The 71,104-nt window shown below is 41.1% G+C and overlaps 1 protein-coding gene across 1 annotated transcript; it reads right to left on the bottom strand.

Moving 5' to 3' along the window:
* Nucleotides 1-28,467: 28,467 nt before the first annotated feature.
* LOC121170554 (norrin cystine knot growth factor NDP) lies at nucleotides 28,468-52,624 on the bottom strand. Its single transcript, XM_041001884.1, has 3 exons — nucleotides 52,476-52,624; nucleotides 37,515-37,881; nucleotides 28,468-28,695 (listed from the first exon to the last, which is right to left on the bottom strand). The coding sequence occupies exons 2-3, from the start codon at nucleotides 37,686-37,688 to the stop codon at nucleotides 28,468-28,470; spliced, it is 402 nt and encodes a 133-aa protein (XP_040857818.1). The 5' UTR covers nucleotides 37,689-37,881; nucleotides 52,476-52,624.
* Nucleotides 52,625-71,104: the final 18,480 nt, after the last annotated feature.

Genomic DNA, 71,104 nt, shown 5'->3' with positions numbered 1-71,104 from the left:
TATATGTTGAGTGAAGGAAAGAAAGCATAAATAATTACTTATATACTCCAATATTAAGGAACAGAAGGTAAGGATAATTCAAACAGTTTGTAGAAAATTGAATTTAAAGGATAAGTTTATTCAGATGCAAAAAAATGTTAAAATCTCTGAATATGAAGGGACTTCAAAGAGATCATGGAAAATGTGTTCTTTGAAAAAATACACATGACTTTCAATGTGTTTCCACAAAAGTAAACTTATTTAACTTAATTCCATTTTCTATAACTTCATTTGAAATACTCCCGTAAATGTTAAAATAAAGTAGTTTATAATTTGCCAGAAAAATCTTTTCTCTGATACTGTTGAGTCCTTCCTTATTGCTTAAGAATGCCGACCTTCTGTCCATCTATCCAAATTCTTCTCATTCTTCAAAGTTTATTTTCAAAGCTCTCCTCCTGAAGGATGAATTTCTGGCCATGTACACTCACAAATGAAATGTTTTGCCTATTATCTAATTGAATTGAAAATTCCCCAGACCTGAGATTCTCTTGCTTAGTGGTTTCAGTAACAGTACCGACACAGGGGAAAATGTTTGATTTGTTCATTGGTAAATTCTCTGAAGAACTCAATGGTCGTGAGTTCTTTGTGTGTCCCCCTCACCTTGTCACCCCTGTGATTCTTCTATCTGCTTTAGAATTTCAGAAGTCTGTTCAACACAGTCATTCTGGCTCACAGAGTCCATTTTTCTTCCCTACAGGAAAACTGGAAACATTATTTTAATCCCAAGATAGATTTATTTAGTTTTAAGTTTTGTTTCCATAGTGTCTGGAAAACTGCATCCCTGTGTTGACTTTTGTGGCTTGTTTAATTCAGCTTTGAAGTCTTGAGGTGTCATGGAATTGATTAGGCTGTAACTAGAGGCTTAGTATTTAAATGATCCATTTGCCTAATAGCATAAGTACTAATGTGTATTATATGGCAAGAAATGTGTAAGACTCTTTACACACATAATTTCCTTTGAATTTTACAATTTTACTTTGAGTTAATTATTTTTGTTATCACCTTGTACTATTGGAAACCTGGGATTTAGAAATTATATTTCACACTTCATGGTCAACAACAACAGCAAAAGCATTCACAGAGAGAAGTTGGCAAAGAGGAAATGAAAAACTGTCTGGACTCCTAGCAACTTTGCTAGCTTTTTAAAATTCCTGTTTTCAATCACTTCCTGGGCCATTATTTTAAAATTTCCCTATGGGAGATGGCACCGTGGCACGGTGAGTTAAACCACCACCTGAGGCACTGGCCTCCCGTGTGGGCGCTGGTTCAAGTCCTGGCTGCTTCATTTCTAATCAAGCTACCTGTTTCTGTTCTGGGAAAGCAGCAGAAGATGGTCCAAGTGCTTGGATCCCTGCACCCATGTGGGAGACCCTAAAGCTATTTTGCAGCTATTTGGAGGGCAAATCATTGAATAGAAGATCTCTCTCTCTCTCTCTCTCTCTCTCTCTCTCTCTTTGTGTTTCTAGCTCTTACTCTCTCTGTAACTACATCTTTGAAATAAATGAAATTCTCCATGAGGGTAGGGGAAATGAGGATGGTGGAACAGGAAATCCCTGAGCCCATGGAAGTGTATCATGAAAAAAATACATATATTTTTAATTTTCCTTTAACGTATTTCTAAACTGTATGTTACTTAGTAATCCCTCACTAGGAAAGCTACCGGAAGAAGCTACAGACAAAAATTCATTTTCAAGAAAAAGAAGCTTCCAAGATGAATAAAGAATGATTGAGAGGGATTCGGTGTCAAGTGAGAAGCACCATAGTCAAGATGTTTCAGTGTGTCTAAAATAAGCAGAACTTGAGAGTGATAATAGAGAGCAAGGTGGAGTGATAAAATCATAAGCATATTGTACCTTCTATTCTCTCAGAAAACTAGAAATAGAACCACCACGTGATTCAGCAATCCTACTACCAGCTGGATATCCACAGAAAATGACATCAGTGTATCAACATGATGCAGAACATACATGTTAATTGCAGCAGTATTCACAATAGCCAAGACACTGTGAGGAAAAAAGAAAAAAAAATCACAAACAGTTTTTCTTCCTCTGCTCCCACAGCACAATCAACACTGAAGACTCCCATGTCCTCAGAAGTGATCTCCCTCCACAAGAATGTAAGTAACCACTTGCTTTCATTTTATTTGAAAGAGAGAGAGATCTTCTATTCACTGGCTCACTCTCCAAATGCCTACAATAGTGCAACAGTAGGGGCTGGACCATGCTAAAACTGGGAGCCTACAACTCAGTGGAGTTCTCCCATGTGAGTGTCTGGTCCCCAAGTCTTGAGCCATAAGCTACTACCTCCCAGGGTATATGTGAACAGGTAATTGGAATTAGGAACAGAGCTAGGACTCAAACTCATGCATTCAGATATGGTATTCAAGTATCCCAAGCAACGAGTTAGCCCCTTGTACCACACACCTGCCTCACAAGTAATCATTTTCACCATTGACCTCTGGTGTCCTCCAATTCAATTCTGATAAAATCTGCGTGGATAGAACATTGGAGTATCCAGGTTAAGGTTTCATCCATTAACACTGCCCCTGCTTCAGATCCTGTTGCAAGTTCAGATCTCTAAAACTTTGGACCTACTAGTTACCAACTGAGATTCCCACACCCTCTTCCTCAGCTTCAGGTAATTTCCTAGAGCAGCTGCCAAGAATTCATGGAAGCATCATACTTACATATACCATTTTATTATAAAGAATAAAAATAAGCACCCAGGAGCCAATATTCGATTTAGTGGTTAAGACACCAATACTCCATATCAGAGTGCTTGGATTCATTTTTTCATTTCTCACCCAGCATCCTGTTTTTATGCATCCAGGGAGCAGCAGGTGATGGGATCAATGCTTGGGTCCCTGTCACCCATGTGGGAGACCTAGCTGGAGCTCTACTCTCCTGGCTTGAGCTTGGTTTGGCATCAGCTGTTGTATTTGGGGTACTGAGTTAGCAGATGGAAGATTCTCTCTCTAGCTTCCAAATAAATAAAAGAAATAAAAAAGCCAAATAATAAAAATAAAGATTGTTGCAGAAATGAGTTTGTTTCCAGGTAAGTGCATGCAGAGTCCCATGCCTAAGGCTTTGCCTCTCTAAACACAATGGTGCCCAATGAGGCTCTGGTGGGAGTCTGGGCTGCGAAATCCACCCTGTTCCTGCAGTGCCTGCTTGGGATCTGCTGCTCTTTCTCTGCTCTTTGTCGAATCTGACAAATCAGCAGGACAGGCGGTCATTGCAACACCACACTGTTGTCTCTGCTGGTTTCTTGTGTCCATCAGTCTCCAGGTATGCCTCTGCCATCTGCCTGTCCTCTCCTATTTTCTGGAATAAGCACTCTCCACTTTACCCTGGCTATGATTCTCAATCCGTTTAAATGTGCCCTTATTCCTCCATTTTGAATATTAGAATCAGAAGATTTTTCTTGGCACAATGGGTAAACAATGAAGTAGCTGGAAGGGGAACTGAGTCTAACTAAGAAAACTATTCAATTATTAAGTAACAGTGTTAAAAGGCCAAATATAAGAGTTATGGGAGTTCCAGATGGTACAGAAAGAGAAGCTAGATTTAAAAATGTATTCAATGAAATAATAAATTAAAACTTCCTTAATCTAGGAGAAGAATTGGGAAACAACATAAAGGCCACAGAACTCCCAAACAAGGTTGACCAAAAGCAATCTTCACCATGATGTGTGATAATCAAGCTCTCTTCAGTCAAACATAAGGAAAAGATCCTTAAACGTGCACATGAAAAAAATCAGTTGGCATACAGAGGAATGACCTCTGATCATCTTGACCTCTCACAAGAAACTCTACAGGCCAGAATAGAATGGAGTGACATATTCCAGATTCTAAGAGGAAAAAATTTACCAGAGCAGAATAACGTACCCAGCAAAGCTTTCCTTTATCTTTGAAAATGAAATAAAATTCTTCCACAGTAAAGAAAAGCTCAGAAAATTAGCCTCTTCCAGACCTGTACTACAAATGACACTTAAAGATGCTCTCTTGACAGAGAAAAGGAATAGCACCCACAAAACCAAAGACAAATGTGAAGAACATCTCAGTAAAATAATCACAGAAGACTAAATCAGTTCACAACCCATTGCTAAATTACAGGACCTGTTTATATTAACTCTGAACGTAAATGGCTTAAACTCATCAATCAAATGTCTTAGATTTGTAGACTGGATTAAAAACACAAAACTCATCTATTTGTTGCCTACAGGAAATACATCTCACCAACCAAGATCAGTGGAAACTATCTCATGGATTTTGATGTTTTTGTTTTTAGTTTCATTTCTTCAAAACACATTTTTTACATTAAATTATTTAATGATTCATAGATTGTACAGTAGCATCATTTCCTTCAAGAAGGTTCTTGATTTACTTTCTCACTTCTTCAACGACACATTAGTCATTCAGTAGCATGTTATTTAACTTCATTGTGTTGCTAGTTTCTATTTTTTCTTCCTGTTGCTGATTTTGTTTTATGGCTTTTTTGTTTCTGTGGCTTTTCATTTAAGGGGATGTATAGTAACTGTGTAGTGGAGACTATCATAGCCAGTGGCATGTTGTTTAACTTCATGGCATTGTAAATATCTGCTTTCTTCCTGTTGTTGATTTTGTCATGGCTTTTCACTTGAGGGATTTTATAGTGACTGTGTAGTGGAGACTGACAATCCAGATGTGAGGATACTGTGCAGTGTGCATCTCTATTTCTGGATTGAGGATGGTTTACCAGTGAAATTGTTAGATGTGTCTTGACAATGTGATGTTGGACTCTCTGCCATTGTCCATGCTCGCAATTATGGTCTTATGACTGTTTATTAGGAACTATACTGTTGTAATGATATAGGGGAACTCAGTGGGGGAGGGGACTTGAAGAGTGGGTAGGAGAAATCCCAGGGCCTATGGCACTGTATCACGAAATGATAAGAATATGATAAAAATAATAAGGGAAAATGTGCAAAAATTTAGCATAATTTATTAAAATGTTTTGCTTTCCATATTAAATACATGTTTTGCTTTTACTGAAAGTGAATTGATTCTGTAAGGATGAGTCTATACCTGGACTCTATTATCATATTATTATAATCTAGTGATCTATATATCCTTATGGCTGTAGCACAATGTATAAGCTTTGTAATGAGTTTTGAAATCAGATCAATTTAATCTTGAAATTTGTGTGTGTGTGTGTGTGTGTGTGTGTGTGTGTGTGTGTGTTGCACAAGTGAGAACAGTAAAAATGAGAGAACAATGATACATCCATCCCTGAATGAGCTGTCCTACATGGGCTAGAGGTTGCCTGTGAAATACAAAACATGGCAGTACATCCAAGTATTGTCTTTGGGAAAAAAAAGATAGCTGTCCTCAATTTTTTTTTTCAGAATTGTTTTGAATGTTTCATTTCCTTCACACATTTATGTAAATTTTAGAATCAGCTTGCCAATCTTTTCCCAAAACAAAAAATATTACACACATTATGATTAAAACTTCATTCTATGTATAAATCAACTTGGGAGAATTTGATGTACTAACAATTTTCTTCCCATGTCTGTTCATTTATTTAGTGCTTTAATTTATGTCAGCAGTATTTTCCAATTTACTGCATACATACTTGTTGGCAAATTTAATTCTCTGGAATATTAGACACAATGTTTTGACACTATTATAAATGATGTTTTTAATGTTTAATGTTGCAAGTATAGAAATATAATTAATGTTTTATATTGAACTGCATCCCATGGCTTACTAATGTTACTTATTAGCTGTCATAATTTTGCTTTGTAGAATCTTTAAGAATTTTTGTATGCACAAATGTGCGGTTATAATCATCTGAAGATAAAAATAACTTTAACTCTGCGTATCATATTTTTATGCCTCCCCCTCTTTGTTATAGCACTAGCTATGACCATGAATTAAATTTTGAATTGAAGTGACAACAGACAGTCTTAACTTAAAAAGTTAAACTTTTTATATTTTTAATTGTGATGCGAATTGCAAGCTTTTTACCACTGCTCTTAAGAGATTATTCACAGAAATACAGACATTGAAGGCAGTTCTGCTGAGGGCTCAGAAAGAAGACAGCAGTAAGGAAAGTTGTTGTCGTTTTAGAGAATACATCTTCAGCATAAACATAATTGTTCCTGGAAACATGGAAAGGTGCTCTTGTGAGATCCTGGAAATGACGAGCTCATTATTAGACATTGGAGCAAATCCAGTAGTTGTTATAAATGGGTGGAAAACTTATCTGGAAAGTGTTCTGTTGGTTAGAAGACAAAACTGACAGAAAGTAAACTTGATTATGCAGCTGAGGAAGTTTCCAAGCAAGATGTGGTAGCTGCAGCTTGATTTTTGTATTGCTGCTTATAGCAAAATGTGAGAGAAAAGAGATAAGTTGAGGCAAGAACTAATGCAAGGATCCAGTGCTTGATGATTTAAAAAAAAAATCTCATTCTGTCCAAATGGCGTGTTCTAGAAACATGTCCCTGGGCCAAGAGACAACTTGATGTACAACTGTTTTTCAGACATTCAATCAATCATCTCCCGGAAAAATGTTATGGAAGATCCTCATATGTCAGGAGCCAGAAAAGATCTTTTTTAAAGATTTATTTTATTGTATTATTTGAAAGGCAGTTACAGAGAGAAAAAGAGACAGAAAGAAAGAGAGAGGAGAGAGAGAGCGAGAGAGATCCTGCATCTGCCGATTCATTGCACAAATGGCCAAAATAGATAGCACTGGGCCAGTCAGAAACCAGGAGTTTCTACTGGGTCTCTACATATGTGTCATGGCCCAGGAACTTCGACCGTCCTCCACTGCTTTCCCAGGGCAAAAGCATGAAGCTGGTTGGGAAGTAGAGCAGCTGCTACTCAAACTGGTACCCATATGGGATGCTGACACTGCAGGTGGGGGCTTAGCCTACTATGCCACTGCACAAGTTAAGCCTCTGCCTGTAGCACTTGCATCCCATATGGGCATTGGCCATTTAGGCAGTGAATGAATAGATGGAAAGATTTTTATCTGTGCTTCTCCTTCTCTCTCTGTATCTCTGTCTTTCAAAAACAAATATCCTTTAGAAAAAATAAGTTTATCTTGGTGCAAAACATAGATTTAGTTACCCTCTCCTAGCGTCAACCCATGCAGACCCTACTGTTGCAGGTATTTGCAGAGTGAACTGATACATGAGCACACATGTTTCTCTCTCTTCCAACATTTTATCTTCTTTGTCTCTGCCTTTCAAATAAAATAAAAAGGTATTTTTTTTTAAAAAAAAAATCAGTCTATTTTTAAAAAGCTATGTTAGACTATATATAACTGACAAACCTAATAGAAGTAGATAAACTGCCAAAAACTGTTAACAAAGTAAATGAGAAAAGTTGAAAAAGGGTGTTGAATAATAAGGGTGGATATGACCCCCCCAAATGAAACACATGTTATAAGCATATACTCTGCAAAATTCTAAATCCAATGACTTAATACACTTGTGATAAACTACTGAACACAGCAGTAATCAAATATAGTAATTGAAAATGAAAATAACAATAAAAATCTTTTACCCATGAAATTAAAGAAGATAAAGAAAAGATAAAATCCAAAGTTGGCAATGAAGGGGGAATGAAATGAGTGTTTGTCTATATTGCCAGTGGAAATAAAATAAGAACTAGCTTTACAAAAGGAATTTGGTAATATTTAATAGCAGTCTTAAAAAAATATTCTCCTTTTCCAATCCTGTATTTCTGTTGGGGAATGTGTCCTAAGTAATAATAGTTCTAAGTGGAAACAAGCGCACACAAAGAAGTTCAAATTTTTAAAAAGTGAAAGCATCTAAAATGCAGTAATGTATTAATATTAATGAATCTAAACAATGAAATAGCATGCCACTATTAATAATATTATAAAGAAGTTAAATACCAAATAAACTTGCTGATTTTGCTTTTTTGAAAAAGATTTACTTATTTTTATTGGAAAGGCAGATTTATGGGGAGAATCTGAAACAGATCTTCCATCTAGTGGTGCAGTCCCCAAGTGGCTGCAATGGCTGGAGCTGAGCTGATCTGAAGACAGGAACCAGGGGCTTCTTCCGGGTCTCCCATGTGGATGCAGGGCCCTAAGGCTTTTGGTCATCTTCTATTGCTTTCCCAGGTGCATTAGCAGGGACCTGAATGGGAAGTGGAGCAACTGGGACATGAACCAGCACCCATATGGGATCCTGATGCTTGCAAGGTGAGGACTTAGCCACTGAACTATTGAGCCTGATCCAGTTACTGGTTTTCAAGAGCAGAAGCAAAGTTAAACATGTATAGAAGATAATCATATTAGACTTCATGGACATAATGAGTAGGACGATATTCACAAATCTATTATGATTATTATTGTTAGAAACAGAAATATTGACTGCTATATTTTTTCCTTCAACTTCTCTGTAACTTCCAAATTTTTGACAATGGACATGTGTTATTTTTATAAGCAGATAAAAAAGGCCTTAACATTTTACAACAAAAGAAAGACAGTTGCCAAGTTACATTTCTTGTAAGTAATGTCTTATAAGATGTCTTCAAAAATGGATCTCACCCTTGGGGTGCCCAGAATAATATTATAGGTCATGCATACAGATTTTTAACTTTTCTGGTCAGCAGTCACATCAGTAATGACATTGTCAATAATTCCATTACCTTTTGAAGCTGATGAGAAAACCTTACCAAGTGATATGATTTCCAGATTGTAATCGACTTGAAGCAAGTGCAGTTCCTTTCCTCTGGTTCTTATCACGTCTTACTTCATTTTTATTCTTGTGCCTGATTAGCCAGTCTGCAAAATTCCTTACAGTAAGACCTTTGTTAGGATACACAACTTAGAGATGGAAGAAGTGCTAACGAGTAGATTGGAACATAAATTCACTACCTGTATACATCAGGAAACATCAATCAACTAAGTCTCATTATTTTTACTTGTAGAAATGAAGATAATAAAGTCCTCTCCTGGGGTGGGCTTTGTGTCTCATCGAGTTAAGGTCCTGCTTGGTATGCCCACATCCCATACCAGTGGTTCACGTTCTTGCTAATCCTCTTTCAGTGTAGCTCCCTTCTAATGTACTTGGGAGCAGTAAATGACGGCTGAAATCAGTCAGTCCTGCCACTCGTAAAGGAGTCCCAGAAGAAGCTCCCGGCTTCAGCCTGATCAGCTCTGGGTGTCATTTCCTATTTGTGGAATGAATCAGTACACAAATCTCTTTCTCTCTCCAACCCACAACACTTTGTCTTTTAAATAAATGAAATATTTTTATTAAAAAAAGACCTATTTTCTTAGAATTTTCTCTGTTATCAAACAGATACAAAAATCTATTAATTAGTGAGTATGCAATGAACTATTTTATAGTAGTAATATTTCATTAATTGAAGGTTAAATAAATATTTCTTGCTGACTGATAGCAGGCATACACAGTGAAAATTACGCAACCAGTTAAACTCTTTGGAAAACTAGGAGACCATTCCAGAGAGATATATTGTAGAACATTGTTGTTTACATACTTTCTACTCTCCCAATTAATATTTTTGACAAGTCGCTTAGAGAAGCAATGTGTTCACCTAAAGATTGGAATGATTCAAGAGTAGCAAGCAAACTAAAGAGTGATTTGGGAGCCACAAGAATTTTCCTATACTGAACTCCACTCTCCCTTACTTTGCTTATGGGAAAAGTAACAAATACATTCATGGAATCCTGAAATGTCAGACATAGGCAGAAATTTGAATATATTTATATCAGCCCCTTCCATAGTAAGGGAAGTCATGCATAACTCAGGGAGAAGGGTGCGGTGTGGAGACAAGACTAGAAGTCAGCTCAAACACCTTGATTCCCAGTTCAACCACAACGAAGTCCTCCCCAATGCTATATTTCATGAAAAGATGCTGGCGCTTCTCTTCACCTTGCTGTAGAGAAGGACACTGAGGCATAGGAGGAAGGTGTTATGCCCTAATTGCACTCTCCCTACCCCCCAAGTTCATTTACACATGCCCCAATTACCTATACTTCAGGATGTAACTATGTTTTTGAAATATAGTCTTTAAAAGGGTCATTATCAAGGGCCAGCACAGTGGCTCAACAGGCTAATCCTATACCTGCAAGTGCAGACATCCCATATGGGCACTGATTTGTGTCCCGGCAGCTCCACTTCCCATCCAGTTCCCTGCTTGTGGTCTGGGAAAGCAGTGGAAGATGGCCCAAACCTTTAGGATCCTGCACCCACGTGGGAGACCTGGAAGATGCTCTTGGTTTGGGATCAGCTGAGCTCTGCTGTTACAGCCATTTGAGGAGTGAACCAAAGGCTAGAGAGGGTCTTTTCCTCTCTGTCTCTCCTTCTCTCTGTAAAATCTGCCTCTCATAATAAAATTAAAATAAATTTTTTTTTAAGAAAAGGGGAGGGTCATTACGTTAAAATGGAAAGCTTATATCCTTAATCCAAAATTGTTTGAGATCCTTCAAAACAAAGGAGGTTCGAACACAGACACACAGAAGAATCACCTGAAAATACAGTGGAAGGCTAAAGAGTTCCTTTCATGAAAGCAATCAACCAGTTATTTCCTCCGTTCTTTCTTACTGGTCCAAAACAGCTATTAAGATTTATTTATCAAGTTTTTTTTTTATTGGAAAGGAAGATTTACAGACAGAAAGATCTTCCAGCAGTTGCTTTACTCCCCAAGTGGCCACCCCGACTGTAGCTGAACCAATCCGAAGCCAGGATCCAGGAACTTCTTCCGGGTCTCCCACACAGTTGCAGGGTCCCAAGGCTCTGGGCCATCCTCTACTGCTTTTCAAGGCTACAGGCAGGTAGCTGGATGGAAGTAGGTTGCCAGGATTAGAACCGGAGGCCATATGGGATCCCAGCGCATGTGTGGCAAGGACTTTAGACGCTAGGCCATTTTGCTCGGCCATGATATTTTTGTTTTTATCTTCATTTCTTCAAATAGTTATTTTTCTCTTATCAAATCCTTCACTGACTTGTAGATCACACAATAGTATCATTTTATCCAAGAATCTTTTGTGTTTTTCATTTCTTTATTGATACGTTAGTTATTCAGTAGCATGTTTAACTCTAAGATGCAGTGAGCTTTTTGTTTTAACTTCATTTCTGTTATTGACTGTTTCATGGCTTCTCATTTAAGGGAATGTATAGTGATGGTGTAATAGAGACTATCATATCCAGATGATATGCATCTGGATATGCATCTCTACTTCCAATTCAAAGATGAATTCCCAATGAAACTGTTGGATACATCTTCACAATAGGATGCTGGATTGTCTCACATTGTCTGTACCAGCAATGTCAGGACACATTTAAATAACAAACTGATAGACTTATGACTGCTTATGAAGGGTTATACTATTGTAATAATATGGGAAAAATCAGCAGGGGATAGGAGGGTGTAGGGAAATCCAAGACCCTATGGAATTGTACTATAAAATTCCAAGAATGAAAAAGCTACTGACATGCTCCTTAACTTCTTTCTTGCTTAACTTATTTCTTACTTTATTCTTTACTTTCTCTTTTAAAAAATATTTATTTTTATTCGAAGGGTAGATTTACAGAGAGAAGGAGAGACAGAGAGAAAGATCTTTCATGTACTCGTTCACTTCCTAAGTGGCTGCAACTGCCAGAGCTGAGCCAATCCAAAGTCAGGAGCCAGGAGTCAGGTACCGGCACTGAGCTCAGATGCCCCTATTGGGACCAGAGTTGGAATTCACAGAGAACTGAGGCTTAGAGCTGTTCAGTGAATTGGGTGAGGCCCTCAGTTACTAAATGACAGAAACAGGATGAAAGCCCACAATTTAGGAATTTAGGCCCTGGTGAAATGGCTCATTTGGCTAATCCTCTTCCTTGCAAGCGCCAAGCTATGATAATAATAATGCTGAATATGATGGAAGTGAGATGAGCGTGATCTGCTTTTCTTTTTCTTTCTTTCTTTCTTTCTTTCTTTCTTTCTTTCTTTCTTTCTTTCTTTCTTTCTTTCTTTCTTTCTTTTCCTTCTTTCCTTCCTTCCTTCTTTCCTTCCTTCCTCTTCCTTTTTTTGGTCCATTTTTAAATCTTTCATGATTGGGTTTTTATAACTAGCTATTTATTTAAAAGTCAGAGATGTGGGGGCTGGTGCTGTAGCTCAGCAGGCTCATCCTCCACTTTCAAGTGCTAGCATCATATAGGAGCACCCATTCCTGTCCTGGATGCTTCTCTTCTGATCCAACTCTCTGCTTATGGCCTGGGAAAGCAGTAGACAATGACCCAAGTCCTTGGGACCCAGCGTCCATGTGGGGACCAGGAAGAAGGTCCTGGTTCCTGGCTTCTGATCGGCTCAGCTCCAGCTGTTGTGGCCAATTGAGCAGTGAATCAGTAAATGGGACGTATTTGGCTGTCCTCTCTGTAAACCTGCTTTTCAAGTAAAAATAAATAAGTCTTCAATAAAAAAGCAAGCAAGCAAGCAAGAAAGAAAGAAAGAAAGAAAGAAAGAAAGATTTTAATTCACATTTGGTGGTTTTATTGATTAGGGAAGAAAATGGTCTGGCACAATATTGCATGAATAAGTGAATAAGCAATAGCAGAATAGTAATTCATTGTCACTAGCATTTGTTACTTTTTTTCTGTTATATAGTAACCATTCTAACTACAGGGTAAAAACAACGAACCATGATGAATTATATATTTCAAACTAAGAGTTTTGAAATGTATGCATCATAAAGAAATGATGAAATTTTAAGTTGGTGAATATTCTAATTACCCAGAGTTGGCCATTACTCATAAATTCACGAATCAAAAGACCACATTGTGGCTCTGGTGCTGTGATGTGGTGAGTAAAGCTGCCATCTGTAGCAATGGCATTCCATATGGGCACTGGTTTGAATCCTCGTTGCTCCACTTCTGAATCATCTCCTTGTAAATATGTATGGGAAGGCCTACAAAAAATAGTGTAAGTCCTTCTGCCCCTGAACCCATGTGGGAGATCCAGAAGACACTACTGACTCCTGGCTTCGGACTGGCCCAGCTCCAGCTATTGCTGCCAATTGGAGACTGAACCAGAAGATGGAAGATCTCTCTCTCTAGTCCTCTCTCGCGCGCACTCCCTCAGTATCTCTGCCTTTCAAATAAATAAATAAATCTTTTAAAACTCACCACATTGTATCTCACAGATATGTACAAATATTATGTGTCAATCAAAACATGAGAACATATTAGCAATTCATGTGGCATATAAAAGTTAGCCTACTGATTGAGATAGTTGCTAAGATACTCACATTCCATATTGGACTACTTGGTTTGATTCCTAGCTCCAGCTCCGGACTCCAGCTTTGTGCCTCCCTGGGAGGTAAAGGTGTCTCTTCCACTTACATAGGAGATCTGGATTGCAGTTCCAGCTCCTGGCTCCTGGCTTTGGTCCAACCTAGGCCTGGTTGTTGCCTGCATTTGAGTAATGAACCAACAGATGAGAGTGCTGTCTTGGGTGTTCTCTGTCTCTAGATTTCTCTGTCTCTTAAATTAGGAGGAGAAGAAGGAGGAGGAGGTGGGGGAGGAGAAGAAAGAGACAATGGATGCAATCAAAGCGAGAGTTTGGGGTCAAAAATGTCATCTAAATATACCAGACTCTAACGTAAAGGATTACCAGCATGTTAAGCCAAAGAGAATTATGTTAGCTAACCCAATAGGTGAATCATTTCAGACCACAATAACTGTCACGTTATTAGAATAAAAACTGTGCATATTTGGTTAAGTCCCAGATGACAGGTGACATTGTGGAGAAAAGCAGCACAAAAATGCATCTTTCCCTGGAGTTGTCACTTAACATTGGGTGATGCTCCCAGAGTGTATCAGTCATGTTTCTTTAAAATGTTTCTGTATTTTCTGATACTGTAACATTGTAGCACCTATCAGACATAAGGGGCATTGCCCTCCGAGGATTAGCTAATTCCATGAGAAAACAAACAACTTGGTGCAAACCAACCAATCGCAAGGCCATACCCACATCCACCTGCTTTTATCAGGGTCCTGCTGTTCAGAGCATGATCGCTCTGACCTCAGTGACTCCAGGCACCAGGGACAGGACAATCCTGTATCTTTGAGCCTGCCAAAATTATTGAAACCACTCAGTCTTAAAACTGCTCATAATTGTTCTTTTCCATGCAAACTGCAGCCACTGCTTTCCTCTGACTCCTTACATTCCATAGCACGTCTCCATGTGGCCCTTCATGACATGCTGTCACTGTGATCCTAAGGATCTGTGAGTAAAAACTCTTTCCTTCATGGTGGTCATTTCTACATCAGTGTTTCTATCCACACCTCACTCAGCTCCAGATCTCAACGACCTTTGAAACCAAAGAGCTGCCGAGTATTCCAGTCAGGGATTCATGATCTGGACCTTCTGACTCAGGAAAGCTCAGCTAACCTAGTTTTCTGCTGCTCCAAGCAAGTTTTCCCTTGCTTTCTTTAATGTTCTGGAAATGCATATGGGTGCTTGAGCTATTCAATGTATTAGACTTGCAAAAGTGATGTGAGATCTTTTTCTTGTTAGATTTATGTCTATTTTTGTATAAAATGAGATAATCAAATATGTCAAATTTGCAAATGTGATTTGAATAAGCTATGACAATGTGATTTAAAATGGAATTGGTGTTAGATATTTGGTAGCATTTTATCTGTCACATATATGACTTAAGAGAGCATTAATTAAATAACCAACTAAAGTGATGTTTCTTTTTCTTATAGAAAAGCACTGTTTATAAATAAACCTATAGGATGAGCTTTAACGTTTTAAGTAACATTTTTGTATCTTACTTTAAAAATTTACTAAGAGGGTAGGTATTATGCCATAGTAGGTTAAATCACTGCTTGGAAGACCCACATGCTGTACTGGAATGCCAGTTCAAGTCCCAGCTACTCCACTTCCCTTCCTGCTTCTTGTTAATACGTTCTGGGAAGCAACAGGTGACAGCTAAAGTGTTTGAGTTACTGTCATCCATATTGGAAAACCTGAATGGAGTTCTGGACTCCTGGACTTCTCCTGACCCAACTCTTGCTCTTTTAGGCATTTGGAAAATGAGTTAGCAGATGGAATTTTTAAAATTAAAATTAAATAGTAAAAAAAACTGATTGATAGAATGGTACAAAACATTGGCAACTCATAGATCTAGTGAAGGGTTAATAGCCAAATATATAAGGAACTCATACCAGGCTCTTGACCAGGAGTAACATCCCCCTACGCAGTAAATGCCAGCTCACAGAGCTGAGTGGTATTTTCTGAAGTAGCAAGCAAGCCTTTTTTAATCTCTTGAAACTCAGTGCAAAGGCCACAAACTGTCCACCGAATGCCCCTTAGAACTAATTTCCAATGGCTGGCATTCCAAGCACAGAAATTCAGTCCCTCTCCCCTTCATATGACTACATCCTCCCAATTCAGTGCTGTCACCAACCTCTGTAACATGGTACAGTCCTTTAGTGGAATCTCTTCATCTATGAAAGATTATCTGGAGATTGACAAAACTCTAGTGTTATAAAGAAATATAATTGAAGCATTTGGAAAAGGAAAAGAAAGAATCTTCATCTCTACTTTACATCATTCAAATGCAAAAATGCATTTAGGAGAAATTATAAACCTAAATATAGCACCTAGAACCATAAAGCTAGTGACACTAGTAAGTGAAAATGCTCTCAAGATTTTTTTTTGGAAATGTGAGAGGCTATATCAAAGATCAAATTTTGAATAAATAAGAGATAACAGCTTGGAATGTATGGAAGCAGATGCTCTCCAGAATCAGTGTCATGGTTCAGCAAATTAAGCCACCACCTGCAATGCTGGCAAACTTATCCTAGCCTTGGCGGCTCTACCTGCCTGATTATGAACCCTGCCACCCACATGCGAGGCATGGTTCCTGGAGTTTCAGGTTCCTGGCTTCATCTTGGCCCAACTCTGCCTATTGCAGCCATTTAGGGTAGTGAACCAGCAAATGGAGGATTTTCTCTCTCTCTCTTTCTCTCTCTCTCTCCTCTCTGTCATGCTAACTTCCAAACACATGCAACTTTTTTAAAAAGAATATTTGCCAAGATGGTATTTGAAAGTTGGAATTTGGTGTTTAATATAGTCTCTTTCATTTCCAAGAATCCAAAATTGTAGAAAAGTTCACACTTACTAATGCTATCCATAAGGAATTATAGTGGATCTTAGATCAGAGGAAAAAATAGTGTTACAAGGGGTTTTATGGAGACAGTTGTTGAAACTGCTGGCATTGAGCTGCTTTTTAGTATTGACTACATAATTTTTAAAGATTCATTTATTCAAAAAATTTTTTGAAATATTTATTTTTATTTGAAATGCAGGTTTATAGAGAGGAGGAGGAGAGAGAGGGGAAGAAAAAATCTTCCATCTAATTCACTTCTCAAGTACAAGAGCTGAGCCGATCCAAAGCCAGAAGTGAGGAGCCTCTTCTGTATCTCCCACACAAGTTGCAGGGCCCCGAGGCTTTGGGTCATCCTCTACAGCTTTCCCAGGCCACAAGCAGGGAGCTGGCTGGGAAGTGGAGCTGCTGGGATACAAACCGGTGCCCATATGGGATCCTGGTGGTAGCAAGGTGAGGATTTAGCCACTAGGCTATTGTGCTGGACCCCAGAGTATATGATTTTAACCCGGATGTGTAAACGCAGCTCTTTATTCTTAGAAATTGTATGTTGAAATATTTATGAACATAAAGATATTATTTATGCCATTTACTCATGCATATATATGAGAAAAACAGCATATTCTTAATAATAGGGAAATCTAGGTGAACCAATAATGAACCCTCTTTGTACTTCTATTGCAACTCTTCTGTGAGAAGTTATTGGAAAAAAAAACACTTTGAAAACCAAAAAAAAAAAAAAACTTGCATAAAGTAAATGGAAATCCATTCTACTAAGGATTTCCATTCTCTTGGTTCCTAATTCTGCCCTTGACATGATCTTTCCAGACATATTCCTTCCACTAAAATATAGTTTCAAACATTAGTATTAAAATGTCATAACTCTGTCAACATTTTTCTCACCAGACGATCTGGATGAGGATTTCATCTTCCTTCTGACCTTTGTCCCCTCCCTGCTCTCAAGTCCTTCTCTAATCAACATAGATACATACACATACACCATATATCTATATTTATATGTATCCATATATATACATACTAAAGGTGACATCTAATTTTGAGAATCAGTGTTAATTTCCACATGTACAGACCCATCCATGTAAATAAAATGAGTTCTTTTTCCTTGTTCAACAATGTCATGGCTTCTCAGTGTGAGTACAATACAGTCTGTCACCCACTGTGCTAGCAAAGAAAAGCTGCCTAGCAAAGCATTGTTTCATTTGGCAAATCCATGAGATCGAGGAAGCCTCAGGAACTCACAATGTATAGAAAAGGGAAGAAATAAGACCTAAAAGCTTGCCACAGAAATGGTTGCTACGGTGTGATGTGCTTGTCTCCACCCCTCTTTTCAGAACCAGGGGGATAGAATCAACTGTGCTAGGTTTCTCTAGTTCTTTCTTAAACGAATGAATGAGGCTGTCCTGAAGAGAATGCTGACAAACGAGTGGCTCTGTCACATAGCCTGGGGACACAATAGAACGTTATGAACCAAGATTGCCATAAGCTCCAGTCAATGCATACACACAAGAGAAATCTGAATCCAGAAGATGTGTATTCACATTTAAAGTATAAATTACATGAGTGCTATGAGACCTACCTGCAATAGGCAGGTATGTTTGACATCACCAGAACTTCGCTGCGGTAACCAAAGCCCCAGAAATTTGTTTTTATTAAGATGCTCCCAATCTGCCTGTGACTGTTTTCCCTGGGCCTGATACAGGAGGCTTGAAATACAGCTAGTCTTTGAACCAGCAACCACCTGCTTGATAAAGAGCTCTTGCAAACTCTGTTACAGCAGACCATTAGCACCATCTAAAGGCGACATACCAAATGTCTTGCCAAAGCACATGTTGCTCAAAATGCTGTTAGCATTAGCTGGCGTGTGTGTGTGTGTGTGTGTGTGTGTGTGTGTGTGTGTGTGTGTGTGTTTTAATGACACACAGAAAGAAAGAAAATAGGACAGGGAGCTTTCATTCATGGGTCCACTCCACAAACGTCCATATCAGTTTGAATTGGGCAGGGCCAAAGGCCGGAACCAGTAACTCAATCCACATCTCCGATGTGGGTGGCAGGAACCCAACTACATGAGCTATGCATCACCTGCATCCCCCAAGGATCTGGAGTAGAACGAAGCTGGAATTAGGAACGAGAGCCACAAATCAAATCCCAACACTATAATCTGAGATGTGAGCTTTCTAAGTGACATCTTTTTTGGTTTTATTTTTATTTTCTGAAAGACAGAGACCTAGAGACAGACAGAGAGATATTAATCTTTCCCAAATATCTGTAACATCCAGGTTGAAGCCAAGAGCTCAGAACTGAAACCTGGCTCTTGCCAAGGTATTTGGGACCCAAGTATTTGAGCCATCGCCTGTTGCCTCTGACCATACACATTAGCAGGAAGCTGGAATTGGAAACAGAGTCAGAACTTAAATCCAGAAACTTAGATATGGGATACAGGTGACCCAAATGCCATCTTACCAGCTGCAACAAGCACCTGCCCTTTATGGTATAGTTCTGCTGCCACTCTGAAAAGTTGTACTTACTTCTAATGAAACAGTAGGCCTGTGTCACACACTGCATGTTATAGTCCTGGGGAGGTGCATGTAGCACTTGTCTGAAACAGGAAACGTTACACTTCATGTGTATCAAAAGTTCTCTGTTGACATGCTTTCTTGTGTAAGTACCCTGTCATTCTTCAGTTTGGCAAATTCACTGTCAGTGAGGCAATGTGAACTTGGCCATGAGCCCAGAGGTGAAGATACTTGAGGGAAGGGTAGGGCAAGCATCCAACATCGTTAACCTGGGCCTGAGGGATGAGACCAGTCCTGGGCTGGTACTGCCTTCCTATGTGCTGGGTTTGTGACTTAATGCCTCTGAGCCTCTCGTCTATAAAATAAGACCATTCAATTGGCTCAATCTCCAGAGGCCTCTCCTGTTCTGTCATCAGTGGCCCTGGATTATGGGAAAGGTGATGAAATGGCCTGGGCCCTGACTTCTGTTTCATAGTATTGCAAGGAGGAAACTAAAGAGCTCCAGGCAGGTTCTACACAGTTACTAGATGCAATCAGTTTTCATTTGAATGCTCTAGATTAAAGTGAAAAAACAAAAAAACAACATCTGACTTAAAATTTCCTTGGGAAGTTTCCAGGAGAAAATGTTTAACTGGAGTGCTCCTAAAGACCTTTTTTTTCTTTGGCCCTGACTGAGCCCTGCTGTTGTGGTCTTCCAAGGGCAAAGTGCCTTGTCTGAGGGTCAAACCTAGATGGGCACAGAGAAGGAGACTGAATGGTACAGAATGGGGAAAAGCCTTAAACTTTAGTAGACAGAGATTTTTGGTCCAACTTTGTCCCTATCCCTTGATGATGAAGAATCACATCACCTCTCTAAAGTTTGATTTTCAAGTCTAGAAAATGTGATTAATGGGATAAGCATCTGATGCAACTGATAAAGTTGCAGTTTGGGATATCTGCATCCCACAATCAGAGTGCCAAATCTCTTCTTCCAATCCAGTGTCCTGCTAATGGATTCTGGGAGGTCATGGAAGATGACACAACTGATTTGTTCTTCCCTTTCAGCCGTAAGAGAGACCCAGATGGAGCTCCAGGATTCTGGTTTAGACCTAGCCTCGCCCTGGTTAGAATGATTATTTGGAGATTTGGAGAGTGATTAGTTGATTTCTCTCTCTCTCTCTTCTTTTCCAATAGACAAAAGCAAATAATGAAATTTTTTACAAATGAACAAAATTTTTAAAAATACAAGTAACAACAAAGTTATTCTAAGGATTAAATCAGATAGTACACGTGTCATGTCTAGCCTTGTACTGGATGCAGAGAAAAGATGCTATGAGTGGGGCCTACAGAATAGGCTAGTGGCTAAAGTCCTGATTTGATACTATGCATTTGTGTGTTAAAATATTGTACTGCATTCCATAGAAGATGCACAGGTATTACATGTTAATAAAGTGCTTTCTTAACTAGAATAAGGGGAAAATACCCACATTACTAAGTTCTTCCCTAGATTTCTGATTCACCTGACAAAATGGTGCAGATCCTTAGATATTTTCCCAGCCTCCATCAGGCAAGCTCACTGAATAATTGAAAATGGCCCAGGGCCATGACCTGAGACACTCCCAATAAAAACATCTCTTCAACTAGAGCAAATAAATGTCCACAGTTAACAAGTCATCCTTTTCGGTTAACATGCTCTCTTTTTAAACTATGAATTTCTGTGGAACAAAGCTCTCTGACAAGGGAGATCTCACTCCCCTCTCTTTTAACCAAACTAAGATGATGATGGCTCTCCAGGCCAGTGGATTAGAAATAAGACAGGATGGGCCCCATGTGGTAACCTAGTGACTAAAGTCCTTGCCTTGCATGCACTGGGATTCCATATGGGCGCCGATTCTAACCCTGTTGGCCCCGCTCCCCATCCAGCTCCCTGCTTGTGACTTTGGAAAGCAGACGAGGACTGCCCAAGTCTTGGGACCCTGCACCCATGTGGGAGACCTGGAAGAGGCTCTGGGCTCCTGGCTTTGAATCAGTGCAGCTCTAGCCATTGTGGCCACTTTGGGAGTGAAGCATTGAACGGAAGATCTCTCTGTCTCTCCTCCTATCTGTATATCTGACTTTCCAATAAAAAATAGATCTTTAGTAAAAAAAAAGATGCTATGAGTGATATCGGTGGTTTCTTATCATAAAAGCAGGCTCTCTTGTTTGAGACCACACTGTACACAAAGCTAAACTGTAGGCTCTTGCTCAGGAGCATAGGCCCCAGGATACATTTCAGTCTCAGGGATCACAACCACTAGCCAGCTTCCATGTAGGCTAAGGCCTTGCCTTTTTTACCCAACATGTTTGGTTTCCCCTGCTCTGGAGGACCTGCCATAGGCCCTGCCTTTGCTTGCCTGATCCTGCCTCCATTTCCAGCACAGTTGCCTCTTGATACCAAGGTATCTGAAGCTCTCTTTTGATGTTCCTGCAACTAAGCAGCAATTCTGCCCCATTGTTACATAATAAAGTTAGCTGTGTTCTGAGATTGGTCAAAACAATATATAAGGCGATTACTAGATTAGTCCCTTTAAAAAAAATTACGTGACTTATGCACAATCCTTGAAAGAGGAAAAGAAAAAATGGAGAAACCCAATAAACAATTTTCTTTTCCCAGGAGTGAATATAAACCAAGACCAGATCTGTTTTAAATCCCCCGTCTTGAGAAGACATGTGAGAGGGTGTGTAAGAGAATGTTCATGACTCAGGATGAGATTTTCATAATCTGGTCTAGGAAACTGAGAAGTGAAAGCTTATGTGATTTGCTTAGGATTGCATAGCTGTTAGTAGCAGTGCAGGAGGGTATTTCAGATTTTCTGACTTCCAGAGATTGCTTTGCAGGGTCTTGCTTTGCAGGGTCACAGTGCCAATAAATTCTGAAATGTTTACATAGCTATTGCTTGCCATGTACTAAACTGCTTTATCCGTAGGTCACAGGCCCATTTCTTTGGCTCTTAAGACTTGTCCTTTTCTTTTTGTGATTACAATTTCTCCATGAAATCTCAAAAATAATTTTTAGACCAGATTGATATCTAAAACACTCACACTGTATGCAAAAGAACACAAGCTAATTTGAAGTTTGAACCAGGAGATTCATCTGGGTCTCCCAAGTATGGGCAGTGACCCAAGGACCTGGGCGATTTTCCATTGTGCATCAGCAGGTAGTTGGGTGGAAACTGGAGCAGCTAAGCCTCAAACTGGTGTCACAGGTGGTAGAACTGTTATACACACTCGAGCAAGAGAGCTGCCCAAGTCAGAGTGAGTGGAAGAGCTTTCTCCATCTCTCCTATCCTCCTCTGTAATTCTACTTTTCAAACAAATTTTTAAAAGTAAATAGTTTTAATTATTTTGAAAAGTTCATGTAAACACATATTATGAAGCAAAAAATGGATTTCAAAAATATTTTGCACAAAAACTAATTTATTTTTAAATTACATTTTCCATGAACTTCTTGAGGTCCTTTAGTGTGTTTCGACAAAGCTGAAAGAAATAACTGAAAGCAAATCCATGCCTTAATTCCTCCAAGGTCACAGCAAAAAAATCACTACTCAGTCTTGTAGCCAGAATGTGCGTACAGCATGCTCTACCTAATATTGTGTGGTATAGATTAGCACATGTTTGAGTTTTGAAGTTCAGCCACTATCCTCAGGACTAGGAAAAGTTAACTGGTCTCTCATGCTAAGCTTTTGGGGAAAGATCAGGAACTTAACCATATGTATAAGAGAAAAAGTTGGCCTGAAAAGCTGGAATCTCAGGAAAATTAAGTTCATAAATCTCTCTTTCACTGTACTGTGGATGCCTTATTATTAAATACTTATAAAAGATGAGGGTAAAGGGCTGGCATTCTGGCACAGCAAGTTAAGCTGCTGCCTGCACCGCTGACATCCCATATCTTAGGGTCCACTCAAGTCCCAGCTTCTCACCTGCCGGCACATACAAGGGCCATGACTGAAGGTGTACCATGCCAAAAAGGGCCATGGCACCTGTCTCATTCATGGGATATGGCATTGGGAGCAGGCCTGTTAGGGAAACTTGGGGAACTCCCCTACTAGGCTACAGTTCCCACCAAGGAACACAAGATCCAGGGCTGGGGGCGGGCCAGGCAAGGCAAGGCTGAAGCACTTCAACATTTGTGTGGGCCCAGTCTTGGGGCAGACTGGGCTGAGTCAGACCACAGCACCTGCTGGTATACAATGAGAGTCATGACAGGGTGTGGGCCATGCCCGATTGAGTTAGGCTGCCACACACATCAGTGAGCATAGGGCATGCTGGGCTGGATTAAAGCACCAGCTAGCATGTACAAGACCTGGGGCTGGGAATGGGATTGGTAGAACTTTGGGCATGCCCCTGCTAGGCTACAACTCCCATTGGTGAATGCAAGATCCAGGGCTGGGTGTTCACCAGGCTGGGCAAGGCTGTAGCAATGGGATTGACTTGAGCTAAGCTGTAGCACCCATGGGTGTGCACAAGAGCCAAATGTAATGCAAGACTGGCCAGAGTAGTCTGTTGCACATGCCAGCACATGCAAAAACCAGTGTTGGGGGCAGGTCTGTGGGGAAGGTTGCCAGGGTCAACCCTACCAGGCCACAGACTGGTTTTGTGGTGGGCTGGGCTGAGCTGGGCTAGGTTACAGCATCCATTGGTTCATGTGAGAGATGGGACTGGAGGACAGAACTGACCAGGCAGCAGCATCTACCAGTTTGTGCATTGGCTGGTGTGGATGACAGATCGAACCTCACACTGCGCTGGCTGATGCACACAAGTCAAATCTGAGGTCAACCCAGATGAGGTTTCTTGGGAGACTCCCCAACTAGTTCACTGGACTCATAACCTGGCCATAGGGAAAAACACAATATATGTGGTCCAACTCTGGAATGCATGTGTCAGAACTCGACCTCTTCAGTTTGCTGATGCCTGTGCACTGGACAGCATACCCAAATGTAGATGGAGGACATGACAGATAGCTCATGAAGGCCTGCATGGAATCTCAGCTGCCTTGTCAGGGGTTGTAATGCAGAATGGGTTGGACTACTTCCCTGACCGAGCATTGCAACATGGTCCTTGGCCTGTGTATGCACTCAGGTGGACTTGGAAAACCAATAGACCTTGGAAAGATTTTCTCAGCCCTGGTGCAATGAAGCTGACAACCTTTCAGAACTGTCAAGACCACTGAAGAGACACCGTTAGAACACTCTCCCCCACATTAGGTAGTCCAAGATGACATCAAGTGGCCATCCCCCACTTCCAGGTACTAATGTATTTTAGCAGCAAGGAGTGGCCCCTTCCCCTTCCTTCCCTGCAGACAGGGGAAAAAATTTGAAAACATTTGTCCCATCCACCTCCATTCATTCCTGACCCTCTCCACCCTAATCAGAGACTCATACTCACATTCGTCCCTCTGAACTATGTAAGCAGTATTGAAAAAAAAAACCTATAAACAAAACAAATTCCAGCTGCTGAACTTCAAATCCAGCTCCCTGCTAACGTACCTAGGAAGGTAACAAATGATGGCCAAGTGCTTGGGCATCTGGTAACCATGTGGGATATCCAGATGGAATTCCAGACTCTTGGCTTCAACCTGATCAAGTTCTAGCCATTACAACAATTTGGGGAGTGAACCAGCAATGAAAAGTACTCTTTCTCTCTGTTCTCTCTCTCTCAAATAAAAAAAAAAATTTTAAAGGATGAGGGTAAAATCAATTCACAAGAGGCTTGACCTCAAGGATTATGGGTTGTCATACTGGCTTCTATGATGTACCTTCTAACATTATAATACATTTCAGCTTCCCTTTTTTCATGCGTTGTAAATAGAGAATGCAAGCAAACATTCCTCAAGCATTCCAGGAATAGTCTTTTTGACTGATGGATGTTTTCATTTAGTCCTCTCAGAATCCTTAGGGGTAAACACTAAAATAAGTCAAAATGGGTTTAATTTTTTAAAATATATAATGCAGATTCCATTGTAATGGAATATTCAATGATATCTGCATTCTCTCTGTTCCCAGAGCTATTTTGAGGTCTTTAGGGAAACTGAAACTCGTGTTCCTCTTTCTCAGCCTTGGGATGCTATCACGCAACTTCACCCTGCATTGTTACACTGTTTCCCAGCCCACTCACCCTATTCAGCATGTAAGATCCTGAAAGAAAAAACAGCAGTTCTTTCATTTGGCTAGAGGAAAGGGCAAAAAAAATGCCCAGGATTGTGGAGAGCAGGAAGCATGGATTTTAGAGAAGAAGATGATTTCCAATGCAATAGATGCTTGCAATGCCAGTGTCTTATGATTCTTTTTTCTTTTTTAAGATTTATTTAATTGTATTAGAAAGGCAGTTTTACAGAGAGAAGAGACAGAGAGAAAGATCTTCCATCTGCTGCCTCACTCCCCAAATGGCCACAATGCCCAGGAGCCAGGAGACTCTTATGGGTCTCCCACATGAGTGCAAGGGCCCAAAGACTTGGGCCATCCTCCACTGCTTTCCCAGGCCATAAGTGGAGAGCTGGTCTGGAAGCAGAGCAGCCAGGACATGAACCAGTGCCCATATGGGATGCTGGCACTTGAAGGTGTAGTATTAGTCATTGTGGTGTGGCACAAGTTCCTCTATGAATTTTTAGTTCTCCAAGCATATTCTGCTCATTTGCATGGAAGAAGCTTTGACAATAGCCCATGTAAATGGACTTGAAGTTATTATTTTTACAGTTTCCTAAGAGTCTGGAAGATAGTAATCATTTAATTCCCTCACCTCCATTCTCATATCTGTAGGGAGAAAATAAAGACTGGAGTTCTGGGTATATATTCTAGATTGACAAAGCAAATTGAGTTTTCAAAGCCAAGAAGAGATGCTTTAAGGCTAGAAGTATAATATTCACTTTTTGGTTAGCAATATAAAAGAACAGCCATAAATGTTAAGACTTTTGGCCAGCAGTTAATACTTCTGTTATAACCATTTAACTTTCAGAATTAAAACTTAGCTCTTCCTATGAGAAAATTTCTCTTCATGTAATAGTTGAACTTTCCATTTCACGCTTGCCTTCAACATAAAGGAGAACCTTCAATTTAGTGTACTAACTGACTTCTATCACCAGTAAGGTTAAGATCAAGGTCAAGGTTTAATAGCATTAGTTTCATTCTATTTCAAAGCCACAAAAACAAATTTAACCCTGCTGGCTTCCTAGGAAAAAAAGTGTGAATACAGTGCCAAAGAATGTACAAGACCATATTCTCTACAGGAAACTAATTCACAGGTTGGCTGTAGTAACAGCGGGTAGCACTTCATCTTTGGTTAACCAGAACAGCATGGCGTCCAAGTCACCCTGGAAACTGAGGTGTCCACTCTGGGTTAGCTTTGAGTTGTCCATAGTGGATACAGCACACTACCAGCATTGAGTGTTCTTGTGTTGCTCAGTGGTATCGTTGACCTTGGAGCACTGAGTACTCAATAGCACAGGAATGACAGTGAACTCTTTATCTTCCTGCTGGATATGAATATCTCTTCTCTTTTGGGGAAAACGAAGTGATTAGAAAAGGGTGACTATTTCACTACATATTGTCTAAGGAAGCCAGCAGGCATCAGATTTGTGTTTGTGTGATAAGCTAATGTCTGAGACTAATAATTAAACCTCATAAGCCTTTTGCTTGACCATTGGTTTTTGTTTTGTTTCGTTTTTAAGTTCCAGATGCATATTTAGCTCAACTAGACTAATGGTCTCAAAACTGTAATCATGGGGGAAAACCACAGGATTTGTGGTCTGACCATAGAATGTGTCAGAACTGGGCCTACTCAGTTCTGAAGCCTAGGCAGTGGATGGCATACCCAGATACACATGGGGAACATGTCAAACCCTTGAGTCCTGAAGATTTCTAGTACCATGGCAGAGGGTAGAGGGCAGAACAAATTGGATAACTCTTCTGATCAAACTTTGACTGCAAGTATCTGGATGGAGACTCTAAGGCAGACTGTGTCAGCCAACGGATCTTCAAAGGATTTAATCACCTTGTAGCAATGAATTCAACAACATTTCAGAACCATTGAAACCACTTGAGCAGAACCCTTGGAGCATGTTCCACATTGGGAACCCTAGGATGTTATCATGTGGCCATTCCCCATCCCCGAGTACTTACGCAATTAGGATGCTGGGTATGGCCTTCCCCCTTCTCTCTCCCCTTCCTCCAGATACAGGAAGGAAAAAAATTGTAAGCAATTGTCTCATCCACTTCCCCCATTCCTTGATCCTTCTCATCTTAATCAGTAGTCCACATAAGCATACCTCTTTCTCAACTATGTAAACATCATCAAAATTAAATCTATTTTTTAAAGTTCCAGATTTATATCTAGCCTTATAGTGAGATGCTCACATCTCTCAGTGTACCTGGATTTGATGCTCAGCTCTAGCTCTTATCTCTAGCTCTCTGCTTAATTCAGACTCTGGGAGGCTTTGTTAGCAGTTCAAGTAATTGTGTTCCTGTCACCTACATGGAGGACATAGATTGAGTTCCTGGCTCACAGCTTTGGCTCAGCCCAACTCTGCATGTTGTGAGCATTTCAAATAAATTCTTCCAATGCTAATACCACCATCATGTATTCTAAAACTTTATTATTCTTGTTTTTGAACCCTCCCCTTCATAGGAGATGCCCAAACGCTAGCTATGTGTATCTCAGAGTCTACATCACAGAATATTGAGTAGGAAAAAAAAAGTATTTGCACAGCTCAATTTTTGAAGATACTCTCTTTTATTTCAAAACATGGGAATAACTCAAAATTTGAGCCTCAAAGACCACAATATATTTGAACCAAATGTTCAGAAGATGAGCCAGGCTGCCATTTTGGCACAAGCTTCACACGGACAAGTGGATGTTAGAGAATGATGCCAAAGACATGGCTAAAGCTATAGCACACCCACAAATAAATTCGTACTTGGTTGTCTGTTTTGCATGCTGGAGTATGATGCATTCTCCGTGCCTCTAGTACACATATGCCTTTTCCAAAGTCAGGGCAGGATCTGTATGTGCGTAAGTCTTCAAAAGTCTGCACCCTTACAAAATTCTACTATAATTTATTTGCATGAGCTTTCAGGTGAAAAATTCTTTATGCCATCTTTGTTTCCCAAAAGTCATTCCTGAATAATAGTTACAACTGCCAAGAGTTCCGGATTCATCTAAGAGAATCATTTGTTAGTTATTTTAATGTCAGCTTGTTGTCTGTGAGTAAACCTGGCTAAACACAGCCATATGCTTGGGGTCTGTAGCTGGAAATTGGTAACCTTTAGAGGCAATAGCATACCTTAGACCAAAATGACAAAAAAAAAAAAAGATGTTCCAGAAAGATTTGAGATTTCCTGCTTGCCAAAGCAAATTCTTCCCTAATATGCACCAAACTGTGACAGCCTGACACACTCTTGCTTGGGGGCCTGCTTTTTCCCACTAATGCACAATGGCTGGAAACCCAAACAGTGTTCAGAGCCAACAAGGGGGTGGGAATAACTGAATCTGAGAGGGACCGAAAGAAATTGTACCAGGAAAAAGAGATGGGAACTCAAAATAAGTTCCCAGAGTAGCTCTCTCGGTCAAGAAATGTGTGGAGTTTTTATGACTGGAATATGCAGAATCCTGTGGGAATTGCTGCATCTTTTTTTATTTTGTTTTGTTTTCATTAACTCTTTTCTCGCCAGTTCTTTCCTGCTTGGTTGAACTGCATCTGCAGCTGTCCCATTCAATAGCCCCTCAGTGGCAGGCCTCAGGAGCTGCATTCCTCACAGTGACAGGACAGGATGTATCGGTAGGTGGCCGTGAGTCGCATGCCCCCTGAGCAGCGCAGTCGCAGGGCCTTCAGCTTGGAGGTCTGTGGCCGGCAGCAGTGACAGGAGGAACGAAAAGGTTGCTTGAGAACCGTGCTGAAGGACACCAGGGGCTCTGAGCGGGATGCCTGGCTGCAGTGCCCTTCACATCTGGCCAGGAGCACCATCTGGGGAAACAAGAGGAGGTGGTTACCCACAGTATGGCCAAGATACCCCAAAATCCCTTCAGAGACCCTAACCCTCTGACAACTTTTGTTGGATTCCACCAGTGCCTCCCAACCCTGACTTGGAAAAAAAGTCAACATCCAGGTCCCATTTCAGACTTTTTAAATTATAATCTCTGTGGGTAGAGCTCAAGACTGGTTGATTTTCAAACCTCTTCAGATGATTCTAGATGAAATCATTAGACCAGGTCCAGCACTATGAACTATGCATCCAAAAATGTATCAAATAGCAACAATAAAAAATTTCTCCTGCCAGGTGATGGTCTACCATTGGTCTAAAGCATTGAAGTTCTACAAGTAGCAAAACACAGAAAGTCATTCCAAATTGAAATTGAAGAATAATAAAGTAGAATGACACACAAAAGGAATCATACAGGGAATTATACAGGGAATCAGTAAACAAAAGGCTTCTGTTTCTGAAGAAGGAAATGAGACAGTTGAGTGATACTCAGGAAGGAACAGTCCATGTGATACAGCCTGAAACAAAAAAGGAAGTACATATAGGGCATTTTGGGGGCCTTGGGTGACACTATTGGGATTATACACTGAGGGAGCATCTCTGTCTTCAGAACCATTTAGGACAATTATTAGGAAGTACCCAGCACCCATTCTGACCAACTCCATTTCCAAAGGTTTGGGCTCGAGTGTGAACAGCCGTTTATTATTTATGGTGACTATTTACCAGGCGTTAGTAAAGAATCTGATTTAAAATTCCCATCATCCTCAGGGAAAATGTATGTAAGTGCACACTCAATATTTTGCATAGAGTCTAAGGGAATGACTAAAAGGCTCATTTCCATTTCACAAATATAAATTCTGGTATCCGAGGAGTACAAGTGGCAGGTGAGATGGAGTTGGGTTGTTTGATTGATATGGACCAAGCCAGGAAGGTTGGGGAACCTGAGATCACTGATCCCTATTCATGTGGGTGGGCTGGGCTTAGAGAACTGTATATTCAGTAGTGCAAAAAAAATGTTGCTCTGTGATTCTAGAACCAAGAATGACAATAAATGGAAATGTTCAAATAAAAGATCAAAACAAACATATATGTACATGAAACTTTTAACATTTACCTTACAGTATTTTGAACATTGACAGTTATTAATAAAAGCTCACTGGCCATTATCTCTGACATCATCCTATAGTGCAGAAATAAACACTCAAGGATTAAAAGAAGGAAGTGGCTGGCCCATCTTTTCAAAAAGGGAAGCAATGGTAATTATATATCATTAACATCATTATCTGAGAAAATGCTGCAGGTAAATGCAGCAATCACTTGACAACCATCAGGGAATTATAGGATTCTGGGGATAAGGGGAACAGAAGGGCTTGGATAAGATTAAGGTATGTTAGAACAACTGATTTACTTTCCCTGAAAGCCCATAAGCAGAAAGGAAATGACAGCTATAAGCTATTAGAATTTTGTTGAAGATTTTTGTGCTATCTTCCCAGTTTGTGACATTGATAGACATTTATTTCAATATGAAATGAGATCGATTTGGACAGATCATGTCACAGAGCATTAGTACAGAGATCAATCCCCACCCTCATCTCCCTGATGAGAAAGTTCAAGATCTTCCCCCTCCCACACCTGCCAGAACATGGGAAACTAGCTAGAAACTAGTTGGATGTCTATCTGCTTTGTATATATTTGTTGGGAGGTTAAAGGGGAGCTGGGGAGATAAGACTCAAAAGAATGGAAGGAAAACCACCTGGGTTTTGAGTTTTCTTTTGGGATCCTATCTTTTAGCCTCTGTCACTACCTCACTTGTGTTTCAGCAGTGAATGAACATCTTCTGATATCTTTCATATCAAGGCATCGTGGACTAAAACATGCATGTGAAAATGCAGGTCCCGAATGAGTATTTCTTGGGAAAAGTCCCCAAGATCTTGCACTTCTTTTAAGATTCTAGTTGATGTCAGTACTACTGGGTTAATGCCCAAAGTTAGAGTCAACAAGGATCTGGACTCATTCAAGTTTTAGGACTCTACTAGAGATGGATCACTAGATAGCAATGATTTAGTTAATAAGAACATTGATTGAATGGTTCCAATATGAGTTATTGCATTTAATCTTCGTAATAATCGGTGAAGAAAGGGTAGTTAATTGATAAGCTGTATTATTATTACGGATGGGGAAACAGTAACTTTGGAGAGCCCCAGTCACTTGCCCAAATTCACATATCTGGAAAAGATAGAGTTGGACTCAAACCCAGGTCTATCTAAAACCAAACTCCTGGTGGATGCTGTTGTAACACCTGTCCCCTGCTATGATGGTGTTTTTCCTGGGACGAGAGCCAACTCAAATCCTTGTCTAAGCTATACTGGCTTGGCTCTAGAACCCTGATTGTGCTGTTACCAGGAACCTATGAGTTTAACTTTTTCCTTATGGTCTTCTTGAGATAACAACACCAGCCTCAAATTTACACAGAATTCAAACACCCAAGAACCCTGACTAAGCATCGCCATTCATATCAAAATAAAGACCTGCCTGTCTTCATCCTTCAGCATCATTTTGGATTTACTCCAACTGAATGGAAAGCTGCCTTTGCCTAGGATCACTGTGCCCCCTATTTTCATGGCACAGCTGAAGCATCTTTCTTTTCTTAGGAATGAGATTCCTTCATGCTTATTCTCCCATTCTTTCTCCTACCAACAACTTCAATAAAATGACTGTTCAGCTCATCCTTAGGAACCAGGTCAACCTTTAAAGGGTCTTTGTCATGCTGGTGGAACCAACAAAATTACAGCTAGGGGAGCAAGAGGCATAGAGCCAGAGCCTTGTAATAGTGAATAGAAACTCAACTCACTCAGGTAACAAATCAAAGTGATGTCCAGAGGGGTTTCACATAGAACACCTCTCTTTCCTTTCTCCTGTTTACCTGTAAGAATTATGAAGGCCATACTGACTTATTCATTTTTTTTTCCTTTCTCCCGCCCTCCCTCCTTCTCTTTCTTTCCTCTTTTGTTTTCTCAACATCTTCAGCAGCACTTTCACATTGCAGGCATTCAGTATAAACTTGTTCCTTTTTTACAGACATCAAGTCAAATCTCTACAGTAGTTAATTATATTATCAACTCAACATTCTTGACCCTCCTCATTTTCTGACCAAATTATGAGCCTTGTGGGCAGCAGGAGGAGAGGGGTTGAGAGTTCAGGCTCAGGCTTTGCCATGCCAGGGCTTTTCTCCTCTGTGAATCTTTCTAGGCTTTGTTACTTAAGCCATCCACCACTTCCTCTTTTGTTCTTGCCTCTCTTTTTGTTCCCACTTGCTCTTCTATCCCATGAGAATTCAGAAAACCATGCCCTGGCTCCAATTCTTGGCTTTGGGCTTCAAAAGCCTGTCCTGCCAACTCACTTTCCAACCTAGGTTCCTGAAAATCCTTCCTTGGCCCAAGTGCTGAACTCACCCCTGCCCCCATTTAACCTTTCCTCCCTCCACTCACCTGACAAGAGGGGTTAGACAATCAGATCTGTGTCTCTTTTAGTCATCCTCTCCCAGCCTTGTCTCAGCCCATCCTGTGTTTAGCAAGCACCACAATGAAGTTCATTTCCCTAATCCCTTAAAGCTATAGGAGATCACAACAGTTATTGAGATTTAGTAGTGACTGAAATAGAAAGTGAGTCAAAACACCTGTCCTGTTTATAAATTCATCACCAAGATGGCAGCATCATTTATTAAATGTCAAATATCTGTTATATGTTGGACACTGTCCTGGCTGCTTTACATGTATTATTGCAATACTGAAAGCCAACCTTTAGGTAGACAGCTCATTTTTCCATGGGAAAGAAAATGAGACATTAAAGAATCACTTAGCTTCTACAAAAGTCATCTATTTGGCAAACTGTGGAGCTGGAATTAGAAACCAAGTCTCTGTCACTTCAAAGCTTGGGATGCCTTGATTCCCTTAAAGATTCTGCAGGGCCCAGCGTGTTGGCTCAATGGCTAAATCCTCGCCTTGAACGAACCACCAGCATCCTATATGGGTGCTGGTTTGTGTCCTGACTTCTCCACCTCCCATCCAGCTTCCTGCCTATGGCCTGGGAAGGCAGTGGAAGATGGCAAAAGTCCTTGAGACTCTGCACCCACATGGGAGACCTGGACTCCTGGTTCCTGGCTTTGATTTGGCTCAATTCTTGTTCCCCACTTTGGGGAATGAACCAACAGATGGAAGATCTTTCTCTCTGCCTCTCTTTCTCTCTGTATATCTGCCTTTGCAACAAAAATAAGTAAATCATGAAAACAAGATTCTACAGACAGCTGGTTGTCACTGATCGTTGACCTTTGAACCTATTTGCTTTTACATAGTTTACACACCCAGAATAGCAGACCAGGGTATCCCATGAAGATTGTAAATAAATATATGATTCCTAGCATCTTTGGTATTCATTCCCAGGAAATGCTATCACTTACAGCCACCAGGGGAGTCCTATTTGTGGCTACATAGTCCTGCTTAGTTGGACGTGGGTTTGCTGTTTTTCTGCCTGAGCTATTTTATCCATTTCCTGAGTTGCTAGGAGGTGGTAAGAGAGCCCTTTGTCTGGACAACTGCAAGATCAGGGATAGGGTGAACAGAAATTTACTGAAGGCCTCCAGAAAAGGCCTTCACTTCCATTTCATTTTCTAGAAAAAAAACCTGTTGAGTATAAATTACAATTCCTGCAGGCTGGTGCCATACCTCAGCAGGCTAATCCTCCACCTACAAACACCAGCATGCCATATGGGTGCTGATTTTCGTCCTGGATGCTCCACTTTCAAACCAGCTCTCTTCTTATGGCCTAGCAAATCAATGAAGGATGGCTCAAGGCCTTGGGACCCTGCACCCTTGTGGGAGAACCAGAAGAGGCTCCTGGCTTTGGATTGGTTTAGTTCAGGCTATTGTGGTCATTTGGGGAGCAAATCAGCAGATAGAACATCTTTCTCTATATAAATCTGCCTTTTCAACAAAAATAACCTTTTTTCGAAAAAACATACGTTTGCTGTAAGATCAGAAGTTAAGCCTGGACTTCCAAGTGTGGTTGCTGCATTCTATGTACATTCCCTCCAACATGAAGCTCCAAGTAGTCAGAGAAGGATGAATACTCCAAGGCTGCATTGCTATCTCAGCACTACATAGAATCGAGCAACCTACTGAGCACTTCTTTTGGGTTTCAGCTCTCTTTACTAAAAACATGACAACAACAATGCCTGCCATCACAGGCTTGTTGGTATTGATTAGCACACCTTAAAAGAGTACTTTAAAAAGTTCGTGAAAAGTACAGTTTTTAAATAAAATGTTTACTTTTGCAAAAAAAAATTCCAAACAGTTTTTTTTTTAAATAATATACATTTTCCCATGAACTCTGAAAATTCATACATATGGGTTTCACTTTTTGGGCACCAAAGCAAACTTCTGTCTCACTTGCATTTTCTGCAAACTGTTTGGTGTTCCTTCACAGTACAAGGTATCTGAGATATATAAGATGCTCACATTAACACTTTCGCAAGCTAACCCTTTCCTGAATTATACACACTGCCCTTCATCTGCCTTCACAAAGTCAGACACCGAATAAGAATAAATCAGGAAGTCTTAGCAATCTACAGGCACACAGCAGACATTTGTCTAGTAAACAGTAGTCTTTGGGACCCAGCGGCATAGCCTAGCGGCTAAAGTCCTCACTTTGAACGTTCCTGGATCCCATATGGACACAGGTTCTAATCCCAGCAGCTCCACTTCCCATTCTGCTTGTGGCCTGGGAAAGCAGTTGAGGACAGCCCAAAGCCTTGGGACCCTACACCCGTATGGGAGACCTAGAAGAAGTTCCTGGCTCCTGGCTTCGGATCGGCGCAGTACCGGCCGTTGCGGTCACTTGGGGAGTGAGTCATCAGACGGAAGATCTTCCTCTCTGTCTCTCCTCCTCTCTGTATATCAGATTGCAATAAAAATAAACAAATCTTTTTAAAAAAAGTAGTCTTTAAACACAATATTCACAGAAAGTTTGTGGAAAGATGAAAAAATCTCCCATAATCCCTTTTACCAAGAAGCCAGCTGGGTAGATTGTGACTGGCTCTTTTCTAACAGAATATTTTATCCCAAATCTCTAAAGGTGAGCAGGCTCACCAAATGAGACCAATAGAGAGAAGACTGGCTTGAGTTTGTGAAAGTGAAGAAGTAGGGAATACTTCTAAATGAAAAGCACCCTCCTCCCCGGTTATATAGAGAAACTAATCCATAAAAGGTCTTGGTGGATGAGATTCTTCCAGGCATATTTTATAGCCAAGAAAGAAAGGTTTATAATCACAAGCACCATTTACATAAGAAGATTGCTATCTTTGGGATAGCATGGAATGTTTGAAAACAGATTGTTCCCATGAAATGACAAACATTTCTTCTACTATCAAAATTTGGCAATGTTATTGACCCTAGTTTTGTGAAGGAAACAAAGGTGAACAACAGGAGTCTAAGCCTCTCGCTTGAGGAATGTGAGCTTGTTGGATTTGAGTTAATGACGTCTGTTAATGACGTTTCTTCTTTGACCTTCCCTTGGTCAGTGTGATAGTTGCCAAGGCATGCCTCCATCACTTTGCCTGATCTTTCCAGATCCTGTCTCGTGTTTAGAGATGCTCCTATTTCCTGTCATATCACTGGCACTCCATTTTAAAATAATTTCAATTCTTTTTTTTTTCTTTGGTGGGGGGAGAAGAAAGATTCATGACTATGGAAGACAACATAACAGAGCTGAAATTTATGGAAATAGAAACGGAAGGTGAAAAGAATTGTTCCAGTCAACCTTACTGGGGCCCACAGTGTCTGAGCAATCATGGTTGTAAAAGCACTTGTCAGATTTTTTTTCTCAGCATGTTTTAGTTTTCTTTTCCTAAGAAGGGGATTGTAGCCTTGCAAAAATTGACATTTATCTCTTTACTACAAAAACAAATAAAATCCCAAAAGTCTCTTCTTAAGTGGAAAACCTTTATTTGTTCCCACAGTCATAGGCCTTATTAATGGAATGGTTAAAGAAACTTGACTCAAATTTTGATTTCCCAAAATAAGACAACTCATCACCATTGGGCTATAAACATAAAAGTTATGGGAATTTTAAGCACAGTTTGAAATAAAAATGTTTTCAAATGAAGGGTGAACAGACTGACTTAGATGGTCTTAATTCAATTCTAGTGGTTGATAGTACAAGGGAAAAGGTCTTAATTATGCTGGCAATTTCACAAATACCTGCCATATAAGAAGGTTTAAGTGTTTTTTGTCTTGGGACTAAGAGTGAAAATCCCTGTTGTGGAGTTAAGCAAATTCATCTTTAAAAGTGTGGACAAATTTCATTTGTGTGATGATTTAGGGGCAGTGGTGGTTGTGATAATTCTCATTTGGAGTTCCATTCTAACCTCCAATACGTTTTCCTTTTGGATGGTCCATGTGGCTGGCTACTCCTGGTGGCCTTTAGAGTATAATATTGTTTTTGCGTGCTTTTCTTCAACATTGAGCTACAAGTTACCCCTTATAAGAAATGTGTAACCTGCTCCAAGAGTGAGTAGAATAAACAGTGTAAAAACGAGAAATGATCAACTTGCCAGCCTGTCTTTAGAAATCATGACCATATAAATATGGCTCAAGGAGAAAGGCCAGTTGCTATCTAATTTCACCAGGAGGGCCTTTGATGAGACCTCTATGGAGTAATTTGCATGCCTCAGTCACACCAGGTTACTTCTAAGAGCTCATAGAAAAAAGAATTAAAGGATAAATTTATTTGATATAAAATATTTTTAAAGTCATGCATAATTTATTTGTCATGTACAATTTTCATTAACTTTTTAAAGGATTTCTTTTTTATTGGAAAATCAGATTTACAGAGAGAAGGAGAGAAAAGGATCTATCCACTGGTTCACTCCCCAAGTGGCCACAATGGTTAGAGTTGAGCCAATCTGAAGACAGGAGCCTGGAGGCAGGAGCTTCTTTTAGTGCTTCCACATGGGTGCAGAGTCCCAAGGCTTTGGGCCATTGGCTTCTACTTCCCCAGGCCACAAGCAGGCAGCTGGATAGGAAGTGGAGCAGCCAGGACATGAACTGATACCAATATGGGATGCATGTGCAAGGTGACAACTTTAGCCATTGGCCTTTTGCACTGATCCTTCCACAAACTTTTTGGAGATCGCCTGTATTTTTTTTCCAACCCTCTCCTCCTTATTGCTGGTGGAAGTAGGTACGTAGACTTTATTTTCTTGAAAGCAACACTACCACTCCTACGTTTCTTTGCCAGGATCGAAAAATATCCTCCCAGTGGGTGAATGTGCTCAACAGGCTAATCCTCCACTTGCACTCTCAGCATCCCATAAGGATTCTGGCTTATTTCCCAGCTGTTCCACTGCCCATCCAGCTGCCTGACTATGGCCTGTGAAAGCAGTAGAGAATGGCCCAAGTCTTTGGACCCTTGCTCTCATGTGAGAGATCCATAAGGTGCTCCTGGTTTCTGGCTTCAGGTTGGCTTGGTACTGGCCGTTGTGGCTATTTGAGGGAGAACTTCCTCTCTGTCTCTCCTTTCTGTAACTCTTTCCAGTAAAAACAAATAATTTAAAAATGTACATGTGGCCAATTAGGCAGCTTTATTGACAGAAGTGTAAAGCATGATGGGAAAAGCATGAACCTGCCCACAAGCCTTGGGAGTCAGCCATATACCTCAAGTTTAGACCATGATCATAGCTCTCCTATCCTGGGCAAAGCAGTTTGGCAGCTCTGATTTTCTGCTACCTTCACAGAGACCTCAGGCTTACCTTTGAGCTACACTTGTACAATGGGTGACTGATAGAATCCACATAGTGGTGCCTCATGCAGCGTCGAGGGTCTGAGTCCACCATGAATGAGCTGTCCGTTTTGCTGTCTGTATCTCCCATTATTGCCAGCAGGGAGAGCATAGAGAAAGATGCAGCTAGTACATGGTTTCTCATTGTTGTTCTCCTGAAGAACAGTAGAGGGAGGCAGAGGACAAAATATCGGAAATGGTTTAACCTAGGCTCCAGATCCTCTCAGGGAAAGAGCAGGATCTGGCTGAAGCTTTCTGGTTGTCATGGTCCTTTGGAGGCCGCAGTTGTGTCTTATTCTCTGCAGTTGCAACCCATCTTGGAAGTATCTGCTGCACAGCTGGAAGGAAAACAGAAATTATTTTCCCCAGAAATGCTTATCCAGAAACACTAATGGGACCAGGGAGGTAACGGATAGAAAATTTCTTTGTCGTGTTTAAGTGGGGAAATGTCAGTTCCTAGAGTACCAATGAACCTAACATGTCATCTATTCCACTGCCTTGCCTCCACACCCTAGCATGGCCACTGTAGTTGACTTTGATTGTTATTGCTGGAGTCAATACTCCTATGGGGCAAGAATCATTTGAACCCCATGCAGTTCTGACCAGCACTGAATTGGGTGGTCTTGTCTTTATTCTTGATTGGTAGGGTCAGGAGGATTTATTCAATTTATTAGTAAGCTCTGGTGTCAGGGTCAGCTTACAGGGCAGAGAAGGGGCAGGTCCTCACTAATAAACACAGGACATGTCCCTAGGGAGCACATTTTTCCACATCCAAGTCCATGCTCACCCACCCACCTAGTTTTCCACTTTGGTACTCTGGGTTCATCCTGTTTTTGGCTTTAAGTACCATGCCACCCAGCATCAATAACAAACTGCATCTGAAATACACATTATACTAACTGGCCTCCAGCATGGTTAGGGCCCCACATGTGTATTTGCCTACAGAGTTGCATTTTTGCAGAGCCTTTGTGGCCTGAGCCCATGGTTTAATTGAGAAAAGAAAGTAGTCATTGGAGCAATGACTTACTGTTAAAATGGGATCATGCTGTAACCCTTCACTTTAATCTTTTAACTATACCTTCTTGGACAAAGGACTGGGGTCCGGAGATCTCCCCCAGATCACTTCATGAACACCCAGCCATGGCCAACAGACACCTTTTATCACCCCCAAAGACAGAGAGCATTACAAATATCTTCAAACATTTAGGAAAATTGAGGGCACCTGACATTTCACCCCAACCAAAAGGAACATTATAATTAAAGCTTTAGAAAAACTTTCAAAGGCATTTCTGATACAAGTTTGATTACTTTGCTCATGGTCCTTTTTCATAAAAACAAAACAAACAAAACAAACAAAAAACACTTCCTAATCTAAAACAGTCTGAATAGATGGGGCAAGGTTGAAATCAGAGGTTCAAGTCGGCATAAGCCAATTACTTTTGCCCTGACATACACACTGAGACCTAATTAGCTGTCTTGAATGAGTGGGACATGCAATTCTAAGTGGAAAATGGTGGGGGAGACCTCCTTGGCAATGGCAAGGCCTCAGTGCATGAATTCAGGGAAATCCTATGAACTATAGAAATAGCTGAGACCAGTAATGAGGGGATCCAACTGGACTCCACTTCCTCAGTGCCATTAATTAGCTAGAGGACCTTGCATGGGTCATTTAAGCTCTTCAAATCTATTTCTTCACCTGTAGAGGAGGGGAGTTGAACAAACAAAATACCGTCTGCTATCTTTGTTTTGTCTAAAAATGCCACCACTTCATAGCCATGAATTCAACTACCATCAGCTCCACATGCAGCAGCTAATGCTAAAGTTGAGGAGGTCCTACTGTCCCATTATTTTGCACCACCCTCCTTTATGTGCATGCTAATAAGAATGATCTCATTAGAATGAATGAAATCTGCGCCCAGTTTTCAAACCAGCAAAGGCTGCAGAATATTTCTTGCTTTTCTTTGCAGCTGCACAGTGCAGATCTCTCTACACATGTTATCCTGAAACTCACCAAGACTTTAGTGCAAAGAGCCAGAACTTTCTTGGAGTTGACGTTCAGAAGATGTCATTTTACTGACCATCTCCCAAGTTTCAGCATGACCAAATTATTCCAGTCGATTGGTTATCTGTTCTCTTTGAGGTCTTAATTAGTCTCAAAGAGGGACTTGATTAGATTTCTCCTTTCACCACTCCAATCTATAGATATTTTCCCCCAGGAATCCATAGCACAAGGATGAAGGGGAAAGCAGACATTCCAGTCCTGCACTCCTGGCTGCCAGCAGTTTCTCTTCAGAGGCATAGGCAGAAGGCATGGCTAAATGAGCACAGCAAATAAAAGAGAAAGACACATAGCACAGTGGCGAAAAGAAGCAGCATCAACAAGAAAACTCAGCACATGGTTATATGTTTGTATTTGCAGGTACTTCCATTTTGTCTACTGGAAAAAAAAAACACAAGATGTTTACAAAAAGTTTGTGGGAGAGGTGAATCATGCAAAACCATGCATGAATTTTAAACTTTTTTTGCGTAAAAATAAATTCCATTTTTCATGAATTTTTGAAAGAACCATCATCAAAGTTTGTTAAATCCGGAAGATGGAAACTCTCAATCACTTAAGAGAAATGACAATTTGACTATGAAGTATTTTGTTAAACCAAATATATTTATAAAGACTCAAAAGTGTAACTGTGGCATGGCTGTTGGGAACAAGCCCATTTTGGAAACAATGAAGTATAAATTGGCACCAATTCTGTGGAGGATAATTTGGCAACATCCTTTAAAAATGCAAACGTGTATAATTTCTGTCCAGCGATTCCACTTCCGTGATTTAACCTGCCTGGGGATTCACATGAATACTTGGTTGGAATAACATTATATTTGTGACTAGCACATATTATCCACTAACAAAGGATTAGGAAAATTCATACAATGGAGCACAAGACAGGGTCTTCAAAAATTTGTGCAAAATATACATGATGAAAAATGTGTATAAATGGATTTTATTTTTTTTAAGTGCACCAAAATTGGGATCCTGCGTGGTGGCCTAGCAGCTAAAGTCCTCGCCTTGCACATGCTGGGATCCCATATGGGAGCCAGTTCTAATCCCGGCAGCTCCACTTCCCATCCAGCTCCCTGCTTGAAGGCAGTCCAGGACAGCCCAAAGCCTTGGGACCCTGCACCCACATGGGAGACCTGGAGGAAGCGCTCCTGGCCATTGCAGTCGCTTGGGGAGTGAATCAGCATATGGAAGATCTTCCTCTCTGTCTCTCCTTCTCTCTGTGTATCTGACTTTGCAATAAAAATAAATAAATCTTTTTTTAAAATGCACCAAAATAAATTTGTACCTTTCCATTCCATTTCTCTGAACTTTTTGAAGCCCTTCTAGTCTCCCAGGTAGACTATTCTTGTACATGACTGCAACCTAATAGCGATATCCTGAATTACAAGTACAGTTTTTTAAAAAAAATGGTCTGAAGGATTAGTAAAAGCCACTTAAAGATATCAAATATATATCAATAAAGAGGTAATATCACAAACAATGCAACTTTATAGTCTGCTCTTTACTTTAGTGGCGATGAACTGAACGCAGAAGTTGTGTTGAAGAATCCAAGAGTGACAGAGGAAATGTTACAGCATCATAAAGATTAAGACATAGTTTTTCAACCTCAACACATGGAACATGATGCTTTTTGTTTGGTTTTGAATTAAACTCAGAAATTAAAATGCAAGCAACAGTGAACATTTGCCACAAAACTCACAATGCCCTGAAAACTAAAAGTTAAGGTATTATAACATAATCCTGGCTGGGTTTTTTTTTGTTTGTTTGTTTTGGTTTGGTTTTGCCTGAAATGTTAAAACTGTATGAACCAATATTGTTCTGCTCAGAAAGAAGTAAGAATCAAGTTTAAGAAAGGAACAAGGGGAAGTTGAGTTGTCTTAAATGGTGTGAGTTGGGGTGTGTACGGGTGAGAATGTGCTAAACACGGGTAGGCAGTGGAAGACCTCACAAGCAGGAAAATTTGGAATCAAGGGAACTCGCCCCACTGACATCTCCACTTCCTGGCAGCTTAGGAATATCTCTGCCTTGGAGCAGTTTCTGCCATTTTCTCAAAAGTAAATTAATTCCAGTTGGCCTTATATTACTTTTAAAAAATGTGTCATAAAACCAAACGTTGTTTCTCGAACTTAGGACATCAGCCCAGTCAAGGATGGACTGAATGAGAGAACAACTCTTGCTGAACTCCATAACCCTGCGGCCACTCTGTGCCCTGGGTAGTCTCTGACAAGTGGACTTGGCCCATGCACACAGCCCACATTCTAAGAGCTCTGAGGTGGAGCCTTTCCTGGCAGGAGAGGCACATAGGCTGGCGTGCCCGACTCTGGAGCTACCCTCCAAATGATACTAGTGGAAAAGAACAACTGGTGCCCAGATTTCCCCACCTGTCATGTTCAGGGAAATAACATAGCAGCCTCCTGGGTGAGAGGTGGTGTTGTGCCTGCAGATCAGCTCACTCTTGAGCTGACCTTCTGCCTGGCAGAGGGTAGAGGGTTGGTTTCACATAAGTAATTCCAGCAACAGGCTAAAATGAACAGTCTGTGCCAGCAATGGCCTTATTTGTGCTGTGCTTGCCAGGCAAAAGAGGACATGTTTTGGTAGCCCTTCTGTCTCCCTTGGCTGAAATAAGAAGACCAATGTGTGCACATGTTCCCTCCTGTAGCTCCTTTCAACAAAGATTTATTTAACATCTATTCATCAAGCACCTACTATGGGGTTTCTTTTGCAATAGCAGATAAATGATAAGGGTTGGGGTCAGGCAGTGTGGGCGGGGGGAGGTGGGCAGGGAATAGATGTTATCCTAGATCCCTCTAGCACCTATGAGCAAGAAGCGTTGGCTAGTTGTTTTCCTTGGTAATGTTTCTTGGATATATTGATAAACTCCCTTAATATTTAATTCATTTACAGCATGCAAAGCATCATTTCTAAGAAGACATAGTTAAGAATATAACTATGAATATAATATAAAGGTACAAGGATTTTGGAATTGAGACAATGTGTCAGAAGTAGTTGATGTTTACTATAGTTTTTTTTTTTTTTAATTATGCCATGGGGCTGACATAATGACTCAGTTAGCTAATCCTCCACTTGCATAGTATCAGGAATGCCATATGGGTACTACTTCATGTCCTGGCTTTCCACTTCCAATCTAGTAGCCTGCTCATAGCCTGGGGAAGTATAAGAGGATGGCCCAAATTATTGGAACCCTGCACTCATGTGGGAGACCCAAAGGAGACTCCAGGCTCCTAGCTTTGGATTAGCCCAGCTCCAACCATTGTGGTCACTTGGGTAATGAAGCAACGGACAGAAGATCTTTTTCTCTGTCTCTCCTTCTCTCTGTAAATCTGCTTTTCCAGTGAAAATAACGAAATTTTTTTTTAAAGAAAAGAATATTATGGCACAAGGCATGAATGGGGAAAAGATGGCCTCTCCCAAAGGAACTGATAAAAAAAACAAGCTATACAAGGGATACCAAACCGAAAAATCATAGAAAAGGCCTATTATGAGAAAACTATGCATGGACTTCCAAGCTTTTTGTACTAAATAAATTTGTCTTTAAGCCCACTTTCCACAAATGTTTTGAAGTCCCCACGTGTAAGTGTGGAAGAAAGTTGGCACTAGATTGCAATTCCTACTCTGGTTGGAAAAGCAAGAAGTTCTAGTTTAATCCAGGGAGTGTGAAGTGCTAAGTAGCCCCTTCCCAAGAACTGAAAGAATGCCAACGGGATCTCGTCAATTAGATGCCTTGGAGAATCAGTCAGATGCTTCTTCCCAAGGCACTGTGGCTCACAAACTATAAACAGGATGCTGGATTTTAGGAAGCATCTCATCTGCTCAATCAATAGTTTTAAATGTTCTTTGTTTGTTCTGTCTGGGAGAGCCCATGTAGTAACTAAGAAGCCTTGGCTGACCTAGAGGCAGCAGTACAGGCTACAAGCACCATCCAGCTTTCAGCTTCCAGCCTTACAACTCCAACTCTGTCCAACTTCACACGGTCAAGGGGAGAGGGCATGGCTCCTGCCCCTTTCATCTCACAAGTGCGTGGTCTGCAGGGCGGGGACATGAAAGGTGATGCTACCACAGCGCATCCTGAGGAGGCAGAAGACAATATCCCAGCGGTGAAACAAGTCTTCTGATCTATGATGGGACTCCCTGATCTCCTCCCAACTCACACTATTGACCAAGTGTGAATGAGCTCAGTGGTCAGAAAGATGGAGGAAGACAAGAGCTAGGAGAAGCAAAAGGGATGACTACAGCTGGGAACAGAGGCAATGAAGCACAATCTGGGGTGCTAAAACAAAAGCCTGGGAAGGGAAATATGTTGGGGTTAGGGGAGGGATGAGCCAACTGTCAAGTTGCCCCACCTGTGTGTGTGTGTCCTTGGCTTGAATAGCTTTCCTGTCTAGGGAGTGACTGAGTGGGAGGACTTGACCTTGGGGCTGACTGAAACTCAAATTCCTAGTTTTCAGACACTGTGAGAAATCCAGAGAAACCTCTCATTGTTTTCCTAACTCCCACTTACCTACATCTTTCATCTTTTCCTTCCTAGACTTGATGCTCAGCCCGTGTGGTTAGTGTCTCTCTATCCCCGCACTTTGCATTCACTCATCTGAAATATTGGACAACTATCTCACTGAATTCTGAAACCTAAGAGTATTCTATGGTACTCTGATCTGGTAGGAGAAAGGTTGGCCTAAGAATCCTCAAGTCTGAATCCTACTCCCTATCATTAGCTGTGTAGTCTTGAGTAATTCACTTGCCTTCTCTGTTGCTGTTTCCTCATTTACAAAATGAGCAGTTTGCTCTAGAGGCTTCTGCTGCCCTAAGCATTCCTGATAGTCATCTGTAACTGCACCCAAGCTTCTCAGAGTACCACACATGTATTCACCCTACCTATTCCCTAAGGCAAAATCTAACAGAAACAGTTCTTTTCCTACTCAATGAGCTGATGATCACAGAAGAATCCAAACAAATTCTAAGGCCATGCCAGAGCCAACCAAGCCAAGAGAATTTACCCCCTGATGAGATCACAATGGTGGTTCAAAATAAAAGTAGCCCTGGATAACCAATTGATTCAGTGCTTGCACAGTACCAACTGTGGCTTACAAGTGAATGAGATCCTGTTAACAATAGCAAGTCATTGGTGAGGAGATTTAACACATTCCAATTACTCTTAAAGCTCTTTTAACATTTGTGTTGCTTTTTTCCAATCTCCATCAAAGCATAGATCAGGAAAGGAGCAAGGATAATAATGAATCATGCCAAGATCAGATTTCTTTCATTTGATGATGATGAGGACACAGGCTGAGTTCAGCCTTCCTGTACCTTCCTTAGGAACGACTCTTATGGCTAAGGTGAACTTGAACTCCAGATCCTGATGCTCTGTCAGGGCCATCTGTGGTGCCCTGACTGCACAGAAGAGGAAGATTATTTAGAAAAGTTGTTGTCTCTGTAGATGGAGACTTAGTAAGGTATTAGTGGTCAAGACCAAGTTCCTGTATTTTGTAGAGCCTATAAAGAATCTCCATGCCTCAGGAGGTAAATTCCCAAAGCCCAGGGCTAGGCTGTGTGACTAAAAGAGATGATCATTGGATAGGGCTTTGGATCCTATACTGGGTATCATTGGGCTTCAGTGGTTTCTATGGATAGACTCATTCTGCGATTTTAACCATTGATTTTACTGACTTTCCAAATACAAATCTTGCAAACATTAGAAATGATCAGGTTTGGCTACTTGAGTATTGGAGAGCACTTTTCTATCAAACCTTTTCCCTCTGGAGGGCTTGGATTATTTGTGTACATCTAGCTATCTGATTCAAAACTGTAACTGATATGGTAATTAGCTGTGAGAAAATGCCTAGTGGTGCCCCAAATCAACACCAAATACCTTCCACCCTTTCATGAAGACAGAAGCCAAGTCAGGGGAGGGGAAACCATGGAAGAAGTATCAAAAGAGAAGAAGGAAGGGCTATTTTAATGTTCAAAAATATGCTAAATTTTTTTTGCAATTTTTGAAACAGAAATTCACATCTCCTGCTTTCTCCTAGGAGGGAAGAATTCCTGTGAAGAATGGAACCCACTCTATATTTCACCTCACATTAGATCATTTGGAAAGAAAACAAGAATTCTGAGATACCCCTACTGTGGGGGGGATTCAGACCTGTTCAAGCACATGAACATGCATCCACCTGGCAGATAAGCAAAAGTGGTCAGGTGTCCTGGGGATCTCGGCCCTGAAGCAACCCAACACTTGCTGTGCCCTTGGAGTGCTGACTGTGACACAGCACAGAGAAAGAGAGGTGACACATGTGCATACTGGGTCCAAGCTCCCTCTTCTCCTGGAGCCAAATGAATATGTTGGCCTTCCTTTGAAGTGTCAAGCAAAGTGTTTCCAAAGCTGCATTTGAAGCTCCTCATCCACAACAACGTTCTGGAATGGTCAGTACTGATCTCACCTAACAGCTGTAGAACCCTCACTCAGGAACCGGGCATAAACAATAAGAGCAACACAGTCTGTCCGTTCCCCTGTTTGATTTGCATTTTCTGTCTCATACTGGGATTGTATTATGGTACCTCACCCCTATTGCAGTCTGGAATACCCCTGCAGCTTATGTCAAGAGGGCAAGATTCAGATAAAACAAATAAACAAACAAATACACAAACAAAAAAAAGAATCACACGAAAATCCCTTTCCTGAAATGACTAACAACCATGAACTTGTGGGGCTTAGGATCTTCTGTTCATATTTTACTACAGTCCTGTCTTCTGATGGCAAACTCTCCTGCAACACTCCTATTCTGCTGCCTTTGGATTCCAAACCTTAAAAGAAAAATTGTCATTCTGCAGAGGAGCAAATTTTCATCATTTCGGAGGTGTGGGGGGAAAGAATCATAGAAATGTTTCACGTCCTAAAGCATCCCCTTGAGTTTTAAAAGGAAAATTGGATTCTGATTAAGGATTGGATTTTTTTTTCCTTATTCTTTGCAAACATATTAGGAGGGTTGAGGATGAGGAACGTTTTTTTTAACTTGAGGAGCTGACCTCTTTTCTCAGGTGAAGAAGGAAACTTCAAACCTCTTTTTGAAACTGTGCTATTTGAAAAAAAAAAATGAAAGGGCAGTGGCAGATTTTGAACATCAAAAATAATCCTTCCTCCTTCTCCCATGACCTGTTCTTTATCTATCTTATTATGCCTTGTGGATAAAAGCATAGATGGGGTCACTTTGGTTTGGGGCACTGTAGAGAGGTTACTCCCCCACCCCCCAAGCATTTTCTGACAGCTCATCAACTTTCTTGAATGTCTTAACCTGTTGCCCTTTCATTTTTAAGGGATACTGCAATTGGTTGGATCAGAGCTTGAAAGAACAAGTTGGGATTGAGCCAGACCTTGGAAGAGAGCAAACAGAAAAAAAAAAAAGAAAAAAAAACTGGAAAAAATTATTAGCTTTTGTGGAAAAAAGAAAAGGAGAAAAAAAGAAAAAGATATCTGTCTACTGCAAATCTTAGGACCAGTTTGAAGCTCCCAGTCCATGTTCATAGCTGTGTTTTGACATGTGAGTGAAATGGAGCCCAATTTGGACGCATTTGTGATTACAAGCAGGGGGAATATATTGCCCGATGAAGCTGCCCATTCTTTGAATCTCTTGAGTCAGCATTCTTTCTAACAAGAGCAGAGTTGTTCGAGATTGTAAACCCCATTGAGGGTGTTACATTCTCTCTGTTGGAAATGGGTATAGGGGATGGGACTCTTAGTGATAGCCATCAGGACCTGAGACCCTGTGCAAAGGGGAACAGCAAGCATGAATGGTGCCAAGCAAACCATTGCCAGAGACACAAGAATGAAGTTTTGCAGATGTGCAGGAAGCTGGCATCAGAAATAATGCCATCGGCACAACTGCCTGAAAAATTCCAGCATGTGGGTGGGTGTGTGAATTTGCAGCATGCAACCTGCACAATCAAGTAAAGGCTCATTTCAGTACCAGCTGCCCCTGCCCGGCTGTGTGCACATAAGGGTTTTGGAAGGACTTCTTGCTCAGCCTTTGTTTCCTCCTGGAATCAAACACAAGAAGTTGATGGTTGCTGACCTGATGGCTGAGGAGTGGGTACTACCCACTGGAAAGCTGCCACTGGCAGGGGCAGACTGGAAAGCAGGAATGCTCTTAATGTCCTCCCAAAGAAAACCTTTGATGGACAAAAGAGTGGTTGTATTTTTACCCTCTCCCTTCATGCTGCCAGCTGTCTTTAAATAGATCCTCTAGCCTAGGGACTTGTATGGAATAATTCATATTAAAACCCAAGAAGTGGCAGTAGGGAGCAGTTGATTATTTCTTCTCTTTCTTTATACCCCTCTCCCTTTCTCTCCCCATTTCCTTTTCTGTCTTGTCAAGCTAACAGGAAAAGACCCATTTTAATTCAGTTGTGTTAAATGTTTCCTTGTTGAGGCTTTTAATGAATTTTCACTCATCTGGAAAAGACAAGAAAAGCCTGCAAGAAAAGCAAAGGAATAGAAAGTCACCTTGCAGATAGTTCTTTAACACCTTTTTGGCCCTAAGGATCTCAACAGCATCCTTTAAAGATGCTGCACCAAGAGGGTAGCAAGAGACTCAGAAAATTGTAGCTGAGATCTGGTTCTTTCCATTTGCAACTACCAACTAAACAGTTGCTCTGTTGTTAAGACAAAAAGAAGAGATGAGAGAGAAGAAAAGAATGGAGGCAGAGGAAGGAAGGAAGAGAACAAGGAAGAAGGAAGGCGGAAAAGGGAGGAAATACAGGAGGGAGGGAGCAGGGAGATGACTCCTGTCTCCCAAATCCTCTGCATTTTTCATTCAGATCAACCCCAAATCCCCTTGCCATCTCCCATTCACCAAATGGATTTCATAAGGACTGTCAGGCCCATGCTGGCCGAATGAAAAGTCCTGTCTCTCCTTCTTTCAGGTTGGGGAGGAAGAATGAGGGAAGGATGAGGAAGGTGATAAGGTATGGGCCAAGGATCCTGGGAGCTTAGTGTCAAGTCCCTTGTCCTGACACGTGGGTGACCACATTTCTTTTCATGTAGGGCAAATGCATCTAGCCTTTCTCCTAGCGATCTCTCCCCCAGGCCCTTGCTGGAGATGTCCAGGTCACTGTGATGGTATGTTTGTCCCTGCCAACCCTGGGTCATTGCACCCCTGCTCTCAGCTGGCCACAAGGCTGTTCCCTGCTGCACGTGGGTTAGGGCTCAGGGTTCCAAAAAAACCCCCAAATCCTATTAGCCCAGCAGAGCTGGTGCCAGGAATGACATCCTGGGAATATTATGGAGATGGGCAGACCTCATGGGCTGTTCTCCACAGTGCAGGACCCAGGCTGCGTGGAAAACAGGCAGAGCAAAGAGAAGCTCACAATAGAAGGAGCTCAGGCACAGCGGAAAAGGGGGCGGGCCATGACCAGTGGTGAGCAAAAAGAAAAGAAAAGCCACATGCCACCCAAGAAGATTCCAGGGCGGGCTGGAGGAGGTGGCGGGAGGCTATGCCTTGCAGGAAGCAAGTACCCAGACATGGCACTGCCAGTCTAGCGGGATTCTTTTCTGAATTAGATTATGCGAAAGAAAGAGGGGAAATATATAGCCGGCCAGCTGTTCAAAGGCTTACAACCTTGCTTTTATTGTCTGGGTAAGTTGGTGAGGTGGGGCATCAGAGGAATTCCAAACATACCATCCCAGAGAAATTTTAATATGTTCCACAGTGTCATACACGAAGAGGAAATGACAGCTGATCACGGCCAGGACAGGCCACAGCAATTTCAGCCCTGGAGCTCAACCACCCTCCCATGGCCCTGCTTCCCCTGACTTCCTTATCCCAGAGGGCCATAGGCCTTCTTGATCCTTCCACCTGCCTGCCCATCTCCTCTGCTCCTGCTGCACTGAACAAAGTGGCATTGACTGACTCTCATAGGAAGAGGCAAGGATGGCACAAAGGCCACTGGCCAAGAAGCTGAGGATGGATAGGGTGAATCAGGCTTGAGAGGTATTTCAGCCAAATCACGGAGGATGGTTTGCTGATAAAGGATCCCTAGTGATGCTGTCTTCAGATTTTGTTCTCTACCTCCCACTCTACCGTCCTCTGTAACCTCATTGCATGATCAAGCACCAAACCGGGTCATTTGAAAGGAGTACTATGTGTGGTTCTGCCAGAGATCCGAATTTGGTGAACAATTGTGGGCAGCATCTTCCCAGGGGTCTCAGGCATTTAGGCCAGGTCCAGAGATTATGGATTTTGTCATCCATGGAGTTTGGGGGGGGGGGCAGGACAAGTAGGTGGTGGAAGACAGTGACTGTATCTTCCTCCCTGCATGTTTCTGATTCAGTGACTCATCAAGTTGCCTGATGTCAGCTGCTGAGTAGGTGACTCACACTCATCTTGGGGAGAGAAACAGCACGTGGCCCTTTCCAAAGGGTATTCAGAAGAGCAGAAGAAAGGATTAAACTGCTTGTTCTCCAGACTTCTCCCTGGACTTGAAAGACCCAGGCCAGCTTAGCTCTGTAGGTGAGCTCTACGCTGGAGTAGCCCATAAAGACTTAAGGAGAGCCCCTGACGAAGCAGAAAGAGAGCTCATTGATAAACAAGAGTCATTTTAAAGACACCTAGATCTGAGCAGCTACCTCAAATGAATCTTTTAAACAAGAACATCATTGCCTGGTTTACCCACTGGCAAAGCCCACTTGTTTTCCAAAGACAGGTTGCATTGAGAGTGAGAACTAGGGTGTGCCCCATTCGCCTGTACATCCATCAAGAATAGCATAGTGCCAGGCATATAGAAAATGCTTCATAAATATTTATTGATGAGATGATGGAATGAATAATTAACAAGCAAGAATAAAAGGTACTTGAATTGTGAGTTCCTAAAATAAAGGAGAAATGACCAGCCGCCGTTGGTGGCTGTAATTCTGAGAAACTCACCCCCCCTTTTTTTTTTATCAGGGGCTTGAGAAAATAAATGAGTTGGAAATTGTTAAATGTATTGAAAAATGATTTATTTTTCCCTTGAGGGTGTCACTGGAACTAGAATTAAGATTGAAAACTCCTCCGGCACATTTCCATCTGTAGGTGTCAGCTGCTTATACATAGTCCTAAGAAGGTCTGAACCGCTTCTCCTGAACCAAATGTGCTTCAAAATCAACGATGCAGAATTAGAGGCTATGAAAACTGGAGTTGGTTAATGCTTTGCTAACAACAGTAGTTTAAAAAAAATCCCTGTAAAATTGGATAACAGTAGGCTCCATAGTACCTTTCCCAGGCTTTCTGGAATAGTGAATTTCCCAGAGTTGTAAATTAACTCATTGCACACGTCAGAGTTGCTTTCAACAATGCTTGTTAGGCTAGCCAGCAGAGTAAAAGCAGAAAAGTCCCCCGGACACCCTGTCTGTGCTCCACAATGACAACCGAGCTCTATAAGATTCTAAAGTTTACTTTCAGAAACAAGTCCAGTGAGAAGCCAAGCAGCAGATATTTGCATCTGGTCGAAAGGCTACATTGACAAGCGTGCCTAGCTTCTGCAGGATCTTTGGCAGCACTCTAGCATCTCTATACTTCCAAATACGCCTGATATTGAAAGTTACATGATAGTGCAATTGGCCAAGGACAGCTTCTTATAATGAAAAGTCACTAGTATGAGAACTGAAGAGAGACCTGCCTGGCAGCAGCTATTGCTGTTATTAATGACAGTTGCAGAGAGCTGCACGTGGGACTACCATCTTGTCAGACAGCTTTCCTTCCCACACCTGAACCGCTCTAGACAGGGGTGTCTGCTTCTTTCCTGGAAACTTAGCAGAGCTCGTCCAATACAATGAGCCTCAGTTACTGTGAGTTCTAAGTCATTAACATTCTGGACACAATCGAACTTCCCGTTCCCCCAGGAAAGCACTGGTGCCCGGGCCTCCTACAGCTCAGTTGTTCCTTTAGAGAGAACACTCGTTTTCAGGAGTCAGCAAAAAGCCTCAGACTATCCCGCAGGTGTCTATAGGATTCGTTCCTACGGGTCCTGGTCCCCTGGGCTAGTGGGAGCATCCTTTCCCCCTGGCACTCCTGGGACAAGCTGACTACTAAAAATAACCCCTTGCAAGAAGGCCAAGGCAAACAGCATGCATTTCCTCGAATTTTTTTTTTTCTTTTTACCCAATCACAATCATACAGTAAACCCGTCCTCATCACCCTCTCCTCCACCCCGCCGCCCGCCCTCCACTACTACCACCCTCTTTGCTCCCCGGACGCATCTATGGCAGCGAAGTCCCGCGCGCGTTGGGAGAAAACGAGCTGGATTCCTGCAGCAAAGGCTGACACGGAAAGCTAGAAATAAATGTTGCCTATTGTTTGAAGTCGTTTTTGAGCGCTCCGGCAGAGCCCTGGCAGGAGATCAGCAGCATACATAAGTAGTAATAAAAGTAAACAGTGCGCTTTTAACCTCGTAGGCTCGCCTGTGTTCATAGTGCCCCCATTGTAAGTGGGATGAGGGCGGTGGGGAAGATACCGGGCTCCGTGAATCAAAGTCGGCGACTTGCTGCTGCGCTGGCCCCTTTCACAGGGTCAGATATAAGAACCATTACAAACTTACGTCTAACTACGCAGATAGTTTGCAAAGAAAAAAAAATCTCTTAAAGTCGAACCCAGAAGATATAATTTTTTTTTTCTCTGCTTCTCTGGGAGGCTCCCTGCTCCGCAGACTTCAAAGCCCCGTTCATTAAAAAAACACAATGCTAGCAGGCTACAGATTAATGCAAATGAAAGTAATGCAAATTTAAGTGGTATTTAAAGGTTGCCTCTTTGTCTGCGAGGAGGATGAAATGCTGGGTTTGGAAAGAAGTAATTTCCTAGGCGAGCCGTCAGCGCTTGTTTTCCTGCTTACCTTGGGAGAAAGGAGGGCTCCTTTCTTCTCAGACTTTTCTGAGAGCTAGAAAGAGGTCCTGTTACTTCCAAATGCTTTTGTTCTTCTGTCCCTCTGTCACATGGCTTGCCTTTTATATTTGCAACACACAAAAGTTAGGACTGTTGTTTAAGCGACACTGGGAGAGAGAGAGCGGGAGAGAGTGAGAGAGAGAGAGAGAGAGAGAGAGAGAGAGAGAGAAGCGGGGGGGGGGGAGAGAGAATGTCAAATGGAAAAGTGCCATTGGAGGCATATATCAATCAGGCGTGCGGCCACAGCGCACTAGCAAATGGGAATGCCACGGAAATGTGAGGCGCTCCTTATCGGCGACTCACAGCCTCTGCCCACCGCCCGGTTCCCTTCCACGGAGCATCTTAGCATGGGAACGGTTTAGAAGAGCAAGGCACGGAAATGTTCCCTCCCTTGCCTGTGTTTTTTCTTCTTCTTTTTTGATTCTGGAAATAATAAGAGGCTACGTAAATAGTCCCAGTTTCCTTTACTTCTAGAATGATTGATTTGGCAGGCACGCGGCTGCCCTGAAAGAGGTGCCAGTCCGCCACAGACATGCAGTTTTGCAAAGGGAAAGCCAGAGCGGTATTCTCTTGAACGACCCGGCAGCTGCCTGGGATGAAGTTGAAATTCGTAGCGAAGAGAGGAGAGAGGTGGGCATCAGAAATCTCTCTCCGGCGGCGCTGTGGACGCTGCCCGGCTTGCTCGCAACATCTGTGGGTGGTGAGAGTTCGCCCCCTATCCCTCACCCCACCACACGGAGGGGTACATTGCAACGTTTAGAATCAAAACTTAGATGCAATTTGGAAACCATAAAAACGTGGACTTGGGTGACTTTTTTTTGAGACTGGCAGGTAAGGCCACCTCCCCACCCCACAACTTGTAGAAAAGTGACAAAGTAACTAACTCTGTGAGGTTAGGTACTTGCCGCTGCCTAACACTGTGAGACCACAAAAGGAACTATGGAATTATTTCATAAATCTTGCCGTGATAAAACTTAAAAATTAAGACAGAAGACTGTTGACATTTTGTGTGTGTGTGTGTGTGTGTGTGTGTGTGTGTGTGTGTGTGTGCAAAGCACAAAGAACCACTCACAGGTATTTTTTTCTTTTTATGCCCAGTAGACTCGGCCATAGTGTACTTTGTTTTATTAATGGTGATGAAAAATTAAACTGAAAATCATTTTTAAAAATTCACATAAAACTAACGATATCATAAAATTTCAGAAGACGTTTCTCCTGGGATGCCAAATCAGTGTTTTTCAATGGTGTGAACCATATGTTATTCGTTAATAAACTGGTAATTAATTTATTAATTTCTCACAGCACCTTTCCTCTGGGCAGTCATTGATGTTTACAAGAGGCATCTTAGAGTTTTCACTTTTACCTCCAACCTTTTATAACCCCCTTCTCTTTGATTCCACCTGGAGTACTCTGAGCCGGCAAACCCAAAGAGAATCCACTGCCCAGGAGAGGATGAGGACGTAAAGGATCGGTTCAAAGCCTTGAAAGAAAACTTGGTACTTGGCTCGTGATCCTATTGGCTCAATGTCTTAAAAGCAGAAGATCAAAAAGCGAATGGAAATTGGGCCTTAAAAATGGAAATAATCTGAGAGGGGAAATGACTTGGAGCTGAGTAAGAGCCGTGGAAACAGCCGGGAATACGTTTTTCTGGCTCAAGTGTGTGGGTTAGATTGGGAGGGAGAATGAATTGCTTGGCCACCAACATTTGCAAATATCAGAGCTTGACATCCTCCCACCTTTTCATCGCACCCCCTTCTCACCGCCCCAGAAATAATCTCTGGCTTTCCCAACATGTGTGCCACACTCCACCCTGCCATCTTTCACCTTCCGATTCTCAGGGTGACCCTGGCTGTGTTGAAGCCACATGAAAAGGTGTGGTCCTTCCTCAGGCGGAATTTTCCAGCCTTCTACAATCTGCCCTCCTGAAAGAGCCCCACAGAAAGTGTGAAGATTGCAAACACATTGACTTCTTGGCGGCAGGAGACAGGCTCCCTCCCAGATGGAGCCCCATGGCTTCCTGCAGCCATTACGCTGTCATCAGGGGTGCTGAGAATACCATCTGCTGCCCCCTTTCAGGAGAGAGGCTTGGCCTCTGCCCCTGGGGCTCCAGGGGACCCTAGGTCTAAGCCCATCAGGAGGAGTCCAAACAAAACACCTCCTCTCATCACACCTCTGTGCTTCATGTGAGAGCGAAATATCATTGTACCCAGTTCGGCTCCTTAGCGGGCCTCACTAACTCATTCAGTTTGCTAAGAAGGGTCCCTTTGAAATTCCCATTCCTGCTAAAAAGGATGAGAATACCCCTGCTGTTATTTCCTCTGTATTCAGAAGTGCTTGCATGCAGAAGGAGACATCTATGGGCTGCATGCAAAATTCTTGCAGGGAACCCCTCCGAGCCTTTGATTTTTCTGATCCTGTCTTCAGGCTTTCTGGGGAGCCCTAATGGACATTCATAGAATTTGTTCAGCATCCTCTAAGACAAAGGATATCCAAGAGGCTTCCTGGTTTCACAACCTGAAAGAGCAGGTGTTTCCTCCCCTCTCCTTAGGGCAGCTGCAGAAGCCAGATGTGACCCAGTCTGGGTCACCAGCACCTAAAGCATTCAGCAAACATTCCCTGTGGTGACAATGACAACCTGGAAACTGCAATATCCATTGTTGTGGATAGCAGAGAACAGCCATGTGACAGCAGATGTCCTGAGGACACATGGTCCCCATGATGGCATCCTTAGCAGTCTGCTCTTTTTGGTTGTATCCGTATGGCCACCATTTTCTGGGTCTGGATCATTACTTTTCTTGGTGATTCTTTAAACCAAACCCACAACTCTGCTATGATCCTGCCAAGAAATTCCTTGCGGCTTTAATTAGCAGGAGCCAGGTTTTCAGGTTGGCAGCCAGGTGTCCTGACCTGAACAATTTTCCAAATTTAAGCAAGCACTCATCATTAGCATACAAATGGAAGTGCTCCTTCCACTTTCTCCTAGTTAGTTTCCCAAGCAAATAAATACCTTTAGGTTCACTATAGTTCTCTATTAAAACACTTGGAAAGTAGGAAAGTCCTGTGTACAAGATCTGTGCTATATGTGTGCAATACCATCCCACCAGCATACTCTACTAAGCACAGTTAATAACTACCTATGAGAATAACCTTTACTTGTTCCTGAATATGATAATATTCATTCATTTAAAGACATCTGCTAATGCTAACAAGTAACTGAATAATAGATATTTACTCTCTGCTGGTCTCTGTGCCAAATAGCCTGTAGGCATTCTCTCCCTCTCTCTGAGAGAGAGATAAAAAGCAGTCCTATAAGGTAACACTCTTATGCCTCTATTTCACAAACAAGCAAACCAATAAAAAAACAAAGGTTTGAACAAATTAGTTGACTTGCTTGGAGTTGACACAGCAAGCAAATGATGTGGACATTAACTTGACTTTCCTGTGCCAGAAAGCCAAGCAGTCAATAGATTAACCACTGTATGACGCTGCCTTCATTCAACAGAACTTTCTGAGCATCACCTTAATAGTAACACTCTGTTCTTGTGAGGCAGACAAGTAAAAGCAGGTTACTGGTCTGGTTTTTCAAGTGTTTATGATGCTGGAGAGAAGAAGAAATGTTTGCTTACAAAGACACTAGATCAGGGCCACAAGAAAAGCAAAGGATTCTGAAGGGGGAGTGCTGTACTCAGGGGAACTCCATTGTGTTTGTACTCTGAAGACAGAGAGGGAATCACAGGACAAAAGTGGGTTTAGGCTGGGCCTAGGTGTATGCTGCAATAAGCCAGGAGAATGAGGTGAGTAGAATGGTGTCAGGCTAGGGACCTGGGACCACATAATGTTAAAAGGAGGAAAAAGAGTGCAAAATCAGTTTGACAGAAAGGGAGAGGTGATAAAAGTGGGAAAGGAAAACTGAGGCTGAGAACAAAGGTAAATAGCACAACAGGGGTGCAAACAGGTACTTTCATTCCACCCACCCATGTATTCATTCAGTAAATACTCCTTTATGAAAGCAACTGGATGGAATGAATCCGCATTAAAACAACAACAATTAAAAAAAAAAAAACGGAGCAATTACATTAACAGCAGGTTAAGCCGTGTCTTAGGATGCCCATAGTAGAGTATCAATTTAAGTGCTACCTTCATTTGAGATCCACATCCAGCATATGCAGACCCTAAGAAGCAGCAGGTGATGGGTCAAGTACTTGGGTCCCTGCTACCCACGTGGGACCTGGATGTAGTTTTCGGCTTTGGGTGGCCTAGCCCTGGCTGTTATGGGCATTTAAGGAATGAACTGGTGAATGGAAGAACTCTTTGTCTTTCTCTGTCACGGTCATAAATCAGTAGATGAATGATCTCTCACATACTCTCTCTTTTTTTCTCTCCCTCTCTCTCTCTTTTTTTTTTTTTTTTTTGTCTTCCTTTGCCATTGTCATTTCTGGGGGCTTTGGCCTAGAGAATCTGTGATAGCACATGGATTCAATGGTTATATTGGAAGAGAGTGTCAGTGAGCACATATTAAAAGCAAACAATGAAAACCTTAAATATCAATGGCTTGAAACACAGGAAAAGTTATGGTGCTCACTCAAGAAGTGGGCAGGGGTTCTAGGGTTGGCACAGTGAATCCACGGTATCAAAAACCTCACCCCAGGGCAGGCATTTGTTCTAGAGGTTCAGATGTTGCTTGGGGTGCCATATCCCATATTGGGTGCCTGGGGTCAAGTCCTGCTCTGCTTCTGATTCCAACGTCCTCCTAATGTGTACACTGGGAGGGGAGGCAACAAGGCAACAAAATGAAGGTTCAAGTATAAGGGTTTCTGTTACCCACATGGGAGACCCACATGGGTATAAATCCCTGGTCTGACTTCAACCTGGCCCAGCCCCAACTGCTGTGAACATTTAGAGAGTAAAACAGTGGATGGGGGTTCTCTGTATCTCTCTCTCTCCGATTAAAAAAAAAAAAAACAAGGCACACACAAATGCATCTTTTTTAATAATAAAAAAGATTTACTTATTTTTATTGAAGAGGTGAATTTACAGAGAGAAGAAAAGACAGAGAGAAAGATCTCCCATTCGCTGGTTCACTTCCAAAATGGCCACAACAGCTGGAGCTGAGCCGATCAGAAGCCAGGAACCAGGACCTTCTTCCTGGTCCCCACATGGACGCTGGGTCCCAAGGACTTGGGTCATTGTCTACTGCTTTCCCAGGCCATAAGCAGAGAGTTGGATCAGAAGAGAAGCATCCAGGACAGGAATGGGTGCTCCTATATGATGCTAGCACTTGAAAGTGGAGGATGAGCCTGCTGAGCTACAGCACCAGCCCCCACATCTCTGACTTTTAAATAAATAGCTAGGTATAAAAACCAAATCATGAAAGATTTTAAAATGGACCAAAATAAGGAAGGAAGGAAGGAAGGAAGGAAGGAAAGAAAATCATGCTCATCCCACTTCCACTTGCATCATGTTCAGCATTATTGGCTTCTGTTCTCTTTAACAAGGCAGCTTGTGGATACTAGATAGCTGTTCAAACTAGAAATCGCCCTGAAATTGAGAAATCAAGACTCCAGGACAGAATTTATTCTTTGTGTACTTTCTCAATCAGGAGAAAGATCATTCCAGAACCTTGAAGACTTCCTGTTACAATCCCTTGGCCAGAACCTGACCACACACTCAGTCTAAGTACTGTCAGTAACCAGGCCCTTGAGACTGGGTAGTTGGCAGACCAAACACAAACTTTCTAGCAATGAAAGAAGTTGGATGGTGTTAGGAAGATATCCAGGAGCATTTGTAACAGTGAGACAATGTATGTACAAGGTAACTCTGGAGTGTGACTAATGCTAATGAAGAAAAAGAGAAGTTAACTAGTTAAGGGAGGTGAGATAACCAATCAGAGCTGTTCTCCCTGTGGAGGTGAAGTCTGCATTTCAATGCTGGGTGCAAACCTGCTGATCTGAAGTGCCAGGGAAGCTAGAATAGGATGAAATGGGCAAGCCCCAGGAGATGTTGTCAGAGAGGGAAGCAGAAGCCACATACAACTGTACCTTAGTATCCCTGAGGGACTGTTTCCAGAACCTTCCTTGGTTACCAGCCATTTGAAAATGCTCAAATACTTTTCCAAAAAAGATATAGTACTTGCACCTAACCTATACACATTCTCCCTTACAGTGTAACTCATCTTTAGATAATTTACAAGGGGCCGGCACCACTTACACTGATGGCATTCCCATATTAGAGCATCAGTTCAAGTCCTTGATATTTTGCTTCCAATCCAGTTCCCTGTTAATGTTGCTAGGAAAACAGCAGAAGATGGTACAAGTTCTTGAGACCCCATCACCCTTGTAGGAGACCAAGGTAGAGTTCCTGTCATGGGGAATGGCCATTTGGGGAATGAACTAGCAGACAGGAAATTTTTTCTCTGTGTGTTTTCTCCTCTCTCTGTTACTATGCCTTAAAATTAATCAACAAACAAATCTCTTAAGAGCCTAGATTACTTATAATATCTAATATAATGTGTTATGTAAACAGCATCATATATTTTTAGGGAATAATGAAAAGAAAAGTCTGCTGGTGTTCATCACAAAGTTTTTTCCCCCAACATTTTCCATGTTCCATTCATGTTTGGTTCAGTCTGTGGGTTATAGAACCCGATGAAACAGAGAGCCGACAGAGAGCTTTATAGGCTTGTGTAGGCAGCTTCGTGTTTTGTAATGGGTTGGATAGTATTTCATTCCAACCTACCACCAATAAAAAAGATATGTGGAAATGTTAGCATCTAGTAAAGAAATGATCAAGTTGAAGTGAGACCATTGGGGCAGCTCCTAATCCAAAATGTTAGAAATATGTTCAGAGCGAGAACAATGTAAAGAAACACTGAAAGCAGGTATAATATGATTGGAAAGGTGTATCTGCAAACCAAGAAATGCTGGGTATCACCAGAGGCTAGAAGTACAAAGGAGGATTCCTCTGTAATAAATGCTGGAAAAAATGCAATATCCTGCTGACTCCTTGATTTCAGACTTCCGCCTTCTCAAACCCTAAGATGATGATACATTTGTATTGTTCTAAACAACACGCATTTTGGAACTCTGATGTGACCATCATAGGCAACTAGCATAGGTCTGCTTGCAATTGGGTGGAAATCATGATTCCCATTTCTAGGAGCTTACTCTGACTCCTAAATGGAGATGGCTTTTGGACACAGGTGGATGTGGGGAGGGACAAGAAATTGCAAGAGAGAAGTCATTGACATCTCCTAGCAAGACAAGTTAGCAGCTCGCATCAAGGTTGAGATAGTGGAAATGGAATCAGGGCAATTTCAGATATTTTGGGGGAGAACAATATATAGACAAGAGTTGCTTCTGGATTAGGTGTGGCAACTAGAATAAAAGAAGAGAGGAGAGGAGAGGAGAGGAGAGGAGAGGAAAATGATCCTTGTTTCATCTTGGAGTAAGACAAGTGCAGATGTGATAAGGAGTTGAGTTTCAATTAATTTATTCTGTTTAGAATGGGTTAAGTTTGACATTCTTTTATGACATTCAAGTTGAAATATAGAGAAGGTGATTTGACATGTATGTCTTGATTTGACATATACATCTTGTTTTCAGGGGGCAATTTCAAAGCTAGAGTTATGCATTTGGAGTCTGCCAGCCTATGAAAGGTATTTAAAGCTGTGCAACTGATAGAGATCACCTAGAGAGAGAATCTAGCTAAGGAAAAGAGGAAGTAGGAAAGAACCCTGGAGATTATCTATTGAGTGTGATTGATATGAAGGAGGATAATGTTGTGGCACAGTGAGTTTAAACTTTTGCCTATGATGTCGACATCGTGCATGAATGCTGGTTTGTGTTCCAGGTGTTCTGCTTCTAATACAGCTCCCTATTAATGAACCTGGGAAAGCTGCAGAAGAATGGTCCAAGTAATTGAGCCCTTGCCAACCATGTGGGAAATCCAGATAAAGCTCCTGGCTCCTGGCTCTGTCCTGGCCCAGCCCTGTCATCACAGTTGCAAATGAATTAGTAGATGGAAGATCTCTCTCTCTCCACCCCCTCAACTATGCCTTTCAAATTAAATAAATTCTAGAAAAAAAGAGAAACCAAATGGATAAAATGACAACCAAGGGAGTAAGCTATCTACCATATAAATAAGTAGTACAATGTTTTTGCTTTCCAAACACAGAAGGTTGGTCCCTGAAATTAGAGAAAGGGCACTACAGCTTTATGCCTGAGCTCTTCACCCTTAGAAAGGAATGGAAAGCCTTAAAAATGCTGATGCCCAGGCAACCACTAAGCTAATTAAAGCAGAATTTCAGAATTTGTTGTTTGTAAAGGCTCTCCTCACGATCCAGGAAAGCCAAAATTGATAAGCTGGACTTTATTAAAATTAAAATTTTCTGCTCTGTGAAAACCAATGTCAAGGGAATTGAAAGAAAAGCCATTTGTAAACAATATAAGTGATAAAAGACTGTTGACCAAAATACATATAAAAATCTTTTTAACTCCAGAATTAAAAAATGACCAACTTGGGCCCGGCACGGTGGCGCAGTGGTTAAGGTCCTCGCCTTGCACACCCGGGATCCCATATGGACACTGGTTCTATCCCGGCAGCCCCGCTTCCCTTCCAGCTCCCTGCCTGTGGCCCGGGAAAGCAGTCAAGGACCGCCCAAAGCTTTGGGACCCTGCACCCGCGTGGGAGACCCAGAAGAGGCTCCTGGCTTTGGATCGGCATAGTATCGGCCGTTGTGCTCACTTGGGGAGTGAATCATCGGACGGAAGATCTTCCTCTCTGTCTCTCCTCTCTGTATATCCGCCTTTCCAATAACAAAATAATAAAAATAAATCTTTAAAAAAAATGACCAACTTAATTTTAAAAATAGCCAAAATACCTGAACAAACACTCCCCTAAAGGAGACAGATAGGGAGCAATACATATATGAAGACAAGCTCTTTGTCAAAAATCATTAGATAAAATATAGATGAAAACAATGAGATACTAGCACACAGCTATCAGAATGGCCTGAGTCATTAACACTGACAACACCAAACACTGGTGAAAATGTGGAACAGCAGGAACACAAACTGTTACAGCCACTTCAGAAGACAGTCTGGTAGTTCCTTAAAAAACTACACAGATTCTTAACCACCTGATCCTTGAGATTGACCCAAATGACTTGAGAGCTGATGTCCACACATGCTTAGTTCTGCATGAAGTTGTTTGTAGCAGTTTATTATTCAACTTTGTTGAAACTTGGAAGCAACTGAGATCTAAAGTAAATGTATGATTCTGGTACATTCAGACAGTGAAATAATATTTAACACTAAAAGTAAATGAATCATAAAATCATGAGAAAGCATCACAAACCCTGAAATGCATATTACTGAGTAAAAGAAGCCAATCAGAAAGGGTCATGCCTGTTTCTAAACATAAAAACATCAGTGAATGCCAAGGATTAGGATGGAAAGGAGGTGAATGGGCTGTGGCTGGATTATTTTTTGGGCACTGTAAGTGTTCTATATGATATTATAATGGTGGTTATCAATCACTATTTGACAAGCTCCATTTACAGTCCCAAGAGTAAGCCTTCAGGTAAACTGTGGACTTTAGGTCATAAAGACCTCTCAATACATGCCTATCTATTGGCAAAGGTACTAAATATCAGCAGTGGGAGGGTTGTACTTATGTGGGGAACAAGGAATGTATGGAAACTTTCTTTACTTCCTACTCAACTGCTCTAAAAAGTAGTCCATGAAACACACACACATACACATATATAAAAAATACAGTATGCTTCTCATTTCCTCCAAGTATTACTTGATTAAGAAGCTAGCATGGGGGTGGGGGAGACAGGTGATTATAAAGCGCAGTCTTTAGCCCTTGTCAACATGAACAATAAATCAGGTCAATAAACAAGTTCATTGTGTATATTTAAGTGAATGAACCACTAGTTATAAGCTAGTTTTCATGAATTATCTCTTTTGGCATCTTCTCTATCATTTTATGGCCCCCTTCAAAGCATTGAAGGGACATCTTTTCTTACAACATACTGTATGTCTCATCAAAGGCATAAATCAGGGACCAGCTTTGGTGAGTAAAAGATGCAGAAAGAAAAAAGACTCCACTCTAAATTTAAGACCTTTTGAACTTCATAGAAATCACTTTAAGAGCAACGTTCTTAGTGTAATAGAAAAATTAAGATTTTTATCTGGTCTTTCCCTTTTTAAATAAATTCTCTGCAAACTATACCATAAAGATAATGAAAAATTATTTTATACACAAAATTAAAAATGTAAGGATTCAAAGAGGACTGAAAATCACTGAGGGGGAAAAAAGACTTCTCTTTGAGGAAATAAATCCTCTAACAAAATGTGTTGTGTTGCTTCAGTGTGGTTCTAAAATTAGCCCTGCCTTATGTAGGTGAGAAATAGGGTTATTGAAATCACCACCCGGGACAGACATTTGGCCTAGCTCTTAAGCCATCAATTGGGACACTTGTATCCCATATCAGAGGGCCTGTGTTTGAGTCCCAGTTCCATTCCCAGTGTGAGCTTCCTGCTGATGGGGGGCAGCAAGTGATGGTGAGTTTAGGGTTCCTGACACCCACATCGGAGACATAATTTGAGTTCTTAGCTCCCAGCATTTGCAGCATGAACCAGTGAATGGGAGTTTTGTCTCTTGAATAAAAATGTTGAAAATATTTCTTAGTGGTCTGCTAAACTGCTGGGGGCCCTGTGGAAGAGGGAATGGCCCTAATGTGCATTTCATGTCAAAGGTCTTACTTCTTACTCCAAAGGAGTGCTTGTATCTGAGCCAAGGGGGCAACTCTTCCATGAAATTCTTCCTTCTCTTAGTCCTCATGTTGTGATGGAACCCACACCTACTTGGGCATCTCTTTCCTTTTAAGGCTTCCTTCCATTTGTTTCTCCAGTAGGATCCACCTGAGTAATTTATCTAGTTTTTGGTTCAAATATTAATTCACTGCTAGTTTCTATTCTGAAACTCCAAATAATGAATTTCCACTTATATTCAGAAATCTCCACTTAAATATAACATTCATACCTCTTGCTGAGGTAGAAAGTTAAACTGACCATCTGCTATTACACTTCACAGAGCCTTGATACAACTGCATCAGTAACCTCAACCTGAAAATTCTTATTTAGCTTTACAATTTAGAGAAAGTTGTCAACTTCTTACAACCTCACTTATTTCATCTGTTTTATGGGTAAAGAAAACTGATTTTAAAAGTTCCATGTGAAGGTTATTTGAGATATTGAACTGTCCTTGTTTTCTTTTTCAAACATTATTTATTTTTCTGCGTGGCTCTTCTCCAGGGCCCTGCAAGAGAACACTGAAGGAAATGGTGAACTCTGTTGGGGTTATAAACAGACCCAAGGTCTTTGACTCTCATATTATGATGTCTGCAAAACTACTGACAGGCTAGGAAGCAATAACTTTCTCAATAGAATAAGAAATCTTTCAGTTATATCTGAACTTCAAGCTCTTATGTTCTTACTATAAAATAATAGACTCCACTATCAAATCTTATTCTTCTCAAATGCTTAAATTTCACAGTACGAAGAAATCTTCACTTCCTGTAGTATTAAATGTGACCTTCATTTAGAAATAGATTTTTAATTGACTTTGCATGTCGTAGGAGCACTGCTTTCCCTAGTAGCTCAACAAATTCATATAAGATCAGTTTTAATCTTACTTAAGGTCAATTTCACATGGAAAGAATTATTCTTAGAGTTTGTACTGACAGCTTATAATTAATGTACACATTTGAAATGATGACTAGTCATTGACTGGATATTCAAAGCAAGATTATATTTCTTGATTTTCCTCCAAAAAAAAAGATATCACTCATCATATCTGACACATCTTTATTTTTCCCAAAAGACTTTTTTTCACATACTGAATAGTTTCTCTGTCCCAAATTTATGACTTTTTCAATTAAAACTTAATCTTGAAAAACATCATTGGTGGCGAGAGTCAAGAACAAATAACAGACTTGAAGGTATTGTACAGTTACTTTATGTGATGAATAAAGACAGGTTCATTTTATCTATCTATTCATTCAATCTGTATTTATTAAACTCCTATCAAGAGCAGAAAATCCTGCCTTTCCTTACTGAATTGATGAATAATTGCATTTTCAGAAATCATTCCTGCCTCTTCCAGACTGCAAGAGATGATTTTCCAAACAGTTTTTATACCTCTCATTTATTTATTTAGCTAACAATTTTTAGGCCATGTCAAGCCATTGTTTTAGGCCTTTGAAATAGTCACAAGCAGGACAGACATGGTCCCAGCTCTCATGAAGCTGACCTTAAATTTGGTAGACAGACAAGCTCATAAGCAAATACACAGTGTACTTTCAAGTGAAGGTTAGTACAAAGAAGTAAATAAAAAAGGATAAAGAGATACAGAGGTGGTGGTTGGGGGGGAGGGGGTGACCAAGGAGAGAAGAGAGGACGTTCCAGGGCTAGTGGGAGGAGACCATTGCTGTAGGCGCTGGGAATTAAGCTTGGCGCATTCAAGTTAAACAAAGAGGTGGGGTTGGTGGGCGCTGAAGGAGAAGGAATACAAGCCAGAGTAGAATAAAATGAACTGAGCACCAGACCACGCTGAGTCGGTGGCTGGGGTGAAGCTTGAGGGTGTGTTTGAACATGATGAGAGATGCCTGGAGAGTTTTGAGCTACAGAATGCCATGATCTGATTCATGTTTGTAAAAGATTGCACAGGAAGCCACTGCAGTGACACATGATGGCATGCGGATTGTTTTAAAAGTAGACATTGGGTCAGGCATTTTATCTGGCAGTTAAAACATCCATGTCCTATCTACCTCAGGGTATGTGGGTTCAATACCTAGTTATATCTCTTGACTCCCACCTTTTTTGTTAATGCAAGTGTTGAGTTCCAGGTTCCTGACTTCAGCTGAGCTGAGGGCCTCACTGTCATAGGCACCTGACAAGTAAACCAGCAGTGAGAGTTCTCTCTCTTCTCTATTCTCACTGTTTTTATTAAATACATTTTTAAAATTAATTAATTAATTAATTAATCAATTTTCATTTACTTAAAACATGTGGTAACAGAACAAGAGAGAGACAAAAATAGAGACAGAGACACAGGCAGATCTTTCATCTGTTGGTTCACACCCAAAATGCCCACAACACCTGGAGCCAGGACACACCAAAGCCACGAGCCTGAAACTCAAATCTGAGTCTCTCACATGGATGGCAGGATCTGCTGCTTCTCAAAGAGTATTATCAGGAAGTATTATCAGGGAAGCAAAGGTGAGACTCGAACTCTGGCACTCGGATATGGGATGTAGACATCCCAATAAGAAGCTTACCCACTGTACCATACTAGCTGCTCTAACATATATAATTAATATATTAAAATTAATATATGACATATACATTCTATAAATATACATTATAATATACATAATGTATATTATATATTATGTCATATATAATATATAAGCATATAATATGTGAATATATAAATATAATATATAAATATATATAAATATATAAAGAGCTTCATAAAGTTGTTGATGTGTTGAATTTGTGGTTGGTATGGAACAGGAATTAGGCTTGGCACTTAGATTTTGTGTGTGTGTGTGTGAACAACTGACAACTATATTCCCATTTAATTGGCTTAGAGATTGAGTACAGTGGGCACAGCAGGCTGAGCTAAGCTTCCTGATTAGGATATAATAAAACATACAATAGTACTGATGGTGAGCTACCCAGATCTGCTGAAGCAACAACATGATGCAGTAGAACCTGGCTGTAGGTACAGCCTCCCACCTCCTCTTTTAGTGTTACCAAAGTGAGGATACAATCAAAGCTCTCTATTATAGCTGCCTGACCTAAGAAACTAACAGTAGGATTTGTTGTGCCAGTGTTTATGATGGGAGAAGCATCAGCCCCGTCCAGGCATGTTTGGAGGGCTGAAATCCAAGCCTAGTGGTTGACCAGGATTGATTGCCTTAACTACTGGCCTTGGCCAGTTTCTATGGGGATCTGCAGGAGGCCAAGTCCCTCTCTGCAGGAACAAATTCATGGACAAATTAACACTTACCTCTTATTAAAGGCTTGGATGTAGTTGATAGTGGTGGAGTGGTGAAATGTAGCTGGATTCCAGAGATACTCTGAGGACAGAATTGCTGGAGAACTTGCTGGGTTGGCTTAAAGATTTGAGAGGAAAAGAGAAATCAAGGATATGTAGGCTATTATCCTGAACAACTGATGAGATTGTGTTGTGACTGACAAAAACAAGAAAGACCGAAGGAATGTGTAGTGGAGCCAGATGCAGAATCAAGAGTGTGGATTGGAAAATGCCTAAGAGACAGCCAAGTAAATAAGTGAACTGTACCAAGGGTCAGAGGGAGAGAGCTGGGCTGCACGTGTGAGTTTTGTGCTTACCTGTATTATGAAAGTGATTATGAAAGTCCAGTGCCTGAGTCATCTTAGGAGCGAATAAAACAGAGGAAGGGACAGCAAACTGACTCCTAACCAGGCTGTGTAAATATTTAGAAGTCTAAGGCAGGCTAACTGTCAACTTCTATTTCTACAAGACTCTTGGCTGCCCAGACCAAGACAAAAAGAAACATTCAAGCACCAAGTGATTTCAGAATGGCACCTGTGATTAACTTCATGCTCCAGGCCTCAGACAGACCGGAAATGTTACATATGATGACAATGGGGAAAATTTCTCTAAACCCAAATACAAAAGATGATGAAACCACTAATATGAAAAACACAACTTTCTCCCTGTTTTATGAAGAATTTCCTGCCAGTACAACAAAAGATGGTCAAAATTCCATAATTTACCTCATCTGTCAGAGAATGCAATTCAAATGATGCGATTATTTCAAAGTGTTTTTTTGAGAAGGATTTGTTTTTCTCGTGAATACAAGACTTTGCCTTATCTTTAACAGGGTTACATTATACCCTCCCCTCCACTCGAACTACAAAATTCTGAAGTTTCGGGAATTCTTCTCACATAATATGCTTAGTTTCTGTTTCAAGTCCAGATTTCTCAGACCAATATGTCAATTAGAGAGCCACGATGCTTCAGCTATAACTGACACACATGCACATTATGATTATATTTTTTATTACTCCAAAGAGAAATCATCAAGGAAATTTCAAAATGCCATTAGCCTTTCCTCAGCTTTTGGGTTTGCAGCCAGGAATTAGTTACGGCCTAAGCTAAATGAACTAGACATTCAATCATGACTCATGATACTTATCAGGAGCCATAAGGGTCTTGGTTGCATAGGAATGGTGCAGCAGACACAAAAATGTTCAACAATATAAAATAGGAAATTGTGTACATCCCTTTTCATTTTACTTTATTTCCTGCTCTTCTTGTCCAAAGAGTTGTTGCTGTTGCTACTGCTTCTAAAGAAAGAAGACTAAAATTTAGTAGGTTGCATTTCAAATGTTTCAGGACATTTTTTGAAAAATAGAATGAAGAGTGGAAGATGTGGCAGAACTTTTACTGCTCCATCAGTATCCATCTCTCCTCACATTGCCCGGCCCCTTGCCGTTGATGGGACAAGATGTCTAGTTCTGGCTAATGGGCAGAAACAATTGTTGCTCTGGCACATACAACACAAGAATCCAAGGTGCTAGCTCTCTAGTCCTCTCTTTCCCATACTTCAGTGACCTGGAGGCCATTTATGAAGGCTGTGGCATCAAAACATAAAAGTTCCCACTGGACAATAGCAAAACAAAGGTGGAAACAAAGAAATAGAACAATAGAAAAATCCTTACTGGTTAACGTCAACTTACATCAAGCTACCATTTTGGGAAGGGTGGAATGAGAGGGAACTTCCTGATCAGACTGGCTAAGACTGACTCATGTAGGGATCTGGCAGTTATCTTGCTCTCCTAATTTCACAAAAAGTCAGATAAACAATTTAGGTTCAGCATGGTGACCTAGAACTTCAGCATGTATAATTTCATTTTGCTTTGATCTGCAGAGCCTAGCGCACAAGCTCAGTCCAAACCACTGACATCCTATAGATTTTATTTAACATTCTGCAGGGCTACCTTGCAAGGTCAGACTGAGTCTGGGATGTCCCCCTGGACAGCCAGTCTTCCTTGGCTTCTTCCTCCTCTGCATTTTGCTTCCATTGTAGCCTTGCCAGTTTTCCCCCGGGAGTACTTTTTAAATATGTCCTAAGAAGATGAAGTTTCAAATTAAGGTCTACTGCTGAAGAATGACCTAAGAAATATCCATCTCCTTAGCTAGTCTGACATCTTTTTTGTTGAACCTAATTTGGAATACTAGCATGTGAGACAGTTGGACTACATGGTGTAGACTTACTGGATTGGAATCTACATGTTAATGATATTTGTAGGACATTTGTATACACATTAACATTCCAGAAGCACTTTTCTGTAAAAAGATCCCCATGAACTGGTTCAAGAAAAAGTAGGATGTCAGAATAGATCATAAACCATGGGAAAAAAAACTGGAAAACTTATTGGAGAAGACTTTCTGGGTTATGTTCATTTTTATAACATTCCAATGCTATTTAAGTAATTCTTAAAGTAGAGAAATTGATGGAAAACTTCCAATTCATTTTATGAAGTTAGCAAAACCATAATATCAAAACCTGATAAAGAATACACACTCGGACAGAAAGCTTACTAAAAAGTTCAGTGAGTGCATAGAACAAGAATCTTAAATTGAGCATTGGCAAATTGAATCCAGTGTGAAAATAAAAGAACAGTTCGTTATAGAGAGAAAGAGTTCATTCTGGGAATAGAGGTCATTTAACATTTTAAAATATATTAATACAATGTAGTACATCAACAGAAAAGCCAGACTTTCAATGGGTGTCTCCAAATGAATTGATAAATAATAAAACTAAGTGTCCATGAGTTATAAACATATGTGATAAACTAAGATAAGAAATATTTGTTAACATGATAGATGGTGTATTTGACAAATTAATGACCTACATCATTCTGGCAGACTTTTCATCAGGAATAATATAAGGAGTTTAAAAATCACAACCATTCATTTTCAATTTTTTTTTGTCATTTCTGGACTCCACAATGAAACAAGATAAGAAAAACAAGGTAGAAGCATTGGAAATGGAGGGGTAGGTGTTGGACATACTTGTTGGGATACCTGCAGCTGATAGTAGAGTGCTTGGATCAAACCCCAACTTTGCATCTGAGTCCATCTCCCTCTTAGTGTGCAAGATGGAGGGCAGCGGATGAGAGCTCAAGTACTTGGGTCCCTTACATCCGCATGGGAGACCTAAATTCAACTCCAGGCTCCTGACTGACCTGGCCCATCTCTGGCTATTGGGGACATTTAGGGAGTGAACCAGCAGATGGAAAATCTCTTTGTTTGCCTTTCTGTCTCTCTGTGTTTCAACTAAGATGAAATTGAATTAAGTATTTTAGCTTATTTTACCTATGTGGAAGATCCAGATGGAGTTCTAGGCTTGGGGTTTTGGTTTGGCCCAGGGATATTTTTGTGGGCATTTAGGGAGTAACCATCAGATGGAATGATGGAATCTCTCTTTCAACTCCTTCCTTCTCTCTATTACCCTCAAATAAATAAATGAAACATTTTTTTTTTAACAGAAGAAATATTGGTGGGGGCCTGGAACAGTAGCCTAGGGGCTAAAGTCCTCACCTTGCATGCACCAGGATCCCATATAGATGGCTGTGCATATCCCGGCTGCTCCACTTCCCTTTAAGCTCCCCGTTTATGGCCTGAGAAAGCAGTAGCAGATGGCCCAAAGTCTTGAGAACCTGTACTTGCGTGGGAGACCTGGAAGAAGCTCCTGGCTCCTGTCTTCTGATCAGCTGAGCTCCAGCTGTTACAGCCGCTTGGGGAGTGAACCAGTAGATGGAAGATCTTTCTCTCTGTCTCTCTTTCTCTCTGTAAAATCTGACTTTCCAATAAAAATAATTAAATCTTTAAAAAAAAATGTTGATCGGGGCAAGCATTTAACGGGTTCAACTGCTGTTTCTGACACCAGTATCCCAAAATGGAGCATCAATTTGAATTCCAGCTGCTTTGCTTTTGACTCAGCTCCCTGCTAATATGCCTAGCAAACAGCCGAAGATGGCTCTAGTGCTTGTGTCCCTGGCGTCCACTTGGTAGACCAGGAAAGACTTCCTGCCTCCTGGCTCCTAGATTCAGCCTGGCTCAGGCTTGGCTGTTGAGGTCATTTGGGAAGTGAACCAACAGATTTAAGATTTTCTCTCTTTCGTTCTCATTTTCATTCTCTCTTTGAATGGCTGTCTCTACTCTTCAAAATAAACAAATAAATAAAAATTCAGAAATAAAAGACCAGTGACCTAGAGAGAGTTGGCAGGTTTTTATGAAAAGTAAGGAACCTTCTGGCAGGGTGAATGCCTGAATGGTGAGCCATAGAACCTCTGCTTTAAGACAAGGCAATGAGAAAACCATGGGAGAAATTAAGATTCTCTTTGAAGATTGTTTTTCATTTACCGTGGTGCCTAGGCACATGAGAAATAAGACCTAAAGCTTTCCTCTATATAATAACAAAAATATCTTTAGCCTGGGGGGAGAGCAAGG

This window comes from Ochotona curzoniae, unplaced genomic scaffold (assembly GCF_017591425.1).
Source record: "Ochotona curzoniae isolate NIBS_2020 unplaced genomic scaffold, NIBS_Ocur_1.0 contig_1274, whole genome shotgun sequence".
NCBI lineage: Eukaryota > Metazoa > Chordata > Mammalia > Lagomorpha > Ochotonidae > Ochotona > Ochotona curzoniae.
Note: the sequence above shows the minus strand (reverse complement) of the source record. Positions and strands in the feature narration are given on the sequence as shown.

What these genes read in the sequence shown, in the direction of transcription:
- LOC121170554 (XM_041001884.1), bottom strand. Translation starts at nt 37,688, where the DNA reads ATGAGAAACCATGTACTAGCTGCATCTTTCTCTATGCTCTCCCTGCTG. An exon ending in TGTACAAGTGTAGCTCAAAG is followed by an intron (nt 28,696 to 37,514) that starts GTAAGCCTGAGG and finishes TTGTTTCCCCAG; the next exon opens with ATGGTGCTCCTGGCCAGATG.